This window comes from Thermobia domestica, chromosome 4, assembly GCF_964235325.1.
Source record: "Thermobia domestica chromosome 4, izTheDome1.hap1.1, whole genome shotgun sequence".
NCBI lineage: Eukaryota > Metazoa > Arthropoda > Insecta > Zygentoma > Lepismatidae > Thermobia > Thermobia domestica.
The window spans coordinates 88,237,785-88,309,873 of record NC_137457.1 but is presented as its reverse complement, the minus strand read 5'-3'; the positions used below and the strand labels follow the sequence as shown (position 1 = coordinate 88,309,873).

Here is a 72,089-nt window from a genome sequence, read left to right as displayed (position 1 = left end):
TTTGTCTTCATCATTATAACCACCAATATCTAAATATTTACATACACAATCAAATATAGGTTTGTAAGATAATATTTCCTTAGCACTAGTCATGTTCGTTTTTATTCTTAGATGTTTTAAATTTATCTATTTTTGTGTTTTCTATATAATAAATATGGAGAAAGAATTTGATTTATTACATGATAGACTTAAACTAATTCATCATGATCTTAAACTCTTAGCAGCACTACTAGAGAAGCAAATACTGTTAAAGGAAAAAGAATTATTAATAATGCAACAAAAACATCTGATTTGAGTAGTGATGATGAATATAAATATGGTAGTGATGATTATGACGATGATGAGTAAGTTTACAAAAATGATTTAATTTTAATATGTATGTATGTGACTTTGATGGGTTATTCTCATCAAAGTCGTGTTCTAATACAACGCGTAATATGTAGAAATTGGCAGGAGTGTACAATGTTAAGCGTTGTATTAGGATATATGGAACTAAAAATAGCACAAAAATGAACAGAAATAATCCGGCGAAGATAAAAAATTGAGTAGTAAGATTTTCTATATATTAAAAGATAAGTAATTATAATAGATTTACGGTAATAGAGTTAAGACGGCAATGTAAAGAAAAGGGAATCAAAAGATATTCGCGATTAAGAAAACATGAACTAATAAACCTTCTTAATCAATATCATGATGAATAAAGCAGAATACAGATTGGAGATATATTCCCATTTAAACAAGAAGTAATTGAAGTATCGAAACAAACAGGTATATCAATTAAGATAGAATTGGAAGAAACAGCATTAAACAAGCGTATACAAACCATTAAAGTTGAAAACACAGGAGGATATAAAGACCCAATAAATTTTTTAGATACAAGTGGAAGAGTTACTATTAACAAAATCAAAGAAGAATGAAAATTCAACCCTGTTAAAGTTAACCTTGTTTTCATTTGAGACTATATTAAAGATAAAGAAATACAAGAGCGCAATTTTAAAACATCAAACCAGAGAATATTAGAATCAACTGGCTTAAGTGAATATATACATCACGCAAAACAAAAACTTCGTAGAGAAATGGAAGAGTTTGAAGGTAGAGGAGCAGGATGGACATTACACCAAATTAAATACTTACAAATCAGATTATAAAAATATGTACCACTAAGAGCTTCTTCCTATATTGAACTTCCTAAACCAATTCAAGTTAAGAAAGTAGTGATTAATGTTAAAAATAAAGACAATAAATGTTTCTTGTATTCTATTGCAAGTTACTTAAAACCTGTTGAAATACATCCTGAAAGACCTTCACGATATAAACGACTTACTGGTAAATTAGAAAAGGAATATTGTAACAACATTGAATTCCCAGTACAATTAAAAGATATTCCGAAATTTGAAAGAAGAAGTAATATTTCCATCACTGTTTACAGCTATGACAGGAACTATAATGTATATCCACTTCAAATCACAAAAACAAAGCAAGAAAAACATGTTAATTTATTATATTTAAAAGATGATCAAAATAATAATCATTTTTGTTGGATAAAAAACTTATCACGATTAATAAGAAGTCAAGTGAAAAAACATATTGAGAAGTTATAATTTTGTGATAGATGTTTAACAAGACACTTTCGAAATGAGAAGCAATTACAGAACCATGCGCTATACATGAGCTATATTGTAGAGAACATGAGGCTGTTAGAATAGAACTTCCAAAACCACACGACAATCAAATAGAGTTTCAAAACTATAATCGTTCATTAAGAGTTCCATTTGTAATATTTGCCGACTTTGAATGTATCTTATGTAAGTTAAAAATAGAGCATAATTGTAGTAAAACAGTAAAATATCAAAAGCATGAACCTATGAGTTTTTGTTACTATGTCAAATATTCAAATGGGAACTATAAAGCCCCTGTTAGTTAAATAGGTCCAGATGCTGCAAAAGTATTTATTGAAATGTTGCAAAAAGAAGCAATAGATATTATAGAAATATACAACAGGGTAGTTGATATGACCCCGCTTAGTGAGGAGGAAATAGAAGCTTATAACAGTTCGGATACTTGTCACATATGTGAGAAAAACTTGAATGACTTACCACCAGCTGTTGAGAAAAAAATAAATATATTAAAGAATAAAATACAGTTCTATAAGGAAAGAGATGATATGAGTGAATAGAAAAAAGCATCGAAGCATGACTTAAAAAAGTGTTTGTTTAAGATAAATAAAAATAAAGCAAAAGTAAGAGATCATGATCATTTAACTGGAAAGTTTAGAGGTGCAGCTCACAGTTATTGCAATTTAAACTATAAAAATCCTAACTTTGTTCCTGTATTTCTTCACAACTTAACTGGTTATGATACGCATTTGTTTATTAAGGAGTTAGCTTATGATACACAGAAAATTAAACTGATTGCACACAATGAAGAAAGGTACATAACATATGAAAAATATGTAAAAGCAGGACCAGAAAAAGATGGAATAAATTTAAGATTTGTTGATTGATTTAGATTATGTCAAAGAGTTTAGCAGAGTTAACTAGTAATTTAAAACCAGAACAATTTCGAGAAACATTAAAGTTTTTCCCAATTGATAAGCTTGATCTCGTTAATACTAAAGGTGATTATCTATTTGATTATGTTGATTCATTTAAAAAATTAGAAGAATCTGTTCCATTATCTATAGACAAATTTACAAACAGATTAACAGGGGAAAAAATGAATCCTGAACGTCATAAGCTTCATGTACGAGTTTGTAAAGAATTCGATCTGAAGTTAGTGAGGGACTTAACTGAACATTATAACAAAACAGATATCCTCCAATTAACAGTTATATTTGAAAACTTTAGAGATGTGTGTTTAAAGGCATATGGATTAGATCCTGCATGGTATTATACAGCACCGGGCTTATCGTGGGATGCAATGTTAAAGATGACTAAAATTAACTTAGAAATGTTGACTGATTATGATAAAATACTAATGCTAGAAAAAGGTATACGAGAAGGAATCTCACAATGTAGTAAAAGATATGTAAAAGCTAACAACAAATATATGCAAGATTATAATAAAGATGATTGCTCAACATACCTAGCATATCTAGACGCAAACAACTTATATGGATGGGCAATGAGTCAATACATGCCCTATAAAGATTTCAAGTGGGTTAAACCTTGCATAGATATAATGAACATTCCAGATGACTCTGAAACCGGCTACATATTAGAAGTAGATTTAGAGTATCCGAAGTATTTACACAATAAACATTCTGATTTACCATTAGCTCCACAAAATATGTGCCCACCAGAATCAGACAATCAAAATTATTAACGACACTTTATAATAAGGAAGGATATGTAATTCACTATAGAAACTTAAAACTATATATGTCACTTGGAATGAGATTAAAGAAAATGCATAGAATATTAGAATTCAAACAATCAGACTGGTTAAAGAAATACATAGTTTTAAATACAAATATGAGAACGCAAGCTAAAAAAAGTTTGAAGAAGATTTTTATAACCTCATGAATAACTCAGTGTTTGGAAAGACTATAGAAAGAGGCAGCCCATACAATTAGAATGTGATCCTGAAAGAGTAGAAAAATTAATTGCAAAACCTAATTTTGATTACAGAACAATATTTACAGAGAATTTGTGTGCTATACATATGAAGAAAGAGCGATTGACATTTAATAAACCAATATATGTTGGTATGAGTGTATTAGAACTATCAAAACTGTTAATGTATGATTTTCATTATAACACGATGAAGCCGAAATATGGAAACAATATAGATTTATGTTATATGGATACCGATAGCTTTATATATGAGATTGAGACTGAAGACATTTACAAAGATATAGCAGAAATAGTTGGCCAGTTTGACACGAGTGAATACATGGAAAATAACATATATGGACTACCACTAATAAACAAAAAAGTAATAGGTAAGATGAAAGATGAGAATAAAGGTAAGATAATGACAGAGTTTATTGGATTGAGATCAAAGATGTATGCATATAGAGTAGAAAATAAAGAAGAGAAAAATCTAAAGGAGTAACTAAAGCTGTAATATCAAAAGGGTTGCAGTTTAATGATTATAAAGAAAGTTTATTTAAAAATGTAAAAACATATAAAGACATAAACCTCATTAGGAGTTATAAGCACGATGTATATAGCATAGCCGTTCATAAGCTAGCATTAGATTATTCAGATGATAAAAGATATATATTAAGAGATGGTGTAAATACATTAGCTTGGGGTCATTATGGGATAAAAGAGGAGTAGTTGTAGTTTTAGTTATAAGTTTTAGATGTATGTTAGTTATAAGTTTTTAGATGTAAGTTTTTATGATTTTAAATGTCATAAAAGTCTATTCAGTCTCACTTTGGGTTATCCCTCTGTGTTAAAGTCCAATAGTCAGTGGTGGCTTCATAATTTTTTTAACAGTTAGGGGGTGGAAGCCGGAAAGTGTCCTAGAACCTACATGTATCCCCTACTATAATCCTAACTTCAAAAATCCGAACGCGGTCCCTAGAAGCTTTTTACATTTTGTCTTAACGCTAGCGATAAACAAACAATAGCGTGTCCATCGACGTTATGTGAAGTCAGTGTTTTTACAAGAGTTCATTTATATGTAATTGTTCGTCATGTATTTTTATTTTTATTTTTTTCTTAGGCCTATAAGTTTTAAGTGTGACCTACAAGAACAGTGTTATTTAGAGTACAAGCAGGTTCTTCAGAAACATTAAATGTAAGTAGCCTTAAGTATTACGTATATTGTATTTACTATATGTACTGAATAACCACTGTATCGATAGAAGAACATACCGTACAGTATATGTAAACCTAAATGGCATTTTCTTGGTCATTTTCGTAAATCCGAACAAATTGAAAATCCGAACTACCTGTGGTCCCAATTAGTTCGAATTTTCGACTTCCCACTGTATATGTTGCAGACATGTTACAGCAAGTAAGATTACTAGCATCAGGCCAACAAATAATTTTTAAACTATATTTTCCTGTTTTTGCCAATATTTCCGAACAAATGATTTTTTCTAGTGGTTTCAAAATTTCCGGAATTTTACATAGAACAATGAAGATATCTCTATGAAATATGTTTGATTTAACATATTAACTAAAATGATTCTGTGATTAACAAAAATGATTATTCTGATAATACCCAAATTTTCCTTTTTCCCCAGCTCGGGAAAACCGTAAAAAGACTTTTTTTACCCAAAATTTTTGTTTTTCTCACAGACCTTCACAACACTAGTCTGAACACACAGTGCACCGAACACTCCTAACGATGGCGAATGTTAACACCACGACATCGGCAACTACAACTGAAATGAACACGTTACCATCGCCACTAGAGCTTAGCACAATGGCAGAGCGTTGCATTATCTGATGAATCCCTATATCATCTTCATCATGACGATGTGAGGGTGCGAATCCGTCGTGTTCCAAGGGAACAGCTCCTTGACATCTGTACTGAGCGGCGGAGACAAACTGGCTGCGGCTTAATTATTATTTGGGAAACATTCATGTGAGCATCCATGTGTCTATTGGAGCTCGAGCAAGACACCACGACGGCCGAGGCGTCGCACGCTGCTTGCAGACTACGTACATTCCTTCATGACGGCCATGTTTCTCATCGATAGTGGCATTTTTCGACAATATAATGCACCATGTCACAAGGCCAGGAGTGTGATGAACTGGTTCGAGGAACACAGGAGCGAGTTCCAAGTGATGTGCTGGCCCCCAAACTCTTCGGATCTGAACCCAATCGATCACATCTGGGATGTGAATGAACGTGAGGTGAGGGCGCATAATCCCCTCCCCGGAATTTACGGGAATTAGATGAATTGTGTGTGCATATGTGGTGCCAACTCTCTTCAGCGACCCACCGAGGAACATTGCGACCATGCCAAGACGCGTTGCTGTTGTTATTCGTGCCAAAAGGTGGACATACCTAGAATTAGGTAGGTTGTCATAATGGTCTAGGTGATATGTGCGTATATTTTAACTCTTATATTTTGTTTCGACTCGAATTTCGAGACGTCTCGACTCGAATTCGAGTCGAGTCGAGACAGAGACTGTCGAGTCGAGACACGAGTCTAGACAGCAACATATTTTCGAGTCGAGACACGAGTCGAGACAACATTTTCTCGAGTCGAGTCGAGACAGGCTTAAATCTCGACTCGACTCGACTCCTGCGCATCCCTAAAAAGGAATTGCATGTCTTGGGTTTTTTCCTTTGAGCTTAAACAAACTGATAACAAATGAATCTTATTGTTGTAATTATTTGAATAGTTAGAAAGTTAAAATAATACTGTGTAGTGCAGTGCAGTGCAATAAAATTTTCAACATTTCTTTTGATAATGTTGAGAAGAAAGTGGTAAATTTTGCGAAAGAACTGATTAACACCAATACAAAGTTAAGAGTACGTACAAACAAATTTAAAGTATTGGAAGATACTCTTCTAGTATGATTATTATAGCGAATAAGCGTTTATAAGTATTGGGGAGATGTTAGCGTTTCCTCAAAGTTTCATATTGTAAGAATGTATGAACAATTTTACTAAATAAGTGATAGTAAGATGTTCACTAAAATAAAAATAATAAAAAAATAATAATATCAATAATAAATTTCAGATCCTACAAATAATGATCACAAAAGAAACCAACGGTTCAGAAAAGTTTACCTATGTTAGTTATCAATTAGTAATACTGGTCATCATGCAAGCTGTAAATTTTGTTTTCCATCTTTAATTCCGGGATATATATATTATACTCTCAATTCATTTTGTTATTCTCTTAAACAACCATCTGGTATTCAGGAATTAATATGGTTTGGTATTTATTCACATCAGCAATAACACAACCATTTTGATCTTCAATAGTAACATCATAATCATCACACAAGAGCTTAGCCTGCTTCAACAATCACTCCGGATTCTTTTTAATTCATACACGTAGATATGACGATGATGAGCTCTACCCTTACCCATGATAGCCTTGGGAAAATGATAGATATTTCTTTCCATTGGGATGATACGTTTTTTCAAATGACAAACATAATCCTCATATTTGGCCAAGCCACTGGTTCGATTCTTACCTCTTTCATTTCGGAGGTGTAAGTTGTACACTTTAAAAGTTACACTACCTCGAAATAAAAAGTACTCATTGGAATTGAGGGTATTTTGTACTACGGGAAATAAGAGTTCCAAGTTCGATTCCGATTTGCCTTTCTATGAGACATATAGAGACTTGTTCCGCTTTTAAGTTGCTCTCAATTGTTATTTCTACAAAAGTGTTCTTATCGTTGCCTTTGAACACGTCCTCTACTACAAAATTAAATTATGCCTGATATAGGATTCAGGATTTTTTTATTTCATTTTGACTTGTACACTTAATGCTTATTTGTTTCCCTTCAGCACAGTGTACGCATAATTACAATAAGTTGTCTAAATTATTTCAATTTGGTACCATACAATGTATTTGCTGTGTCCTGACATTATTAAGTTCATAGGTTTTACCTAGCAATTTCAATGGATTGAACTTTTTTCTTTTACAAGTTTACGAATATCACAATAAATATCAGTCATATTAAATAATTTACATTCTGTTAAAATAATATCCATTCCACCTTTAAAATGTTTCTATATTTCGATTAACAAATAATGATATTTCTCGTTAGGTACACGTATCCACTATTCATGTCCGTGTATAATTCATAACCAAGTCAATAAGCTCATCAGCTTGTTTCACCAATTCCATCCGCGAGAATTGTAATATCGACATTATATTGTTGTAATGAACGATAACATTTCAACATACTTAAATTTCACTAGTTAATTTTCCCATGTAGGTTGTAGTTGAACTTTGCAGAAATATAATATTGCGCGCGTAATATTGCATTAAGTACCACTGTTGTCAATACGTTGTAAACGTTTTAGCGTTACCAATGTCTTTACCATATCTTTTCAAATTATAAAGAATTATTTTCATTTGCGATGTGCATGTATATGACAATCAAATTTTCATTACCAATTGATGCTGCTTGCATTTTGTATTGAGTTAACACTAAGTATGTAAGTCAATTTTTTTGTCTGAAGTAAGTCTGATCGTTGTGTCTATTTTTCCTACATTGAACTGTACAATGTGTTGCAAATGTTTTTCATGCCTGGTGTCGTCGTAATGTTATCCTACATGAATTTTGTGTCTTCATGTTATGACGCTCTTTAATTATTTAACTTTGTTTTCTTTGGTTTGACATGAGGTAGAAAACTCTAAAGATTCATCTTTCAGTTAAAGAAAAGAATTCACGTAGTGACGGAACACACTATTTTAATGAGTATAGTCAGAACCTACGAGATCCAATACCGATATTTGACATTCGCGTTTTTTTTTGATAACTCAAATTATTTATTAACATATCTTTTTACTCTGAATGCGATAGCTTTAGCATACACTAAGTGTTAACCCTTTCGGGATCTTATGGTACAATTTGTACCATTGGCACTTTTCATGGTACATTGCGTTATTTCTCTTCAATTTGAGCTTTTTCGTCCGTTTTTTTTTTTTTGTTTTCCAAATCCGGAGGTCTTGTAGAAGACATTACGCATGGTTTCTGACCGTCCTGCGTCCAGGCATAGGAGGTGATGACGTCATTTTTTTTCTCATTTTCTAAGAATATGTTCAATATTTTTTGGCGGGCTTATTTTTCTACGTAGAAGATTGAAATGTTGCACAAACATTCAGTCTACTGAATAGTATTTACCAGATTTTTTGTTCTGATGTCAGTGCTAAAACAGGGGGACCAGAGGGGAAAAGAGGTAAAAAAAGGGATATTTTTACCCTAAAAATCCCGTTTTTCGTCATTTTCCCGTCAAAAAATATGATAGGACCACGTGAGTCATACCGCCTGAAAGGCCGTTCCATTCTGAAGAGAACGACGGTCGAATTATTATTCTAGGGTAATTAGGGCCGTATCAGTGAATTTTTATCCAAATATACTTCTGTATAGGGTAAAAGTGGGGCATGGTAGGGAAATTTTTCTGGCGGGCATATTTTTTCACGTAGAAGATTGAAATTTTGCACAAACATTCAATCCACCGAGTAGTATTTACCAGGAGTTTTTTCCGATTTCTGCGTAAAAACAGGGGGTCCAGAGGGGCAAAAGTAGAAAATAGGGAAATTTTGCCACCAAATATCCTTTTTTCAGGAATTTCCCGCCTTAGATACATGATGGAGACATGTGAATTGTACCGCCTGAAAGACAGTTCTATTCTGAAGAGAATGATTGGCGGATTATAGTCCTAGGGTAATTAGAGATGTCTCAGGAATTTTTTCCCTGAGATCATAGTGTTTTATTGTACTTTGGGGCATTGTGGGGAATTTTGATAAAAATTTTCCCGCCCTTACTATTCAAGACAGAAACTTGAAATTTGGCACACACATTCAGTGTACTAAGTACTATTTATCAGATTTTTTAGATGGCCACGATCACACAGGGGGGTCCAGGGGGGTCAAATTCGAGAAAAAATTCCCGCTTCTGTTATATGGTATGAGCATGCAAGTGGTACCATTTGAAAGCCAATCTATTCTGAAGAGAATGAGGTATGAACCATGATCCTAGGATAAATAGTGACGATAGAGTAGCAGCTTGACTGAAAGTCTAAAAAATAGCCCAAAAAACCGGGATCCAGAAAGGGTTAATGATGATATCACATTGTCTGCATTTGTTAATATTACTATCACCAACAACATAACACGTACCTGTCTACTGTTACATCTATATTTTTTCACTTTTTATATGTATTGTAATATTATACTTATTACCAGATATAACCCTTCGTGAAATACTCGAAAAACAGTGGGAATACAATACCTCGGTGTATCTAGTGTGTATTGATATTAGAAAGGAGTACGATTCCGTTAGGAGAGAAATATTATACAATATATATATTCTTATAGGACTTGGAATACCGAGAAAGCTAAGGAGATTAATAATCATATGTTTAAGTGAATCACAATATAAAGTTCGGGTAGGAAAATTTTTGGCCACTACCTGTCTGGTTGAAAATGACCTGAAACAAGGAGATGCGTTGTCGCCCTGATTATTTAACTTTGTTCTGGGATACGCTATTAGGAAAATCAAAAATAGCAACAAGGGATTTGAGTTGAACGGTATTTTCCAGGTTATGGCATATTATGATGATGTAATAGAGGATGATAGGAGAACAATATAAAGAAATGCAGAGATCTTATTAAATGCTTGCAGGGACATGGGTTTAAAAGTAAATTGAGAGAAAACTAAATACATGGAAGTGCGTCTGGACCGTAGTACAGCAAATTATGGATGCGTTAAAATATAAAACAATACTTTTGATAAACTGGCTAATTTCAAGTATCTAAGATCAATATTAACAGATGAAAATCATGTTTACGAAGAAATTAAATGTCGACTAAAAGCAGAGAATTCGTGTTATTATTCGGTTCAAAATCTCTTGATGTCTCGAATTCAGTCGAGGAGTTTGAAGGTTAAAATATACAAAACGATAATCATGCCTGTTGTTCTGTATGACTGCGAAACATGGTCACTCGCTCTGAGAGTCACTTACTCTCTTACTTACGTAGAGTGAAAGTATTTGAGAAGAAGATCCTGAGACAAATATTCGGACCTAAGAGGAATGTCGGAATGTCGGCAATTTCATAACGAGGAACTACATAAGTGATATGGTTTAATCAACATTGTTAGGGTCATGATGTCTCGAATGTTTAGGTGGGTGGGTCATATAGCTAGAATTTAAGAATGTTTAAATGCGTTTAGAGTGTTGACTGGAAGCCCAATCGGAAAACGACCATTGGGAAGACCTAGGCGCAGATGGGGCAACAATATTAAGATGGATCATACAGAGATTAGAATACAAAGTAGAAACTGGATACAGTTGGCTAATGATAGAAGTCAATGGAGAGCTTTAATGAACGCGACATTGAACCTTCAGGCTCCATAGGCCATAGTGTTAGTTAGTTAGTTATATGTATTGTATTATAAAACATTACTCATGGATATAGTGCTGTAATATCCAAATACGGAATTCTCGGCGAATTACATCTGTATGAATAAAAATTCATGTTTCCTCACAGTATATCTTCTTAGGATCATGTATATAATTAATGTGATCCTTAAATTATTATATTCAATAAAATAACAAAATAAAAGTGAAGTTATTCTGACGTATCAATGTAAATATTCTTGTTATTAAATACACGGAATGTAATTCAATACACAAACAAGTGTGCAATGGGAAAACGTTTAATATATTATACTTATTTTCAGCACAGTTGTTTCCCGCAGACCCTGCCCTTAAAGTATAAATCCCGCGCATGTGTGTACTAGTACTAGCACAACTAAAGATTGTGATACGGAGTTAATATGTACATCAAAAGGTAGCTTTTTCAGCCGTTGCAAAGCGAAAAATAAATAAAGACTTGCATACTGTTAAACAAGAAAAAACTAATTCTTATTTCCATAATAAGAAAAGGAAAGGAGAATTGAAGCCAATCTTATCCTTATCGCAAGGCAAACACGTAGTCTAAATATATATCACCACCTGAAAAACGTTTTGATTATGAGAAGCAAGAGAAAATTATTCTTGTACATCCAAATGATCCTGACATTCCTGAAGAGGAAGCTAAAGCATATAAAGTATTACTTCCTCACAAGATATCATACTCGAGATTTCAGATACACAAATGAAATACATTTGAAGAGGAAGTAGTAGTAGATCAAAATACAATTTCTAACAACATACTAATATTCGATATGAAATGTGGTTGTATTCCTAATGAAGCAAGTGAAGTTTGCATATTACTGTTTGATTGAACAGTTACTATAAAATATAATATTTTTGAACCATTACTTTGTGAAAGTTGTGCAATTCGTAATCAGAAAGAAATTGTCCATAAATATATAAGTGTAAGTGGTGAAGAATTAAATATTGTTGTGTGGAATTTTCTAATAAGAAATCAACTAGTTAAGAAATATTAAAACAGTATCTAAAAATCTATGTGAAATATATAGACAAACATTATAACACATCTTGTAAACAAATTTTGCTATACATATCAGGAGGTTACATTAAATGATTATAATATTTTTGATTGAAGGGAAGCATATCTTGACAGGACAGAATGTGATTTAACAATCCATACTGTGAGTATCATAGTGATTTAGTAAATACATATGATATTTGCGATTTTCATTGCAGTTCTTTTTCTATATATGAACAATGTGTTTTACTTCGTTTTGCGCGATGGAAATCTCAGCGTAAACTTTTGTGTTACGGTTGTTTTGAAATAAGCCGTAATTTAGATGAACATGAATGCATTAATTTAGACTATGACATGATATGGTATAATGCATGGTGTGCTATGGTTAATGAGGAAACTTTAGATGATTTACGTGACGAATTTGCAACAGTGCATTGAGATATTCAAATTGATGGTTGGACATTTAGTATTATATAATATATTGTTAAACAAAGAAAATATTCAGTTAATTACAGAGTTCTTCTTACAAAAGGATTTACAATATAATATGAATATTTAAACAAGTAAAGTAGTAATAATGGAAAATAAGAACTCACCTGTTAATCAATTAAAAAATAATAAAAACAAAATGTATAAATTAAAAAACAACTGAAAAAGATTTTCAGCAATAAATTGGCAAACATGTAATTACACATATACTAACATAAACATTGATTGTATTAACCAATATTTCAAGAAATGATAACTTTTTAAAATCACAAATGTATTTGTACATAAAATTTATATCTTATTGAATAAAAATGTTATCACTTTACATGTTCGTTTCAAAATTTTGTAATGTATTAATGCGATTTACTTTATCGTAATTAAAATATTCTGTAGAACAACTTTTTGCATAATTATAGCGTGAAAAAATTGCATGTTTTTTCATTTTGAAAATTACACTTTTACTTACCCCCTTGCATATTTAGTTTTCATTTCTGCATTTCGTTTTTCAACTAGTTAATTTCGAAAATTACATTATCACTATGGTAAGTTATATTTTTTCATTTTGAAAAATGTATTTTTACTTTTCTTCTTACACGTTCAGTTTAACTTTCTGAATTTTGTATTTAAACATATTTTTTAAATTTGTAAATTACATTTTCTTGTTATCAAATCGTATTTTTCTTTTACGTTTTTGTATGTTGCTATTGAACTTATATATTTTAATTTTGAATATTACATTTTCATTTTGTCAAGTCGCATTTTTTGTTTACGTTTCTGCATTTTGTTTTTTAACTTGCATTTTTTAATTTTGAAAATTATATTTTCATTTTTGCAAGTTGCATTTTTTAAATTTTGAAAATTACACTTTCGCTTTCCTTCTTGCAATTTTAGTTTATGTTTCTGAATTTTGTTTTTAAACATATTTTTTAAAATTTTGTAAATAACATTTTCATTTTTTCAAGTCGCATTTTTAGTTTACGTTTCAGCATTTTGTTTTTAAACTTGAACTTTTTAATTTTAAAAATAACGTTTGAATGTATCAAGTCGCATCTTTATTTTGAAAATTAAATTTCAATGTATCAAGCGGCATTTGTAGTGTACGTTTCAGCATTTTGTTTTTAAACTTATATTTTTTAACTTTGAAAAATTACATTTTCATTTTGGCAAGTTGCGTTTCTTAATTTTAATATTTCATTTTGATTTTATCAAATCGCATTTTAGTTTACGTTTCTGCATTTTGTTTTTGAAAACATTTTTCTGCATTATTTATTACATGTATGTAAAAAAGTTTTTGCATGTTATGATGAGTGTATGTAAAGACAGTTTGTTTATTTTATATCAAAAATATTTGAGCATTTATATTGCGAGCATGTGAAAAACTTTCAGAATGTTATGATTCAAGTTTGTAAAAACACTTGTCTGCATTTTATATTGCAAACATGTGAAACTTTTTACATTCTGTAAGATAAATTTATAAAATCACACAATAATATTACAGAGTTTATAAAATTAATTATTAGATCTGGTTCTGTCTTTTTGTATTTTCCTTTTTCATTGCAAAAATATTGTGAAATTGTTGAATGTGAATAATTATTATCTCGTAAAAATTTACTCGATGAACCATCTTCAATTGTGAACCTAAAATAATTTGCTACCTATTTTTTTATTTTTTATTATGCACAGTAATACTATTACAGCAACATAGTTGTGCGTTGTTAAATAATAACTACGTAAACGTCGAAGAACAACTTTCAATGGCGAACTTGTAAATAATTCGTTTCTTGCAGAAACTTCGGTTACTTTTCTTAACAGAATACACATACAGTGTGATCCATCAAATAATTGTTCCAGAAACTCGTTCTTAATTATATGGATGGCTGGTTACAGAAACTCTTCTTATTCAACGGTACGTTTGTTACACAAACTCGGAGAAACTGTTCTGAAAATACTAAAAATTGTTTACTCTTAAATTATTCAGTTGTAACTTGCAAATTACATTTTCATTTATAATACTTGTTTTTTATCTCATCGTTTTCAATTTTTTGTTGGTTCGCTTTCATATCAAGGTCTGAGCAAATGTATTTGTCAGGCTATGAAGAGTGTTTCGAAAGTACTAAAATTGCGAACTTGTAAATAATTCAATATAAAATTTTCAGGACAGCAAAAAAAAACCATCAAACTTTTAAATAGTTAAAAGTAATAGTTAAAACTTCAAGAAAAATGAAAAAAACGCTCTTCAAATATTAATTTTTAAGCAAGCAAGTTTCCAAAAGTAAAAGATAGAATACAAAGTAAGTGCACCCTGTAAAATACCAATGATACCTTTTATTTACTAAAGTTTTTTCTTAAATATTTACTGGAATATAAAGATGTATAAACAAGCATACAAATATAATAATACATGCAAATGTCACATAACTATAAAAATATATACATTTATAGACAGAAACTGAATAACACACACACAACTATAGAAAATAATATATGCAGATAATATTATATGCATATATACAATAGAAATCACACTGCAGCGTTTCTGTCATTTTCTAATAAAATGTCCACTAATATTTCAATATAATTCGGATTTCTTAATAAGTTGTTATATTTTTCATCAAACAATTGTTCATGTCTTTTGCTATTAAAATGTGATTTCACATAATTAGCATACACCGCGTCAGACTTGTGCTTCAAGAGTTAGTTTATTTTTTAAGAGACACGTATGGACAAACTGATTAAAATAATTTAGGCTATATCCCTCACAAAGTAAAACTGTTTTCGGTTCCTACTTTAGAACACTGTCTTTGACACAAATTTCACTCACAAAGTCACTACTACCCTTATAGTCTTGCGTTTGCACAGGCAATTCCAATGGAGCCTTTTGAGGTGAAGAGATGAAACACTTGGTGATGGTGTGTCAGGTTTACAATCATCTATGTTATCGAATAATTTACAAATTTCATCCTCCCCTTTTTCATTAAATAAATCAGGATATGTTATTCTTTCGGCTTATTCTTCAGCAAGTGTCCACTTTATCGTTGGAAATTGAAACTTTTATTTTCGATGTTCCTGCTGCTGGTATCGTTGAAGGTGTTCTTGATGCAACAGGTTAAGTTGAAATTAGTATTGGGTCCTGTCTCAAATCAATAAATTCGTCCTCTATAATAACGTCTGGAGAAGCCTTGGAAAAATAACAAGATTCCTCTATAAAGAAATACGGAGATTCTCTATTGGATTTAAACTTTTCTTGGGAGATTCAACAAACTCAAACGAAGAGTCCCAGTGTACTTCGTCGCGGAGCTCTATTTATCGCTGTACTAAACTGCCAAACGACTACATGATGATACTATGCCAGTCTTCTCTTCATACTCCATATATAAAAAACTTTAGCTACGACTCCATATCACTTCAGAACAATTTTTCAAACAGTCCCCCTACATCTATTAAAATATTTTTAGATGTATCTTCCCAATTCTCTATACAACTTTTATAGGTGTAGGGGCGGAGAAAATATGTACTTAAATTTCATTTATGTTCTCATTACCATCATTTGTTCAATAAATTCTTTTGAAACAACATCATTATTGTTATTTACATTGCGCCACGAACATTTGAATCTTACAACGCCATTCCTTCAATAATGTCATTCATTTCCTGTACTAACCAATCACTTGTCATCTACATACAAAGAAATGATTTACATGGTCCATGTGCAAATAAATAATTTACATGTTTTTGAAAGAAAATCTATGTTATTCACCTAGCCATTTACATTTTATTGTTGTTGTTATTCACGTAAACACATCTACCAAAAAATCTCGTATCATCTGGGTAAAATAAAAGGGTCAACAGAGTTAATAATACCAATATTCTTTTGTATTAGCATTGAAAACCGCATCATGTTTCAACGAGATCACCAGTTCTTTTGTATTCAGTGTCGCCTCATGTTCCACCATTTGTGGCGTCAAACTTTTTTTCTATTAGCAATTAGCATAGGGGCATGATTCAACATGTTCACCTACCGCAACCTCAATCTGCTTTGCGTTTTCTGCCGACAATGTCTTATGTTCACCTACCGCGGCACCAAACATGTTTATATTTCTCTGTCGGTCTCTACTCTGTGATGTCTAACGAACAGTGAGTCGGTTTTAATTTGTTTTGTCTTCATGTTTTAACACGTACCTGTAAGGTCATTACCCGCCAACGCCGTCTTTCACTCTCGTTCAATAGTTTCAAGAAAACGCTCAAAAGTTCAGCTCATGTCTTGAGTTACCAGCGAAAGACGTACGAGAACCATGCTCTGTATAAGTACTCCGTATACGAGAGCTTTTAGCACTCACACTCAAATTTAACAACGACTATGCTATGCATACGATACGTCTTAAAAAGTACTGCATGAATAAAGTTTATTACATCCTACCTTCAATATGATCTCAGCATAGCTGTTCTACAGAGTATGTATAACATAGAATCAAAAAATATTTAATATGATCACAATCAAATTTAACAACGAGTTTTCTAGTATGATCACACAGTGTTCGAGTAATCACTAGGAGTGTTGAAAATAACTCAATAATAAGATATAATCCATCAAAATACAAGTTGCTATGGGAATGATCCAATAACATAAAATATTACGATCCAATTAAAATAATTAATATGATAAGGACATATCCGTTCTATGGAGTATGCTTTAGCATGCGATCCGACACATATCCCGAAGTTTCTTTAACCCTTTTAGGATCCTGGGATTTTGTGCTATTTTTTAGACTTTCATTCAAGCAGCTACTGCATCGTTACTATTTTTCCTAGGATCATGGCCCATTCCTCGTTCTCTTCAGAATAGAGCTGGCTTTCAAATGGTATCACTTGCATGCCAATACCATATACCAGAACCGGGAAAAAATGTCAGAGTGAAAATTTCGGAGGGAAATTTTTTTCTCCAACTTTGGCCCCCCTGGACCCTTCCTGTGTGATTGTAGCCATCTAAAAAAATCTGATAAATAGTACTTAGTATACTGAATGTGCGTGCGAAATTTCAAGTTTCTATCTTGAATAGTAAGGGCGAAAGAATTTGTACCAAAAATTCCCACAATGCCCCAAATGACCATAAAACACTATGATTACCCTAGGACTAGAATTCGCCAATCGTTCTCTTCAGAATAGAACTGTCTTTCAGGCGGTACCATTCACATGTCTCCATCATATATCTAAGGCGGGATATTCCTGAAAAAAGGGATTTTTTGGGGCAAAATTTCCGTTTTTTCAACTTTTGCCCCTCTGGACCCCCCTGTTTTTACGCAGAAATCGGAAAAAATTCTTGTAAATACTACTCGGAGGACTGAATGTTTGTGCAAAATTTCAATCTTCTACGTGAAAAAATAAGCCCGCCAGAAAAATTTCCCTACCATGACCCACTTTTACTCTATACAGAGGTATATTTGGATAAAAATTCACTGAGACGGCCCTAATTACCCTAGAATAAAAATACGACCGTCATATTCATCAGAATGGAACTGCCTTTCAGACGGTATGACTCATGTGGTCATATCATGTATGTGAGGCGTGAAAATGACGAAAAACTGGATTTTTGGGGTAAAAAATTCTTTTTTTAACACTTTGCCCCTCTGGTTCCCCCCTGTTTTAGCACTGGCATCGGAACAGAAAATCTGGTAAATACTACTGGGCGGACTGAATGTTTGTGAAAAATTTCAATCTTCTACGTGAAAAAATAGGCCCGCCAGAAAAACTTTCCCTATCATGCCTCACTTTTACTCTATACAGAAGTATATTTGGATAAAAATTCACTGAGACGGCCCTAATTACCCTAAAATAATAATTTGACCGCCGTTCTCTTCAGAATGGAACTGCCTTTTAGATGGTATGAGACACGTGGTCCTATCCTGTATGCAAGGCGGAAAAAGTACGAAAAACGGGATTTTGGGGGTAAAAAATTCCTTTTTTTTATACTTTTGACCCTCTGGTTCCCCCTGTTTTAGCACTGATATCAAAACAAAAAATCTGGTAAATATTACTCTGTTGACTGAATGTTTGTGCAAAATTTCAATCTTCTACGTAGAAAAATAGCCCGCCAAAAAATATTGAACATAGGCTTAGAAAACGAGAAAATAAATTTTTGACTTATGACGTCATCACCTCCTATGCCTGGACGCAGGACTGTCTGAAACCATACTTAATGCCTTCTACAAGGCCTCTGGACGGGTGAAAAAGCTCAAATTGAAGAGAAATAACGCAATGTACCATGAAAAACGCGTATGGTACAAATTGTACCATATGATCCCAAAGGGGTTAATGAAAACGAAAGAATAAAAAAGATACAATCCAATACACATCCCGATTTTTCTATTGAAACAAAGGCAATAAAAATCACGTGACACAGATCATTCAACCTTTTCTAGAAACTACACCATCCCTCCTAATAGTCAACCTTTTCCAGGAACATGTCTGACCACCAAACGGTCAAGGTAATAAATCTTTCCTCACCTAATGACCTGTCCGACCACACCTCTCTCCACAGACATAAAAGTGGTAGTACGAATTCAATAGAGCTCCTGCTGTGCCATTGTTGACGACTTATAGCTACTGATCTACTTCTTACTTCACGAAATACTGAATCTAGTGCACCGTATTTCTGGGATTAAGTGTACCACGCAAAATTACAATTAAGACAAGAAAAAATACTCATCCACTAAAGTAAACTTAAATAAAATGCGCTTCCTTTAGAAGTCGTACTCGTTGTTCTCTGTATTTATTCAGAGTCAGAAAGTGTTCGTTAGATTCACTGTCAAATAATAAACATTAGTCATATCAGAAAGTGTTTTTTACTTTGCTATTAACGGGAAAGCCCAGTGTCCCCTACAGGGGACAGCAGTTTAAATGTCTCCTATTTTTCACCTGAAGGAAGTATTTCGGTTATGTTTGGAGTTTTGGAAAGTATCTAGTCTGAAGATCACCTGGCACTACTATGCGATTTCAGATCCACCTAGCGGCGGAGATACCAAGTACAGAATTACTCATTGTGCGGCCTGAGTGGCTGTTTGCACACTTCACTGTATGAAAATGGCTGCCAAGAAAGGAAACAAGTAACTATGTTCTTTTAAATTCTTGATTTATTATCTTGAAACATTCATGTTCACATATAAAATGTAAGGTTTGGTCACAAATGAATAAAAGTACTTATAATTTTGCAAAAAAAAAGATTGTGTCCCCTGTAGGGGACACTGGGCAATGTACGTACATAAATATGTTTCTTTGTATAATTTCCGATTTTGAAAACATAGTTTGAATACATTATGGCGTAGATTTCTGACACTGTATACAAAATAGATTCGTGAGAGTTTGCTTATTATACACTAAGTTTGATTTACGTCCAGTTTTCCTCAAAGGCGAAAAAGGCCTCTGAGAACGGTTCTTGTCTAAAGAAAGGTTTTCAAGATGAATTTATCTAACTACTACATAACAATGATAATGATTGTTGTAAGTAAAGTAAAATATTAAACAACAATTATAAAAATTGCATTTTATTGTTGAAGTTTACATAACCAAACCAAACCTAATCAAATCTCCCTAGCCCAATCTGTATGATTACGTTTTCTGTGTGTAAGTAGGTTGTGCTTCTTGTGATTATTTACGTGAAGCTATTTTTCTTTATAGCCTCAAGCTCCATAACATTGTAGAAATTCACTGAAACTTGACTATGAACTGTGGTTGTTGCCACCCGAACAGGTTATTTGATTGCTTTTGAACCCTATCAGGGAGCTCAATATAGCAAGCTACCGTATCAAGAGATCTTGGTCTAGGTCTAAGTGTTGTTTTGGATATGGAGTCTAGATTACCGCAAGACCTTGGTCCTTACAATTTTTAATTTGATAACTTTTTCACAACATTGCCACTTATTGAAAGTTTGTCAGCGCATGACAATGAAGACACTGGTACAGTACGAGAGAACCGTATCCAGAAATAAACGTTGCAAGAGACAGAGGCACTGAAGAAGGAGAAGAGAGGTTCGTTCTCTTTCGCAGCAAAAAGTGATATGGTTTTAGTGAAATGGCATGTTAATAATATTGTCAGTGTGGTGTCTAACTGTCATAGTGTACTGCCGATTCAGAAAGTAGATAAGATTGGTGTTGTTGCCGGAAGGAGAACCAAAATCTCTATGGACAGCACATCTCTTATTCAAAAATACAATAAATATATATAGGGGGAGTCGATAGATTCGATGAAAATGTACACTCAATGCGAATTGCTCTCCAAGGAAAAAAAATAGTGGTTCCCTCTCTTTGCGTTTGGTGTTGATGCTACTCTCATAATGCATGGCTAATGCTAAAAGAATGCAGCCAAGGCTGAAAGCTCACTTATTGTCAATTTCGTAGAATGATTGGTCAAATTTACTGCGGTATTTATGGGAAACCACCTATGAAGAGTGTTACTTGTAGTGCACCATTAGATCAACGAGTTCCGAATGGTGTTCGCCTTAACTCTGAGCCTAAGGACCATGTAGAACAGAAATGCGCACAAAAGAGGCGTGGTTCGTGCCACAAACACACAAGAATCATGTGCGAGAACTGTGAGATTGGGTTACACGTTCGTTGTTGATATGACTTTCACTGCCAAAAGTAAACATTGAAGGTCCCTATTGTAATTTGCGTTCTGTAATGCTATTATTTTACCTTGCTTTTGGGCAGCGTATTGAAATGTTATAACCAGAATATCCGTTTTAATATCTTGCATTTTGTATAGTTATTCTAAATATAAGTGATATTAGTGTTCATTCATATTTCATTTACAATAAAACCTGTATCTTTTAAGTCAATAGTCATTTCAATATATGCCCATTGTATTTCTAATGCCCAGTGTCCCCTACAGGGGACACCCCTATTTCTCCGCATTGGGTACACGTATGGAATTATTTTCCTGATAATCTCGATTTAGTGTCTATAAAGGATGCAAAAAACAAGAAAATTATTCAATACCCACTTTGTAGTAAGTATGGGCTTTCCCGGGTTAAAATAAAATTACTATATACCAGTGTTAACATGAAACATCACATTTAAAGTAGTGATACATCTGTGTGTTTATCACGACGTATTTATTCTAAATACTCAGAATTGTACCCGACGTTAATAGATAAATTATTTCTAGAACATAGTTCATACTTACGGATGTTATCTGAATCAAAATATAACCTATATTAGTATTAGTGTTAACTGTATTATCCAGAAGAAGTAAACTTGATTTTTGCAATATTGTTTCACATAAAACGTGACGTTTCAGATGTGGTTCACAATTGTACAATATTTGCTTCCGGTTGACTGTATTAGTTAAAAAATTAAAATCAACCTATTTTTAAATAGCTAAAGAATTAGAAGTTTCGTGCAAAATGAAGTGATTACTGTCATTGTGTTAGTACTTTAAGAATTATGTATAAACGAAAGACTTATGTGGAAACCAGTAAATGTAACAACATACTAATTTAGCAAAGTAGGAACGTCTTTTAATGCATACCCATTTTGTGTTGTTATTTCCTAGTATCACCAAGCTAAAACTTGCACTATTTATGTATCTAAAAGTTGCTAAGGGTACATTATCTCAAAGGTGAAACTTGTGGAATGAATGTGTGTTATTTATTTTTCTCTCATTATGATTTATTTAGTTCATACGTTTAAAACAGCATATCAAATGTTTAGTAAATGTGCAAATTGCTATAATAGGGTTTCGACTACCGGATTAAAAATGGTTGTTCCTAATATCATTTTTGTAATGATTATTTAAGAACTAAATACCGTTCTGAGATAGATAACTGTGTCATACATGACACAAATAGCATCCTCCTTTCAGTTGAAATGCATAAATTAATTTACTATAGTGTCTGTTCTGTCTGATACTTGTAGAACAATTACACTCAAGAAAGTGAAATGGTTAATTGCTAAAATTAAAATTCTATTATTTTGTACATGAATCGGTAACACGACTGAACATCTGTTCCTGTATGAAATAAACAGCTAATTGCAAATGCAAATGTTTTCTAATTGGTTCATATACATATTGAAAACAATTAGTTACAAATTAAAAGTCATTTCTGAATGAACGCATAGTTAATTGAATAAATAAATATAAACATAAAGAATCCTCAAAACAATATATCATTTTCTAGCATATTTGTAGTGATACATATTCAGTTGTCTTTAAAAGTATACACCAAAAATTAACAAATTAATTAATTTCCCTTCCTACTTTTACTGAAAGATAAAGTATATTGCAAAATATTTTGGTTGCATAACATATGGAGATCTTGGTTGCCACGTTGTCTAATTGCAAACCTGAAGTTTCTCTAAGTAATTAAATTGAAAATTAACAAAAGGTAACACAAGGTAAAATTAAAATTAACAAAAGGATTCATGCATAGGTCACACATACATATATATCAGAAAACATGATACTGTGGAATACCAGTCAATGCAGCTCTGATTAATAGTTTCACGATAATTTACATTAGATATGGCACTTGAGAGATGCCCTGGGAGTTTTCTGTTATGAACATAGGCAACCTGACATGCAAACTATTTATGTATGTATTGTGCTTACTTAGAACCTGATGAATGTGTCTGCGTTTGCATTATGGAATATAACATACCACGATGCATTTCGCGATAATGTACTCAAGTAAATACTTGAATTAAATGCATCTACTGATATATAACTCTTCTAGATTATATAATTCTCTTGTGCCGTAGACGCGCAAACTATATTTAATGAGCCTAACAGCTTCGTAACTCACGAATCTCATAATTATTACTAAGTATTATTATTATTACTACGTAAGTTATAAATTTTGAAAGTTGTTAGTTAGGTTGTGAAAATAGGATTTGTTTACTGTTTGGGATGCTGAATAGATTGAAAAAAGTAGATAAATACATAAAAGAGAAAGAAAGAAACAAAGAATAGAGGGGTATACCTTACCGTTTTTGCTGTGGTACCGTAATAGGAAGACAATAGTAAATTTAATGCAATTATCCTGTTGGTAGTGTTGGAGGCTGTATTGATATTTTCCATTTATGCAATTAATAGATTGCACAAAACCAACTGTCACCATGTTCATCATTGTAGTTTTATGGCGAAAAACATGAGGACTCAAATTTATGTATTGAAACACGTACGGTTTGAATGCAACGATAACGGAAGAATATCTTTATCTGAGGAGGATCAATTGATTGAAAACGATAAATTTCTATCGGCGCTGTGGAAAACAGATTCTGAAACAATAGTGAATATGTAGCACTTCCTTAATTGATACAGTCTCACTTATTGTTATGATATGTTATCAAGATATGCTGAATCATTTCTAAAAATCGCTTTTTGCTAGCTAGTACGGTTTTCCTTCTGTAAAGATAAGAAATCATCCATTTAGTGAGAAATCATCCATACGGTGGCAAAGAGAGAGAGAGGGTTCGGCCTTACGTTACGAAGAGTGACAAGGGTTTGGACGGGTTTAGTCGTCATTACGTAATGCTTGCTTTTGGTGAAATTTTGTTATTTTCATACTTAATATGCAATCTTTTAAGGAAATAATTTATTAAGATATTTTTTTAAATAAATAAACTAACTGAATACACGTTCTTCACACGTTGAGAATGTTTTATTTTGGATACAAAGGCCACTAAAACTGTCATAAATCAACTTAAGGACATAAAAAACTATGAATTCTATGCTTATTACTAATTCGGTAATTATTTTTACATGCAGTCCTTCAGGGTAATAATGGGGGCTAAATTTGGTTTTAAACGGCATAGGAAATGTCACTGTTCAATCATAAACCCAGAAGGATACGAATTTGACACTAACATTGGTCATTTTCAATCACTTTTATATAAACCCCTTCCCCCAAATTGTGTGGCTGACTTTTTACTTAAACGGCATTGAAAGTATCACTGGTCATCTCAGAGACTTAAAAAACAAACGTTTCTACACTAATGTCGGTCATTTTCGATCATTTATGTGTATCTCCTCCTCCCGCAAATACCACCTTTAAAGTGAAATTATATAAAAAAAAACATTTCTGTGTCTAACGTCATCTGTGTTGAAAGTTTCAGATGGGTCTGTTTGTTGAACAGTTGTTACGTTACAAACATAGTCACTTTCATTTCTATCTATCTATCTATCTGTATATATATATATATATGTATATATATATATATATATATATATATATACCTTTCTTTCTTTTTTCGTTTTTCTCTTTATCATTTTTTCGGGAAAATTGAAAACTATACCTACATAAGTTGACAACACAAAACAGATGCGAAGATGCACTAGACATCAGATTAACTGGTTCCGTACCCAATACAACAAAACTCTGTTTTGTGGCTATTGCAGCATTGAATTTGCTGCAAACGCTTTTCTGGATTTAGTTGTTAGCGATCTTAACAACCGCTTGTCCTCGCGTTCTCACTCGTATTTTTATTTCTGAGAATATTAATTAAAACTATAGACTTCCATCATTATGGATGCCGCGATAGCTCAGTAGGAGAGCGTCCAAATTTCGTACATCGGGTCCTTGGTTCGATTGTAGCTCGCGCCAAGTCAACTTTGTATTGGAGAAACACCGTATGCATGGGTTCTGTTGGGGTTCTCCCGTCTCACTTCATTTTTTCCATCATTTCATTCATTTCTTCTCATCACTGCCTATTATAGCTTAACCGGCAGATTTTTGGATTAAAAAAACTTAAAGTTTTTGTTGAATCATTATCTTCTTTTCTTCTAAGGAGTTTCACATGTGAAATGGACGAAAGTCTTTTTTGTGAAGTAATATTTTTAGCTAAGGAACGACCAAGGATATGTAGAACAAAATAAAATACTAAGAACCTAATTTGTCCGATATTCATTTCGTTTATTCCTGGATTGAATATTTCTGAACAAATCAAGTTTTTTTCGTACTCTCGCAATGATTTAGGAGAAAAAGAAATTGGAAGGTGTAAACTGTAGACCGAAGTCCAAAGAAGATCCTCGAAAGCTTGTTCACAAAACGAGATGTCTCTGCTGATTCACGTGTGCAGTCACTTCAAGTCTGTGGTCAACGAGCGAGAGAACTTTGGCTCGTCGAGACTGGCGAACTTCAAATGCACGAAGCATCATGTATCCCTGAAAAAGAGATAGATTTCAGTTCTCTAGATGCTGCTTCACTTGCGTCTTCCGGCAGTATTTCCTCCTTGCCATCATCTGTGACCTAAAAGGATGGAACGATCTGTTTGGGAAAACGATAGTATCCAGTTTTTTAAGAATTGGGACTGGTTAATTAAACAACCTTATGGCGTTAAAATTCTATTATGGTTTTAGCATGTTTTAATACTTTGAGTTTTCGTTGAAAAAGCAAACAAATATATTTAGATTGCAAACATTTTATAATAAAGATTTTAATTGTAATAACAACCAAAATAAGCAAAATTGGTAAAACAAATTTCAAAAACTGTTACATAACAAAGGGTAAGAGCTTCGTTCTTGCGTTATGAAATGTGACAAGAGGGAGAGACGGGATACAATTTGGTCAAAAATAGTGTTACGTAATATGTGGACGGCCCCTAAATGTTAAAATCAATAATTTAGGCACCAGAAATCATTAATTTAGGCACTTTCGTTATGAAAGAGTTTCAACTGTTGACACCGAAATATCCATCTTTATATTCATATTCTTAACTGTAGTTGTCCAGTTTTCTATAAAATGAAATCGTAAGAAAACAAACACCGACCAAAGCTTAAAACACACTTTATTTTAATTATAATCACGGTTTCGGATATACAGAGAATATCGAAAATAAAAATATAATATTAAGTATGTTTTAATCTTTGGTCAATGTTTATTTTGTTAAAATAATCCAAAGCCACAAATAGTCTTACTAAGGAAATTGTATTTAAACCAGAAATACGGTGTGGTGCACAAAAGCGTGGCCCGGCATTCCACCAGGATATACAAAAGTACATTCAAGACTCAGACGTTTCTTTAGTGGACTGCACATACTTTTCTTACTTTATTTACTAAAGTGATTTTGCGATCTCGTAATCATGCCTTTTCTTTTACACTAGATGCTGAAAATGACCGCCTTGTGTTTCAGAGTGTTTTCCTGCGCGCACTAACATACTATTATACATTTCGCGCAATATTGTCCTTCAATACTACTAATGTTTTTGGATTATTTGCGTAAACTCTTCTTTTAAGATCACCCCACAGATGAAAGTTACAAGTGGTGTAGTTCCAGCTTCCTTTCCGACACTCCTTTGCTGGCAGACATTTCTTCTGTGACTCTTTCATGAATTCGTGATAGTGAACCGCGTGAAATGTGACAGGTTGCTTCATTGGGCATGGGAACGCTCATGGGGCGTCAAATGCGCGTAAAATTCCTTAAATATTAGCATATACACATCACTGTCAACTGTTGTTTTAAAAGCAATATGGGACTTACAATACACTTGCTGACACAGCCATCAGACTTTTATTTTCTGATCTTTCAGAGGTTTCTCATTAATCTTATGGAGATCGGTTGTTGAACAGTATATGCTGTTTTGGGTATTTACATCTCCAGTCAGCTGGAACCATGCTTCTTCACTCATAAAATAAAGCATTGGGTCCATTATTCCAATATCTACCGTTTCAAGTGACCGTGCTTTCGCTTATCTCCATTCTTCAGTTCTTGGACACATGCCACTTCGTACGGCTTCATCCGTAGATTTTTTTAAGACACTTTGACAAGACCTACAGGAAATGTTCACTTGTTGCAACAATTTCCGTGTAGACTTCTTTGGACACTGAACCAATGCTGCTTGATTACTCCAGATCGTAGCAGGTGAACGAGCAGACGGAGTTCGATTCTTCTTTTCCTTGTTTCCACATTGCACCTGTATCTTTGACGGTACAGAAACGCTAGGACATTTGCTTGCCAAAATGCTCTGTGTTTCGTGAAATGAACCTGTAGACACGTACGCCTCCACTATTGTGGTTCTTTCTTGTAAAGAATACATCTCGCTGAGATTTACTTCACACTACTACGCCCTTTAATCCTGGAAACTGACAATAAACTATACAAACGTCACAATAATAGACGATAAACAAGTTGTCGCAACAATAGATGATATTTGACAGCCTGCCTGTCTTTGGCGATGCGCCGCCCAGTAGTAGCAGATTAGAATCGTGTCTGGGTTAGATTTACTTTTCTGAATGTATATATGTTATTTTGAGAAGCTAAATTGTGTGCAGATAAAATACAGTTTTTACTGTGTATTACCGTTTTTGTCGTATGGCATGAATAATGAAATTTGAAATGTCTAATTAGATCTACTTCCAATTTAAGGATGGTTGGCGGATGAGGTGTATCATGTTTTGTGACACTGAATTGGTTGTAGAAAAGAATTGTTCCTCCATATGCTTAGACATCTTGGAACACATATGTGTTTACAGATTGAGGGATTGATGCAAGGGCAAAACAATATGTATATGGATTGTGTTATGAGGTTGTTTCACTTTCTAGCAAATACTAACATATAGCGATGACATTGGCAAACATTTTCGAACACTAAATTTTAAATTGTATACCATTTTTTGATGTTAGTATAAAGCTGGAATTTCGTATCGCACAGATCAAAGTCATGATAAAACCACATTAATTAGAAACATTTCTAAATAATCTTGTTTTATTTTAATATACACAGAGTGTTTAGTGTACATTTGGCCAAATTCAACTCACCTAAAAATTTGAAGAATCCATGGCGTCATGTCCGTAAGTGCTCGATGTGTTTCCCTTGGTTCCTAATAATAGCCCGATACCGTAATTTCCAGTATAATAGGCTTCTCTGAAGAATTCAGAAGAGAAATCTTATCCCATTTCCTTTTCACAGCTTTCCATATTCCTTCCACAGTTGTCACACGCCGTTTTCTCAAAGACCGCTTCAGCAATCCAATTCTACAATAGTCCATAGGACTTGCATCTGGAGATTTAACAGGTACCTCATATACAGGTAACTCAGGTACTTCATCACCTGTATACCACTTGCCTCCTCCATCTCCCTGTAGAATGCAAGGGACGATCATGAGATATGTGATGAGGCCTCGTCGATGTGAATGCGCACCAAATTGGCGTCATTTCCGTACATTCTTGGAATCTCGGCATGATCTGCTCCTGAAAATATAGCGAATTTATTTTATTTATTTTGCGGTTCTTCGCCACACTACGAATCTTCAATTTACCTCAGTAACAGTAGCCAATAACGACCATTAACCCTTTTGGGAAAAATTCTTTACAAACACGGAACCACCTTCTGAAGTTCTTGGCTCCTTTCTCTCGGTACATGATGGCTCTCGGTTTGCTGCAATCGGAAAGGTAAATCTATGCTTCATCGAGCGTTACGACGTACATCCACCTTTGTTTTGCACTTGCCGTTCGTACAGGTTCCGGGCGTTGCACTTTCCTTCTTTTTGTGGACATCCGTAAGAAGATGTCCGTAAGCCTTCATGACTTTTTCCAGCTTCAGTTTGTGGTGTAACGTCCGGCTCACAGTACCCAAAGACACGTCAAGACGATTAGCCATACACATTTGTGTTGGCGGATTTTCTTGCATTGCCATTTTGCGAAGTTTCCTCTGCGTGGTGGAGGTAGCCTTTGTGCATTCCCACTTTCTTGGCAACTTCGTTTGTAATCCATATGATAGAGCTTCGTTGCTCTTGTACTTTTAAGTAACATTTTTATTAAACTGAAACTGATGTTGGAGCTACTCTTGCACTGTTTTCTAATGACCGAAACACTAAAGTGGGCGTCATAAAGAGCCGCACCATAGCCTTCCCAAAACCAGGTTAGATAGGGTGGCATTTTGGTCACAGAGCGGAAACCCACACACTTGGAAAGAAATTTAACACAACACTCAAAACAATGGTCTTGTTTTGTGCGTTTTGTCGTGCGCGAGAAATCAACAGCGTTCCCAGGAAGCCAAAACACAACACTGAAAGACGCCACGAGCCAGGTCGCGTGAGTCCATTCCGACCGGGAGGCGTAAGGAACGAAATCGGCCAAACGTATCCTGAACAAACTCTGTAATATTACGATTTCTAATAGTAGTGGTTTCTGCATGTTTCTATAATTTAAGGGTTAATGTTATACTAGCACTCTACTACTTGCACTCATATGCATATTTTAAAAAAGCAGAATACACAAAATTGGAATCTGGGTAAGCTAAATCGAATTTTGAGGACAGAAATTTCTTTATGTTGGCAATAACAGCAGCAACTCTATGTTTTCTTTTGAACCGTTTTGCTTATACCGAGGAGGAAGTGGAGAATATTCACGAATATTCACGTCTCCGGGGCTGAATTACGAAGTGGGTTCATTTATTCAACCTGTGCTTTAATTCGACTTGAAAATAATGTTGAAAACGGTTATATACTTAATTAAGTAGTTACAAACTTGCTGAATTTCGGATTTGGAAAAGTTTAGAAATCTCGACATTCTCGTACATAGCTAACGTGCAGAAAGATGTGAAGTTCACATTTTAAACATTATTTTGTGGTTGTTGCTGTTGCTTGAAGCTCTCTCCAGTGACCAGATATCATCGTTAGTACTGTTCAAATAACGCCAGTATAACAACATTAATTTCCGTCGAGTTGGTCCGTTTTTTCCCTATTTGATTAACGTTCGAACACCAAACGTTTGTACTACGTTAGTGCTCATTTGTGCACAAATTTCAGCGTTTGTGATGTTGAAATAACGACGGCGTAACGAAATTAATTTTCGTCAAGTTGGTCCTGTGATTTTCACCTAATTTAGGTGGAATCAATTTTCTAATACCAAGTGTTGGTAACACTTTAGTGCTTCGTCCTGCGTCCTTTTGTCCGATAGTGCAGTTGAAGTTACACGTCTTTGAACTTGTCCCTACCTGAAATACTAACGAAAAAATTAGTATCAATCGTTACTTCATCTTAGAGAACAAACTGTAATGTTAGCGCTTCATTAACGTGCGTGTAAAAGGAGGAAACGTTCAGGGTCCGCATACACGGTGGCCCCCCACTTCCAGTGCTAACGAAACAATTAGTGTCATTCGTTAATTCATCTTTAGTTTTTCTTAGTGCACCAATCCTTAACGTTAGTGCTTCATTAGTGCAAGCTCTAGATCGAAACCATTGGTACATGCTTGCTCTCTCACTTCAAGCACTAACTTAAAAAATAGTGCCATTCGTTAGTGCGCCGTTAGTGCTTCTTCAGAATATTAAGAGTTTCATTAGTTCTTCACTATTATTGATAATACAGCTAATTATATGTTACGAAACTCCCTTAAAATGCATGAGGAATTTTTTGGTGCTTCAAATTCCCGCCAAATTCAGAAACACTTATGGTCTCTTCTAGTACAATAGTTAGTGTATCGTTAATTCTTCTTAAATGCACGAACCACTATCGTAAGTTCTTATTAGTGTAGGCTCTAGAGAAAAACAATGGTAAAGGTAAGTACCGGATGCCCTCCACTTCTAGCACCAACGAAAGAAGTAATCCCATTCGTTAGTGGATATTTAGTGCTTCTTAGTCCACCAACCTCTAACGTTAGTGATTCAGTATGCAGAATATAAAGCCAAAACAGGATAATGTGTAGTTACACTCTGGTCCAACTTCAAGCATTAGCGAGAAAGGTAGCCCCAATGGTTACTGAATATTGATGTCTCTAGAAAACTCTAATAGTTTCATTAGTGCTTCGTTATTGCTGTAGGTATGTCCAATTCTCTATCACGAAATTCCCATAAGAAACGCATCCGCAGTTTTTTATTCTCTCAAACTTGCGCCAAATTGGAAAGCACTAATAATGTATTCTAGTGTAATCATTAGTGTTTCGGGTCGCGATGGCTCAGTAGTAGAGCGTTCTCCTCTGGTGCTTGGGATCCCTGGTTCAATATCAGTTCGCGCCAAGTCAATTTTGTGGTGGACAATCACCGTGTGCGTGAATTTTCTAGGTGTTCTCTCGTTTCCTCCCACTTTCATCATTTCATTCATTTATCATCATCATCACAGTTCCTTTTAGCCTAACCAGCATAATCGTGGGACGTAATACTAAGAGATTTCACTTCATTTTTCGTTAGTGTTTCGTTAGTGCTTTTTGGAGGATCAACTCGCAGCTTTAGTGCTTCAATAGGTTGGAAAATAAAAACAAAATTGTTTTGTTTCTCAAGAAAGAACTAACAATGAAACCTAATGATATTAATAGTATTCGAAAATCCCGTACGAAATAAATGTGGAATCTTTCATTTGCTCAAAATTATTTCAAACTCAAAAGCACTAATGATCTCTTTTAATGCCATCGTTATTGCTTCGTTAGTGTATCTCAGACCACCAACTCCCAAAATTAATGCTTCAATAGGTTGGACGCTAGAAGAATGTTTAGCCTTCAAGAAAGCACTAACAACGAAGCCTATTGAAATCGACAGTGCACCATTAGTGTTTCTAGAAAACACTAATAGTTTTGTTACTGATTGACTCTTATTGTTGATATGGCCAATTACATGTTACGAACTCCCATAAGGAATACATTGAGAATTTTTCATTGTCCCAAATTTCCCTCAAATTGAAAAGCGCTAATTATCTCTTCTACTAAAACGTTAGTGCTCCGTTAGTGCTTAATGAGGCATTAACTCCCAACATTGATTCTTCAATATTTTGAATGCCAGAAGAAGAAATCATTGGTAGTTCTAACTGCATGTTAACCTCTCCAGAACGCAATAACGGCATATGTATCGATTCTGCTTCTAGAAAACACTAATAATTTCGTTAGTGCTATGTCCATGAAGTTAGCAGGCCACCTATGGCAGGCCAGAACGTCGACTCCACAGATCGTTAGTGCTTCGTTAGTGCTCTTTAGTGCCGCAAAACCAATCGTTAATGCTACAAAAATAACGTCTAAACTTTAATAGTTACTATTGGCCTGCTAACTTCATGCCAGCAGGCGAACATATCGAAATTACAGTATAAATGAAACTGTCGGTTCGAGCAGCGTTAGTGCTATAAACGTTAATATTACTGCTTATATATTAGGGTGGGTCGAAAATAACGATTTCTTTCAAATCGAATTCTAATAGTGTGGAAAAGTTGGACCATCTATCGAAACGTGTAAGTGCAATTTTTTTTTTCAAATCGCGCAATATCTTCAGTTCGCGCATCCAGGTTAAAGTTTTAACAAATTGTCAAAAGTCGTACTTTTTGGAACAACCTGTATAGAACACAGGTTGCTTCTGAGAGTTGTAATTCAGCGCAAATTCTCAAGTAGGCATGTAACAATACACAGAAGAAGAGAAAATCAACATCGGATTAAAGTATTTCAGTATTTCAATTTTGTTAAAGTATTTCAATTTAGTTCCATTCATTTACCTTCCATGGTTTTCATACTACGGGTACTGGAGTTTCCGAATCATATCTTGGTGGCCATTTTCAAACTGGTGCACAATATGAAACATATTTTGGTACAGCGTTACTTAGTTTTCTAAAACCTTTCGAACGAGGTATTACTCGACCCATGTTCCCATTTGACATTTCAAAGCTACCCCCCGTTACCCCCATTTACGGGGGGCGGAGAGGGGTACTTTTGGCAGAATTGGTTTTCCCCCTTAGCAATATATAACGTGTACTTAACAAATTTCTTCTATGTTTTATCATTTTTCAGATATTTCCGTGGATTGATTAAAATGGCCCACCCTGTATATATATTGTTATGACAAAGTTTAAATTCTTTAACCGTTATATATGTAGTCATTGTTATGAAAAAGTTTAAATTCTTTTAACAGATATACAGTCGCTCTCACAATTGAGCGTACACCTTATTTATTAACATAAAAATGCACAAATGACATCTACAGGTATTTCATCTACAAGTAGGTATTTCAAAGTTAAAATATTGCTTCCTGAACAGATTTGGAACAAATTAGAATACATTTTCCTCGTAAACATTATTTCATTAATGAGTAAAAAAATAAGAAACAAAATAGTCAGTGTTTCTGGAGTCACAAAATTGAGCGTACACGCTTGAATACGCATTTGAATATTGAGCGTACACATTTGAATATTGAACAGGAAATAAAGTTCAGTAGTTGGTAGAGCCTCCTTTGGCTTTTATTACAGCAGCTAAACTTTTAGGCATGGAGTGTACGTATTTGTGGGTCACTGAAGGAAGAATTTTGCTCCACTCTTCTTGCTGAATCCTTTTCAATTCAGTTTTATTCGTTATTTTATGTTTCTCAACTTGTTTTTCTAATTGCCACCACAAATTCTCAATTGGATTTAAATCCGGAGACTGTGGTGGAGTTTCCAACCTTTTTGGAGTGTTATATGGGCAGTATGCTTGGGATCGTTGTCATGCTAAAATAATACAACGGCCCCATACCAAGCTTATTAGCACTTTCCTTGATGTTATTCTTTAACACTGACAAATACCTGTATTTGTCCATTGTGGTATCAATAAACTCCATGTTACCGACACCAGAAGCGGACATACAGCCCCACAACATTACGGAGCCACCTCCGTGTTTGACAGTAGGTCGCAGATTTTTCTGTTGTAGGGATTTATTGGGTCGCCGCCACACATACTGTAGTCCATCTGACCCGAACACGTTAAACTTGCTTTCGTCACTGAATATCACTGAATCCCAGAATGCAGGAGGCCCTGAAATATACGTTTTAGCGAACGCCAATCTTTTACGTTTGTTGACTTCACTTATCCATGGCTTCTTTCTGGATATGCGACCATGATATCCAGCTATTCTCAATGTCCTACGTACCGTTTCACACGAAATTGCTTTTCCCGTCTCAAGTGCAATTTTTGTAGCAAGTTTTGGCACACTTTGACGTGGATTTCTTCTTATTTGCATAACTACATTTCTTTGCTCTCGCTCATTTATAATAGATTTTCTACCCCTTCCTCTTTTATTGCGCACTGTCCCTTCATATTTAAATTTGTCAACAATTTTTTGCACTGTAGAATGCGTTTTACCCACAAGCTGTCCAATTTGACGCAATGACTTACCTTGCAAAGCGAGTTTCACTATTAAGTTTCTGACTTCAATAGTTTTCTCTTTTCTACCAGTCATTTTGCTCTTGCTTTCACAAAAAACACATTGGACGTATCAAGGTAGGTATTGATGAAGCACAACGATTACTGACTAAGGCCTCTTGCAATGTTGTACCCCTTCTACAGTCTTGCAATGAAGACAAATACTAAGGTGTACACTCAATTCTGTGTTTTTATTTTTTATATCCTGTGGGACTTAGTACGCATACGTCCTTCGAAACACAGCAAATTCTTACTTACATTGGCTAAAGAAGCCTCAAACTCTTTCAACATAGACCCATGCTAATTTATCGAAACAATCTTATATTTGTAGACGTTATAGTAGTTTTAACATAATAGTTACAAGTGTACGCTCAATTGTGAGAGCGACTGTATATATAGTCATTGTTGCAATTTTTTTTATTTTTATGTTTTTTATTGAAATTTATTTATTTATTTATTCCTTTTTTTCTGTTTTTTCTCCTATTTACTGAGGCCATCAGTCAATCCCATAAGTCTTCGTGTTCACTTTTAAATTAATCACGTTCCTTCATTTTTGGTTGTTATAAGCCTTTTGTTGGGCCTTTTTTATTTTATTTTTCTCTATGCTATTCAAACCTTCTTGCCATAATTGGTAATTCATTAATTGGTAAGCCCCCTGTCCAATTCGTCAGTTTATATCTTCCTACCTTCTTTATCCAATCCTCGTTATTATCATTCTTTTCTCCATCTCCAATACATCCCAATTATTTCCGTGATTATCTCATTAACATGTTTGGAAATGGCATTGGTATCTTTCATCCTCCTAACATCATCTTCATGTTGTTTTATCCTTTCTTTCATTCTCTTTCCTGTCTCTTCTATATATGACATATCGCAGTCCTCACACCATACCCTGTAGATGACTTCTTCTTCTTGTTCGTTAATCTTTCTAGTTTCTTTTCTATTCTTCTTCTTTATGGATCTTAATAAAGTTTCTTCACTCTTTCTATAAGTTCTGACCCCTCCTTTCTTCAATAAATTCTTCAGTTTCTCCGTTTCTTCTCCCATACTTTCTATGCCATGCCATTTTCCACTCTCATCCTCTTCATTCTTCTTTCTCCCTCTCTTCCTCTTCCTGCGTTCTTCTTCCTTCTCTAACTCTTTCTTGCTGTAACGTTTCTCCCCTAACTGTCTGTAGAATTTCTGTATGCTCTCCTTCCTTCCTTCCTCTTCGTCCTCCAGCATTTCTATTCTTCTTATCATATTTGTTTTTAAATTTCTCTTTGTACTACTATCCACGACGCTCCTGTCATGCCAGTACACTCCCGCTGAGCACTCTTTCTAGTACCACCTCGTAACCAGCGTTCTCCTTGTTTTACTATGGTCATGTCTAAAAAGTTTATTCTTCATTTTCTTTTATGCCTTTTTCTTCATCTTCCACACTATCTTTGAAGTTCTCTAATTGTCTTCTAGTCCCTCTCCACAAGCCTAGACAGTCATCCACATACCTACAAAATATTATCAAGTTGTTACACCCTTCTTCTTTCACTTTTTTCTCCCATTTGTTCATAATTATTTCTGCCAGTACTGGGCTCATCCTCGAACCGAAAGAGTCGATGTTATTGGAGGCAGAAAACTTATGTTTAGTCTTGGTGTTAAGGCTATGTTCCCGAGCCTTAGTAGATAAGTCTCATAGAAGAAGAAATGGGTAATAAAAGTATAAAAGGATGCACAAAAGAGAAAGTAGTTAAGGCTTTGAAGGTAATATGGGAAAACAGTTATTGTATAATAGTTGAAAAAGTGGTAAAAATAAGAAAAGGAATCAGTATAGGTTAGAATCACTGGCTGACGAAGTGTATTAGTAGGTTACTTTCCCCCGTCTTCCACCGAGTGCCTGACTTTATCTTTGCAAGCAACTGAAAAAAGGTTCACCTGCCTTTGGATTCCCAATTGGCGCCCATAACCAGTGTTTAAGACAACGTTATCTCTTGTTGAATGGTCGATTGCTTTTGTGTATTTAGAGACAAAATGGTTGCTGTGTTCTTTGTGGCAAGAATACAACACTTATTGAGATATACGTCGAAACGAAGACCATAAATTTCAACAGTAAAAAGCTGACATCGGTTTTCATTCCTTCGTTGAAATGCATGACTCATTAAAATAATTTTTTTATGAAAATTGCTGGTTGACCTCGCCTTATCTAATTTTCTAGTTCTTTGTAATTATTAGCTCGGATGTACTGTGATGCGCCTCATGTTTTAAAACTCCGTCAAACTGTCTTCTGTTGGTAGCTATGTGCTCACGAATCCAGACATACTGGGGAACAACAAATTGAAATTTGGTGACTACAAAGTTTAGGCACAGTATGGAACTGTTTATAAATGATTATTACTTTGAAGAAATCGATATTTAATGACCACCTACCTGCATAAGTATTCTGCGAAACTTTCTATAGAAGTATTGAAAAAGAAAAAAATGATAAATTCTTTGTTCAGCCAAGGACAGAAGATTGAGCCCTCATTTATTATAGTTGTTGAAAAAGCATGAGGAATTCGGATTTTATATATTTTTTCTTTTCTTTAAAATGAGCATACCGGCGGATGGATTAAAGATATCCGTACTTAATCATAGATATACGAAGTGGGGAAATGAACTACCGCATTCAATGGATTTTGGTTTATAACCACACGAACGAGAAAAGCCGTCTTTATTATTCAGCTAGCACAGACAGCATTCTAAAGTTTTCTTTTCTTGTTCTGAATATAATTTTTCGGAGATATAATTTGGGTGTTTGATTGCAGTGGTTGCAGTATTGCTAACGAAGACTGTTTCAGCTCTTTTGCAGAATGAAATTTAAAAAAAAAAACTTTAAGTAATTTTATACATAGAAAATATAGAATTAGGTATGTGCAGAATTGATTAATTTATGAAATTGATATTTCGTTTTAAAACTGTTTTTTTATTGAAAAAGATTTGTTTCATCACGATTACATAATTTTAGTTTATAGTCCCGTTCAGCAGCGAAGATACTTTTGTAGTCCTTAGAAAAATGTTAGACATTAAATTTTTTTCAAAGCTTCTACCGGGTATCGTACCCTCAATGAATGTGATCATCGGAAAGTGAGATTGAAAATTGCTTGGTAGGAATAAAACAATGAATGACGAAGGAGCCTACGTTAACCGCTTAGGAAAAAAGAAGCTCTATTCTTCTTCTTCTTCTTCTTCTTCTTCTTCTTCTTATTATTATTATTATTATTATTATTATTATTATTATTATTATTATTATTATTATTATTATTATTATGAGTTGGAATTTTTCGTGCATCTTGAGTTTGATTTTAAACTTTTGTTTTACGATTGGATATTTTTGTGTCTTATTATTATTATTATGCAGTACAGAATTAGAATCAAAAGTTGTAGGAAAACTTTATTTGTTGAAGCGAGTTTATTGGAGTTCAGTTGTGTGAGATGTGGATTTTTAGTTTTACGTTGATTATTCCATCGCGTTGGTGTTTAAGTTTTTCTAACTAGGAATCAATTTGAGATTAGATATAAAGAAAATACTTCGTTCAGCAAAGAACATTAAATATGTCTTATTTGTTTGACTTCCATCGCCTTTTATCAACATTACGTTTTGTTTTCCTATATTTTTGTAATATGTCCACCAAATTTTAATGACAGTTCTATAAGTTTACATTTTATGATGGCCCCTATGACCAGTGGTTACCAAATTTTTACTGTCGACTCAACATAAGACTACTAGATTTTTATTATATTTTATTGATAATAGTGTAATCTTATATGGTTGTATAAAGTAATGACTTTATATGATACGTAGCATTGTTGTTACACGAATTGCTGCTTGACAGAATAATTAAGTTTTAAGGGTTTTGAATTCTAAAATTTTGTGAGAAACCAATGGCTATTTTAATGGTGGCAGTAAAAATTAAGGGTGTCTGTCTATGGACAAGTCATGAGATGAAATTCCGGAAGTTTGTAAATAATTTGCATTAAAATCTAGAATGTTATGGATTGACTTTTAGTTGTGATATTAATAATAAATGCAGTCAGCGTTCTAGATTGAAGTTCACTATTTTTATTTTTCCTTAGAAGTTTCAAGCCTCATAATGAGAGGAGTCTACGATTATATACCGGTTTATGTTATACTTGGTTGTATTCAACAATCCTTAAATGAGTTTTTAGCTAGTCTACATAACATTTCAGACAGTTTTGTATTAAATATATTCGATTCCGTTCTGTAAAGTATATTTATTTCTTCCCTGTATAGTCAAAAACTGTGGTACTCTAGGCTTTTTAAATGTCACAATATACAAGCCCAGCGCGATTTCCTCTCCTCAAATAAGGTAATTATCGAAGGGAGCCTAGAAAATCTAAAATCTTAATTATATTTCTATATGTATTTCTGAGTTACAACTATTGTCCTGAACATAAAATAACTCATTTATGTATTCCACTAATCAACTTTACTAAGTATTGATGAGTGTTATGACATTTTCTCACTTATTTCCATAGATTTTTTCGGGGACTCCCTATTTTATAGGAACCTCGTAAAGTGAGAAAAACCAACACGTCTCCCCCAACTTAACAACTATAACTGCAAAAGGTGGAATAATTCCCCAAATCATCACGGCTGTGAGTTTTTTTCTGGGGTGACTTAAATTTTAAAACAATATGATGCAGTAAACAAAGTTAGGGGAATTCTTATATTTCTTTTAATTTGTTTTACCAATTTCCAAAACATTTAAATCCATGTGTGCCGTCCGCTTTAAATTAATAACAGCCTTTAGGATTTCAAATCAAACAAAGTTGCATTACTAATTCGATAATATATGACTATATATATTAAATGTTTCATATAATCATACCGTTGGAGGGTCATATCTCAAATAGCCATGGCTTTGAAACTGATGTCTCATTCACTGGAAGTCCCTATTTTAGAAACTAAGTAAATTACTTCATCTACTCCACCCAATTTCCTTAACTGCCAATGCCACCAGCATTACGCTATTTCAGCAGTCATGAATCTTTTCGTTTTTTTCACACTAAATTATCTATGACCTATAGTTTACCAAATAAATTATTAAACTTCTTTCAACTGTACGCAATATCTACTTTCATTTAAGCTATAATAACCTCAAATTCATCCACAACATTTAATTTTACATGCGTCCAAAAGTAATAAAATGTATAAAGTATTAAGCTTCTTCAGGGGTAGCATATACGGCTTTAGCATTGTGGAGGTCCCCAATGTTACTTCATGTGTTTCACGGATATAATAAAATAGAGGTCCATGTCTCATATAGCCTAGCTGCTAAAAGTAATAAAAATAGAGCTTGTTCCTAGCTGAGTGGCTAACGTACGCGCCTTAGCTGCGGGAGGCCGCATCAATGGCCAAACAACAATATGCTCTGCCGCATATAGCTTCAGTGCTGAATGAAATCTGTGCTTTATCTTAAACTTTACACTTAATTTTACTCGATAAACGTAAAATTGAAAAGAAAATTTTCGATGAATCAGGAACAAGGAAAGATCTAAATGGGAAACAGAATTCAAATTCAACTTTATTTGATTAAAAGGCTAATATAATAAATGCTGTAGACCGGTGAATAATCGAAGACTCTTAACGGAAAATTAAAACTAGAGAACATCAATCTAGAACGCAGACGGCATTTATTATTAATATCACAACTAAAAGTCAATCCATAACATTCTAGATGTTAATGCAAATCATTTACAAACTTCCACAATTTCATCTCATGACGTCCACAGGCAGACACCCTTCATTTTTACTGCTACCATTAAAATATGACATTGGTTTCTCACAAAATTTTAGAATTCAAATCCCTTAAAACTTAATTATTCTGTCAAGCAGCAATTCGTGTAACAACAATGCTACGTATCATATAAAGTCATTACTTTATACAAACATATAAAGCTACAATATTATCAATGAAATATAATAAAAATCTAGTATCCTTATGCTGAGTCGACAATAAGAAGTTTGGTAACCACTGGTCATAGGGGAGCATCATAAAATGTAATCTTATAACTGTCGTTATAATTTTGTGCACGTAATACAAAAATAATGAGAGATAATTAATGTTCTTTGCTGAACGAAGTATTTTCTTTATATCTAATCTTAAATTGATTCCTAGTTAGAAAACCTTAAACACCAACGTGATGGAATAATCAACGTAAAACTAAAAATCCACATCTCACACAACTAAACCCGAATAAAATCGCTTCAACAAATAAAGTTTTCCTACAACCTTTGATTCTAATTCTGTACTGCATAATAATAATAATAATAGGACACAAAAATATCCAATCGTAAAACAAAAGATTAAAATCAAACTAAAATGCACCAAAAATCCAACTCAATAATAATAATAATAATAATAATAATAATAATAATAATAGAGATTCTTTCTTCCTAAGCGGTTAACGAACGTGCCTTTTTCATTCCTACCAAGCAATATCCAATCTCATTTCAGATGTTCACATTCATCGAGGGTACGATTCCCGGTAGAGGTTTAAAAAAAACTTCAAAGTCTAACAGTTTTCTATGGACTACAAAAAATAGCTTCACTGCTGAACGGGACTATAAACTAAAATTAAGTCATCGTGATGAAAACAATTTTTTCAATAAAGAAAACAAAGTTTGAAAACGAAATATCAATTTCATAAATTAATCAATCTCTGCAAATATCTAATTGTATATTTCCTGTGTATAAAATTACTTAAAGTTTTCTTACCTTAATTTTGCAAAAGAACTAAAACAGTCTTCGTTGGCAACACTGCTACCACTGCAATCAAACACCCAAATTCTATCTCCAAAAAATTATATTCAGAACAAGAAAAAGAAAACTTTTGGATACTGTCTGTGCTAGCTGAATAATAAAGACGGCTTTTCTCGTTCATGTGGTTATAAACCGCAATCCATTCGATGTGATAGTTTATTTTCCTCACATCTCAAATCTATTTTCACTTACTCATACCATTCATCCTTCCGCCGCTCTGCTGATATTAAAGTAAATAAAACAGATAAAATCCGATTTCCTCTTGCTTTTTCATCAACTATAATAAATTAGGGATCAGTCTTCTGTACATGGGTGTGAAAAACAATTTATCATTTTTTTTCAATACTTCTACAGAAAGTTTCGCAGAACACTTATGGAGATAGGTGGTCATTAAATATCAATTTCTTCAAAGTAATCATTTATAGACAGTTCCATATTGTGCCTAAACTTTGTAGTCACCAAATTTTATTTTGTAGTTCCCCAGTATGTCTGGATTCGTGAGCACATTGCTACCAACAGAAAACAGTTTGACGGGGTTTTCATAGCATATGGCGCGTCACAAGACGTCCGAGCTAATAACTACAAAGAACTAGAAAATTCGTTAAGGCGAGGTCAACCTGCAATTTTCATAAAAATGTAATTTTAATGAAATATACGTTTGAACGAAGAAACGAAAACCGTTGTCAGCTTTATACTGTAAAAAATTATGGTCTTCATTTCGACGTATATCTCAATAAGTGTTGTATTCTTGCCACAAAGAACACAGCAACTATTTTTGTCTCTAAATATACAAAAAGCAATAAACCATTTAACAAGGGATAATGTCTGAAACACTGTATATGGGCGCTAATTGGGAATCCAAAGGCAGGTGAACCTTTTTTCAGTTGTTTGCAAAGACAAAGGCAGGCACTCGGCGGGAGGCCGGGGAAAGTACCTACAAACGCACTTCGTCAGCCACGAGAAAAGAAAGGCGCCAGGAAATAACCTGCCGGTACACAAAAAAGTGGTCGAAGTAAGAGAAAAGAATCATTCATCCATTCGCGATAACGATAAGAGAAGTGTGTTCACTCAGTGGTAAAGGAAGAGAGGGAAACAATATAGGTAGTCAATCATACAGGAAAAAGGTGGGAATTTACCTGTGCATACAAGAAACTATGAGCATTAATAGGCAAAAGGGAAGAAAAATGAAAACTTCCGTTCACACACAATTAAAGAAAGTGATTGACAGATAAGAATCTCCCCTGGTTCAAGTAGTGAGAGGTGTGGCTACACAGTACTTGGCTTGCCAATCAGATCGCAAAGAAAATTCTGTAGCAGAGGAGAGAGCTAAACGGCAGATAGATGTATCTTTGATTTTCTAGCGGACACAGTTAGGATATAGCTAAGCTAAGAGGCGGATGTCGGTATTTGTTGCTTCAAAGCTGGAAGAAAAACGAAGTTCGCTTCGCAACCAAAAATTAATAAATAAAAATAAATATTCATTCCTTTCCTTTCCCGTTCCTCATATCTTATTTCTATTTTGTTCTGTTCTGTTCTGTTAATACTTTTTAGAAAAAAGCTTTATAAGTTACCGTAGCTCATCTTAAGACTGTACGTAGTAAAACGAACCAGAAACAATCCATTAAAAATCATACTTTTTAAATATTTTCGGAACATTTTATTACAAGGATTTCTTAATAAGCTCACACAAAATGTTCTAGTAGTTACAAGAGAAATAATTTTAAAATTACAAGTCAAATAAAAATTTTCGAATAATTTATTGTGGGGGAAATAACTTTAATTAAAACAAATTAAAAGAATAACATCATTTTGATGGATCGAATTAAATATTTCAGTAAAATCATAATTAAATTAAGGGGTTAAACTTGTGGGAGCTAAGGATCGCGTTTCAAGGGTTATAGTTGAGTACTAATAATCTGAAACATATTTTTAGTTTTAATTTGATTATCATTTTTAAAATTTCGATTAAAGAACCGTGTAGGATCATGCTTCAAGAGAAAAAGAGATCATTCCACTTTCCAAGACCCTCTCATGCCCTTCGATTGCCCAGGTAATAAATCTTACTCGCTGAAGCCCCTACCCAGGGCCGGCGCGGCCCCACAAACAAGGATGTCGTTAAGTAACAGATGAAATATAACCCCCTGCTGTTCTATTGTCTACATCAAAGGGCTCCCATACTACTGTGTAGATGCTACAAGTAAAAAACGTTTAAGGAGCCTACTTCACGCTGCCTCCACTTCAAGCACTAACGAAAAATTAGTGCCGTCACTAGTGGATCGTTATTGTTTCTTAGTAAATTGCTTCTTAGTAACGCCTTTAGTGCTTGAGTAGTAAATTCTCTAGAGCCAAAACAATGACAGGGGATAATTACACTATGAACCCCACTTTAAGCACTAACGATAAAATTAGTGCATCGTTGGTGCTTCTATAAACGCTACTAAGTTCCTTAGTGCTTCGTTATTATTGTAGATACAGCCAATTATATGTCACGGAACTCCCAAAAGAGAAGAATGTTAGTTTTTCTATTGGTCAAATTCTCTCCAAGTTCAAAGGAATTAATGACCTCTTCTAGTCCAATCGTTAGTGGTTGCTAACTCCGAACATTAGAGCTTCTCATCGTGAATGTTTTGGTAGGGAATAGCTAGTGTGTAGTTGGCATCCCCTAAGTTTTATTTTATAGCGTCCATACTACAGAAGCAATAATGTTGGGAGTTCTGCAATAAGTCCTACTAATGAAGTAGGAACCCTTACAATAGTAACCTTTAGTGCTTTTAAATTTGGCCTTAATTTTACAAAATGAAAAATGCTACTTCTCTAAAGTTAGTGCTGTAGGGATCTCAAATGCTACTAAATCATTTTACATATTTAGTGCACATTAGTGCACTAAACACTAAACTTATTACCAATGCCAAGTTCACGAACGTAAAAATTTAAACACCACTATCGGAAAAATACGAGTAGAGGCACGACCAAGCACTAACGTAGCACAAACGCATGGCATTATAAAATTAAATTCTACCTGAATTAAGAAAAAAAGGAGGGCCAACTTGGCGAAAAATAATTTCGTTACACCGGCGTTAACAATACCAGCGGTCAAATTTGAACACTGGCCAGCACTAATGTAGCACAAACGGTTAGCATTACAAAGTCAATTCTTTCTCAATTAGGGAAAAGGGGGGCCAACTTGATGTCAAGTTGACCCCGAAATTAAATTGTTCATAACTTTCTTATTTTGACAGCACATACGTTGAAATTTGGGTACTGACCAGCACTAACGTAGCGCAAACGAATAGCATTATTTTTCCCCTTCTGTAGCTGGTGGGGCCACCAACAATATACTAATCACATAACAGCTATATTTTTTTAAAAACCATTATTTGTTTGCTAACTTCGCTACAGCAGACCAAGGACAATACCTAATTCGCTAATAACGATTTTATTTACAGTCGTCGTTAGTGCTTGTTATTGTAGCATATTGCATCGTTACTGCTCCATAGATAACGGTTACGGATACGACGTTACTACTTTCATTAGGTACCGCATATACTATCATTAGTGCTCACACACATATAAAGCCTATATTTTTGAAAACCCATTATTCGCCTTCTAACTTCCTGCCAATAGACCTGGGACGACACCAACTTCAGACCACAATTTCAACTTCACATATCGTTAGTTGCGCAAATTTAATCGTTAGTGCTCCACAGAGAACACCTATATCGCTTAACAAATTCATTATTGGCTTACTAACTTCATTATTGGCCTGCCCTTTGTCATGAAGGTAGTAGGCTAGTAATGAAGTTTTTTTTAAAAAATAAAATGTAGGTGTATTCTGTGTAGCACTAACGTTGAAGTTCGGGGAACTAACGATCACTAATGAACCACAAACCATGAGTGAAATTGAATAGTGTCTGAAGTAGGTGTCGTGCCAGGTCTGTTGGGAGGAAGTTGGAAGGCCAATAAAGTTTTTTTTTAAATAAAATAGCCATTATATGTCAGTACTAATGATGGTGTATACGGCATATCAAAGCAGTAACATCCTGGCCGTAGTCGTTATCTGCGGAACAGAAACGATGCAATATTCTGTACTAACGAAGCAGTAACGACGGCTGTAAATGAAATTGCTAAAGACAGGTTTCGTTAGTGGTCTGTTCTTACGAACTTAGCAGACAAACAATGGTTTCTAAAAATGTAGCTGATATATGTCAAGAACTAACGATAAGATATACAGCATTAACGAGTACTAACGAAGCACTAATGATAGATAAAATAATATTATGGTCTGCTGTAGGTTTCGTGCGTGGCGTGTTGGCATGAAATTAGAAGGGTAAAATGGATTTTTTTTAAAATGTAGCAGTTATCTGTGGAGAATTAACGATTAGATATACCGCAATAACGAGCACTAATGACGGGTGTAATAAAAAATGTTTTCTGCTGTAGATTTCCCCTGGTCTGCTGGCATTAAGTTAGCTGGCGAATAATGCCTTCTTAAAATGTGCCGTTATCTGTGGAGCAGCAGAACATGGGGCACTAACGAGTACCAACGACGCACTAATGACGGGTGAAATCGAAATTGTGTTCTGTCGTACATTTCGTCCGTTGTTAGTTGGCATAATGCTGTAGATTTTTTTTACTTTTTTAAACTATTATGTAGCCATTATTAAAAAATGTAGCCATTATCTATGGAGCACTTACGATATAATACTTGGCAATAACGAGTACTAACGAAACACTAATGACTGGTGTCATCTGTCGCAGATTTCGTCCCTGGCCTGCTGGCACGATGTTAGCAGGCCAACAAGGCTTTATTGAAAATATGTAGCCGTTGTCTGTAGAGCACTAGCTATGCAATATCCTTCAGTAACGAGCATTAACGAAGCACTGGAGTATGTTTTGTCTCTGGTCTACTGGCACGAGTTAGAAGGAAAATAATTGTTTCTTCAAAATTGTAGGCGATATTTATGGAGCACTAACCATGGGTAAACTCGAGATTGTTGTCCGCTGTAAGTTCTGTGAGGCGTGTCGACTAGCTGGAGAAAATGGATTAATATATATATATATATATATATATATATATATATATATATATCCGTTATCTTTAGAGCACTAACGATGAGATATACATCACTAATGTGCACTAACGAAGTACTAAGGGTATGAGAGGTTGAAATCGTGGTCTGCCATAAGTGGCTTGTCAGCTTCATGAAACGGACCACTCTTGTTACCCAAAAAACGTTATATATAGAAGCACTAATTTTAATTTATAGCACTAAACAGCACTAATTCTGCTCGAATCTGCAATTTTGTTTATGGGTTGATTTTGATATGTTGGCCTGTTTGCATGAAATTAAATGAAATTAAGACTGACGGCTAAAAATTGAGATGTTGTTTTGGTAGCACTAACGATCAGGTTTGCGGCACTAACGAGCACTAACGAACCACTAACAATGTGCTAAATCGAAATTGTGTCCTGCCAAGTTTATTAGCATGAAGTTAGAACGCCAATACTGACGGTTAAAAACTAGAAAGTTATTTTTGTAGCACTAACTATGGAATTTGCGGCATTAAGGAGCACTGAAGAAGTACAACAATGTATGAAATCGAAATTGTGGCCTGCCAAGTTCATTAGTATGAAGTTAGCAGGCCAGTAGTGACTATTTAAAATTGAAACGTTATTTTTGTAGCATTAACGATGGTGTTTGCTGCACAAACGAGCACTAACGAAGCACTAAGAATTTCTGAAATTGAACTTATTACTAGCCATAGTTGGGCTGCCAAGTTCATTGCCATGAAGTTAGCAGACCAATAGTAACTATTAAAATTCAGACATTATTTTCGTAGCACTAACGATGGGGTTAGCGGGACTAACAAGCACTAACGAAGTAGTAACGATGAGTGAAATCGAAGTTCTGGCCTGCCATAGGTGGCCCGCCAAGTTCATTGCCATGACGTTAGCAGGCCGATAGTGGCTGTTAAAAATTGAGACTTTATATTGTAGCACTAACGATGGAATTTGCGGAACTAACGAAGTACTAACGATGTGTGAAGTCGAAGTTCTAGCCTGCCATAGGTGGCCTGCCATGTTCATTGGCATGAAGTTAGGAGACCAATAGTGACAGTTAAAAATTGAGACTTATTTTTGTAGCACTAACGATAGGGTTTGTGACACAAACGAGCACTAACGAAACACTAACGATGTGTGAAGTCGAAATTCTGGCCTGCAATAGGTGGCCTGCCAAGTTCATTGCTATGATGGTAGCAGGACGATAGTGGCTGTTAAAATTGTGACGGTATTTTTGTAGCACTAACAATAGGGTTTGCTGTACTAACGAGCACTAACGAAGTAGTAACGATGTGTTAAACCGAAGTTCTGGCCTGCCATAGGTGGCCCGCCAAGTTCATTGCCATGACGTTAGCAGGCCGATAGTGGCTGTTAAAAATTCAGACTTTATTTTGTAGCACTAACGATGGAATTTGCGGAACTAACGAAGTACTAACGATGTGTGATGTCGAAGTTCTAGCCTGCCATGTTCATTGGCATGAAGTTAGCAGACCAATAGTGACAGTTAAAAATTGAGACTTATTTTTGTAGCACTAACGATAGGGTTTGTGACACAAACGAGCACTAACGAAACCCTAACGATGTGTGAAGTCAAAATTCTGGCTTGCAATAGGTGGCCTGCCAGGTTATTGCCATGATGGTAGCAGGACGATAGTGGCTGTTAAAATTGCGACGGTATTTTTGTAGCACTAACAATAGGGTTTGCTGTACTAACGAGCACTCACGAAGTACTAAGGATGTGTAAAGTCGAAGTTCTAGCCTGCCATGGGTGTCCTGCTAAGTTCATTGGCACGAAGTTAGCAGGTCATTAGTTACTATTAAAACTGAGACGTTATTTTTGTAGCACTAACGATAGGGTTTGTGGCATTAACGAGCACTAACGAAGTACTAACGATGTGTGAAGTCGAAATTCTGGCCTGTCATACGTGGCCCGCTAAGTTCATGCTAGCTTCATAAAACGGACATTTTGTTATCCTAAAAACTGTATACATAGTAGCACTAACGTTAATGTTTATAGCACTAATGAGCACTAACGCTGCTCTAACCGGCAATTTCACTTATTGTGTGATTTTGATATATTGACCTGCTGGCATAAAGTTAGCAGGCCAATAGTAACTATTAAAATTCAGACGTTGTTTATGTAGCACTAACGATGGGGTTTGCCGCACTAACGAGCACTAACGAAGCAGTAACATTGTGTAAAATCCCAGTTGTTGTCTGGCATGTGTGGCCTACCTAGTTCATTGGCATGAAGTTAGCAGGCCAATAGTGATAAGTGAAAATTGAGGCGTTATAATGTAGCACTAACGATGGGGTTTGGTTCATCAACGAGCACTAACGAAGCACTAAGGATCTGTGAAGTTGAAATCTGGCCTGCCATAGCCGGCCTGCTAAGTTCATGCTAGCTTCATAAAACTGACTCATTTTGTTGCCCTAAAACTGTATATATAGAAGCACTAACATTAACGTTTATAGCACTAACGATCACTAACGTTACTCTAAGCGGTAGTTTCACTTATGGTGTGATTTTGATATGTTGGCGTGCTGGCATGATGTTACCAGGCCAATAATAACTGTTAAAATTGAGACATTATTTTTGTAGCACTAACGATAGGGATGCGGCACTAGGGAGCACTAACAAAGCACTAACGATGTGTGAAGTCGAATTTCTGGTCTGCCATTGGTGGCCTGCTAACTTCATGGACATTGCTTCACTAGTATTGTAGATAGGCAAATTATATTACGTAACTTCGATAACAAATTTATCGGGAATTTTTCAGTGGATCAAGTTCCCATCAAATTTCAAAGTAGTAATGAACCTTTTTAGTGCAATCGTTAGTGTTTCCTAGTGTACCAACTCCATAAGATTAGTGCTTCTTGTCATGAATACTTTTGTCGGGAAGGGCTGGCGTGTAGTTAGCTTCCCCTAAGCTTCATCTTTTAGCGTCCATGAAATTCGAGCACTGCAATAAGACCCACTAATGTAATCGTTACCATTACACTATATATGTTTATTAGTGCTTTTTAGTTTGGCGGGAATTTTACAAAATTAAAAATGCTACTTGTTTAAATTTAGTCCCGCACGCATCTGAATAATACAAAATTACTTCACATGTTAGCGCTTAGTTCTTGCAAATTAGTACACGAAGCACTAACTTTAGTGATATGAAAGCTCTCGTGGACTAAATTGAAATTTATTGTTTGTTCCATAATTGTCCTACAAAGGTGGGATAAACGTAAAAGTTAATGCATCGTTATTACTTGCCGAAGCAACAAGCATTAACGTTAGTGCTATCATAATTTAGGAGTTATTAGTTAATAACTCACTCTGGGATAATTTAGTTTTATCGAATTGTACAGTAATTGTCACACAAAAGTGTAATAAACGTCAAGGATTAATGTACCGTTAGCGTTCAGAATCACACTAAACATTAACATTACTAATATCCTAGTTGAGGAGTTATTAGTGAACAACTAGGGCGTGGATAACTTTAAATCTTTCAATTTGTATACAGTTTTACATTAGATGTCAAACACAAATGAGACAAAAGCAACGGTTAATGCTCCATAAACTAAGAAATAGCATTAGTGCTATCATCATTTAGGTGTTATTAATGAATAACTTACGCGAGGCAAAATTTAAATTTATCGAGTTTTACAATAATTGTCAATCAAAAGGTAGGTGAAAGCTAATGCTAATAGCTAAAGATTAGATCTGTGTTAATGTTCCAAAACACAGTAAGGACTGGCGATAGTGACATCATAGTTATTTATTAATAGTTATTTATTAATAGCCGAGTAATTTATTAATATCTCCTTAACTGTGGTGGCACTGACTTTGATGATTATTGTTTTACGGAGCACCAACATTGCACTAACCTTTGGCGGTTATCCCACCTTTGTGAGACTATTATTGTAAAATTAGATAAATTTAATTTCATTCCTGTCAGAATTGTTGACGAAATTACTAACGAGAGTATTTAGTGTTTCATAGAGCTCTACAATGTAGTAAGAGCTTGTATTTGTCCCAGATTTGTGGGGCAATTAGTGTAAGCTTTTGTAAGTAAAAGATCTAATGTGAATCTAGATTATTGTAAAATGAATGGCCCTAATTGAGTTACTCATTAACAACTCCTAAAATTTGATAGTACTAATGTTAATACCTAGGATTTTCTTTGGACTGTTAAGGATGCATTAACCATTAAAGTTTGTCCTACCACTGTAAATCAATTAGAGTAAAACTTTATAATTTTAAATTCAGTCCCGTCGGAGTTATTCATTAATAACACCTAAACTACGATAGGACTAGTATTTGTACTTTGCCTTTTAAGTAAAACTAATGGTGCACTAAAATTTGGAGTTTCACGTACCTTTAGGGTGGAATTAGTGTAAACTTCAGTAAGTTTAAATCCTGTATCGTCCATGTGATTCAATAATAAATCCTAAATTATGATAATAGTAACGCTAGTGCCTACTGTTTAATGGAGGTCCAACAGTACGCTGACCGCTGGTATTTATCTTATTTCTGTCTGAAAATTAGTGTAAAATTCAACAAAAATTGAAAGAGGGAAATTTAAATCTGAAGTTTGCCCCGCACCAGTTAGTATTAAGTAACTCTCAAACTATGATACCACAGACTTTAGAGTTTAAATAACACTAACGTTAGAACTTTCTGGAGTACTAACGATGCACAAACCTTCAACGTTTATTCTGCCTTTGTGATATGTATATTGTAAAACCGATAAATTTAAATTTAGTCCTGAGTGAGTTAATCACTTATAACTCCTAAACTCCTAACCATAGAGCTTAGTGTTTCACAGAGGTCTAACAATGTACTAACAGCCCCAATTTGTGGCACAATTACGGTAAAATTGTGTAGAAGTTGAATATTGTGAACTTGTCCCTCCCAAGTTGTTCATTAATAAATTCTAACATATTATGACACTAATGGGCACTAACGAAGAACTAAACTTATAAAATGTTTTAGTAATATTTGAGAACCGTGCTGGGTTAACTTTACAGATGTAGCATAAATATCAATATAAATATTAATTCAAATATAAATAAAATTAAAACATGTAATCATATTTCCACTGAAACAAACCCACGCCTCATGCCTTCGCCACCTAACTAAATATTATTAATTTCGAAAGTCTAGACACTCAACAAAAATTAGGCTACAAAACATTTTGAGAAGAAAAATAATAAAAACGAAATCCTACCTCTTCTTCTAGAAGTTGAGAGAATCGCCGTGTTTTCACCTAAAGACATCTTCGTTTGCCACGTGAAAACAATCAAACGAAAAAAGGCCACTTCCCGCTTACGTATATTGTAGACCGATGTACAGCCTACTACATTGCAGGCGGTAGCGGGTGAAACTCTGATCTCAACCTTTATATCTCGCATAGAAAAATGTCCAGCATGCTCGACAAAAGGAGCGACTAGGCTAGTAGTAATCTATCTTCGGAAAATTAAGTTTTTTATAGAAGGTTAAAATGAATAATATCCGATCTTGTCTCATTTTAATCGTATCTTTTATAAATGATTAATACAGTCGTAATTGTTATTACATTGAATCCTTCTCTGATTTTTTTATTTTAATTTTTATACATTTTCGTGATTTGGACTTTGTTGACTCTTCGTTCTATATTATGAGGTAAGGCTAACAAAGACATCAAATAAATCAAGTATGTAATATTCGTTTTCTTAAACTGTGATGAAACATTTAATGTGGCCGTGTTTTCTATGTATCGCAAGTGATATTCTTGTTTTATTGCATTTCCTCTTTCTAACTTCTAACCGAGTATTAGAGACGGAAGTTAAAAACAATGAAAGTACTTCCATGTTGTTTACAGGCATGAAGAAAACGGCATCTGTTGTCTTTTATTTCGTTTCTAACAGAATTTATAAGTATGAACTTAGAATTATAAAATTATGTAAAATCGAAATTGTTCTTGTAGCGGCGGCTAATAGAACCAAAATCCTATATTTAGGTACGCATTACTCTGATATCTGAGCAAAATTTCGGTTTACTTACTAATGTCACTGATTTTATCATTCAAGTGCTATGTGATGAGAAAATGTAAGAAAAACGCAACGTATATGTAAAAGCTACGAATCTAATCTGAACTGCCGAAGTACTGATTCTCACCCGCGCTCAAACTAAAACATACGCTTCTCCGCTATTCAAGGTACCTACCGTTATGCTCAGGCAGAAATTTCTGAGTCCGAGTAATGTAATGAAGCTATTCAAAAATTAGGAAAATCATTTTCCTGATTTTTCAATACTATGTTTATAAAATTATATATAATTCAAAAAAAATTGCTTGGTATGCCTATTGACTAAACACTTCTATTTATTTAACTTCATCTCAGACTCCTCACTTAATTTTATTTAAAAGTCCAAAATGTACAAAAACTAAAGAAATTATTCAAATTCATCATGGAAAATTAGGCTTTTCGCTAAAATGCTTAACCCCTAAAATGAAATAGGTGAAAATTCACCCAGATTAAAGTTGTTTCTTATTCTGCAGACTGGCAACACTGCGTTAAACTTTGTTCTCTATGCTATGTTTCTTATTTGGTATTAGTTTTATGATCATGGTGCAATACTGTTAATACAGCTTTCTGTTTACGTTATGTAGATAATGGTTAAATGTATTTTTATCCATGTTTCCTTTCACGTGCCTTTTTCCTGTTAGATATTCGTGGATAACATTGGGATGTTATTTGCAAAATATGCACCTCTTAATCAAAAGTTGTAAGCTTCCTAACAAGCTTCAAAGTGAATATTAAATAAACTTCACTGGTGATAAGCAATAGCATTTTTCTACATTTTTTATTCAACTTTCATACAGCTCTAAAATTTAATATTTCAGACTCCTAAGTATTATACAACAATCTTTTAGATTTCAGGATTTAATTTTTCAACCTTTATTAAGTATCAATCAAGTGAAAATATATGCCTTATAACTTCATAAAATCTCAAGCAAATACTTCAAAATATACATTAATAATGTAACATTTATGAGTCATGGATGAAATTTCACCCATGTTTCCTTTGGCGCATATAAAACTGATGTTTTCTTTTAAAGATTAAAAAAGTGTTTATTACTAAAATGAGATAGAAAACCACAATCATATGAAATTTTAACTTTCCATGTGCAACTTTTCTGCTTCATTTTCTAAGTTTAATATTTTGTAAACTTGCATAGAATTAACTTAAACTTTCGGGAATTCACGAATGTTAATAAAACATAAGAAACTCATGTACCGATATATTTATATATGTTTTTTTGTACTCCTTTTGACCTACTTTTCTGACTACGTCTTTTACAAATACACTTCCCGGCTAACCTCGGTTTAATAGGTGGTACTTCATGCTCACCCAAAGACGGCGCTTTCTCTCTCATTTCCTAGTTTTTTTTTCGATACTTTCACTCTGAAACATTTCCGTTGTTTGTAGGTCACAAGCCCAGTAGACGCTTTTTACCTCTACTCTCTTAATGCATATTTCACATTATATAGAAAACACATTTTTCATCACACAACACATCAAATAATCAATTTTATATGTGTAGCGGTACTGGGCTAGCTTCATGGAATGCTATGTTAACCATGATTTTGCGACAAGACTATTTCAAATAACACAAAAAAATCATACAAAATCACCTCCCATCTAGGCGGCAAAGAATCGTGGAAACTTGTGTAAAACGGTGGGAGAGGTCAACAAAAGCGATATTGTTGCCTCCGCCATTTGATAGATGTGAGAGTACGCCTTAATACTCACACACCTCTATAAATTGTGAGAACACTGAAGTTGTTCTCTATTTCAAATTATGAGCGATAGTGGTTACACATTTTTGTCACACTCGTTTTTTCTTCTCTTGTTACTTGGTTGCGAATCCGGTCAAAACCGCTGAAGGACATAAACCGCGCATGCAAATATAGCGTGAACCAAAACAGCGCAAGGACAAAAACCGCGCATGCAAATACCGCGTGGACAAAAACTGCGCATGGACAAAAACCGCCCATGCAAATACCGCGTGAACAAAAACCGCCCATGCAAATACCGCGTGAACAAAAACCGCCCATGCAAATACCGCGTGGACAAAAACCGTAAATGGAAAAAACCGCGCAAGGACAGAAACTTGGCATGCAAATACCGCGTGGACAAAAGTCGCGCATGGACAAAAATCGCGCAAGGGCAAAAACCGCGCAAGAACGAAGACTGCGCATAGACCAAAACCGCGCATGCAAATACCGCGTGAGCGAAAACAGACAACAGCCATGGATAAAAACCATAGATCAACATTTTTCACTAACCTCGCTCGCACTCGAGCTCACTTCTTTCAAATGGGCTCGCGCTCACTCAGGCTTGCAATCCTGTACCTTAATTTGGCTCGCGCTTCCGACCATTTCCCTCACTTGTTCTCCCGCTCGCAGACACTTGAGCTCACGCTCATCTCTCTCGACTGGGCTCGTACTCACTTGAGCTTGCATTCACACAATCGGGTCAAAATAAAAATTAGGTTGAGAAACACTGCCACAATCTTTACAATTTTTATAGACATCTTTCGCAAGAGGAGTCAGGCACAATTATAGCAGAAAAAGAAAGAATTGTTATGTTATTTCTTTAAAGAAAGAAGCAAATTTATTATATTGTATTTATCCAATATATTAAAGTATATACTTAAAAATACATCAACATATTAAATTAAAAAATAACAATATACAAAATATGAATGGAATAATGTAAAAGAATGAGGAAAAGGAAACGACTACAGAAATCAACAAGTCAAATTTCATATTTGTAAGTGCTGTTAATTCTCCAAAGGAAATCGGACTTTCTAGCTTCCCTTTATTAATAGAGTTTAACGTACCCGGCATTCAGAGATGACAGGACTTCGGACTTCCAGGAGTCATGTCCATATTTAGGTGTTGGGCAGATTAATTCAGTGCACTTATTTCTATATTGCGAAAATTTCTGAATTTCTTGTATAAAGAATAAAAAAAAGAATAAAAAAAAGCTTGTGTATGAGCTTGTTTCTTGTACTTTATCTACTTATTTATTTTCTTACCGCAACCTATAAGATTTATAATTCTTAATTTTAGTTAACAATAGTTTTTTTTAAATACTTTTGTATTATTTTAACCACTGTAAATTAACATTTTATATACTTTAAAATTACTTTCCTCTTTGATTCGGAGTGGGAGTTTATTATAGATCATCGGAGCTCTGTAATATGTTTGATATTGAGCTATAGATTTACTCGTTTCTTTAATTTCTAAATTTTTGTTTGTCATATTTCGGGGTATGTACAAGCTTCATTCCGTCCCATTTGTTTCTATTTTTTAAACATATGTTAATACGTTCTGCGAATACAATTTTGAAAGTGGTAGCACTCAAAAATTGGTAATATAATCTATCTAGTCTAGGGTTGAAAGATTTTGTAAACGAAAAACTGGGACACCAACCTTAGGCTATACAGGGTGTTTCACGAAATCCGTAACATGGCCTTAACTCAGGTCCTAGTGAATAGAAATTTTTGAAAAATAATCAAACTGCATATGCTGAATTCGTATCGTGATTTTTCCGACATCAGGGGAGTCACAGGAATTCCCATATGGGCGACAAGTTCAAACATTTAAATGTAAACAGGGTTTTATTTTGCCCCTATTGAAATAATCACTAAATTTTGAACAACTTTCAGAGGAAACACTTTGTCATATCTCTTTGCGTTTGAGAGCTACACGAGCTCATTAATATTTCAATGCGAGGATAGTAAATAATTGTTTGAAACTAAAGCGAAGTAAGAAAGTGAACATGAGCAAACAAATGGTGCAATTTTCGAAAACAGTTGTTTATCGTGAACACCTCTATTGGGGGCGGCAAACTTCAAAATGTCAGATAAAAGCAGGAGGTCGATTTTGCTTGCGTTTAACAAGCACTAAATATTGGACACTTTCATAGGAATAATTCATGATATTTGGATATTACAGAAATCATGAATTTTTGGGGGAAAATATGAATAATGAGGGGAAAACGGTATTTGCATAAGTTAAGACGACATAAAATGATATTTCGTTGCAAAGTTGTGCAGAATGTTTATGTATCGAACTCGAATTATTTGTTCCTGCCTTAAATAAAGATGCAAAATAAAATTTCCGTAGGTATAAATTATTAGAAAGGCTTATTGTTTCCCTTCTGCTGTCCTTTTATTTGGAGTCTCATAGTTAGTTACTTAGAAATTATGTAGGTGCGTCAGCAAAATGTAAAAATATGTACAGTAGACGGAAAATATTTAACAGACTTCAAAATATGTAAAAATATGTAAGGTGATTTTGATTTATGTGGCTCCTCACATCGCAATTTTCCAGGATTTCTGATTTTTAGCAACGTACATACAAAGAAAAAATTGTAAGAGCATAACAATCCGTGGCTTAGTTATAAGCTATCCTTAATACTCGTGAAACTGTTTTACTTCAAACAGAAATTCGGTCCTCATCCAGAGTACGTTTGTTTTTACTTTGCACGCTTCCCACCTAAAGGATGCATGTGTCTGCAATGCCTTGTAACCACACCAGGGGTGAGTTGAGAGTTACAATTCATTAGGAAACAGCAATACGCCACTTCTCTCACAAATCATGGTAACACATTTCTCCGCTTGTGGCAACTAAGCATTCAAAATACACATGACCGGATTAACCCATCTGGAGGCCCGGGACTAGAAAAAATATGTGACTCCTGCTGAGGTCGCCTAATACATACACTTCTGTGAAAGTATAGTAGGAAAGTTAAGAAAATATGTTTCATATTCGTGGTCATATAAATCTTCTGATGATTGTATATTGTATAATTCTTGATCTGATGATGATTGTATCTTGGTCAGAGTAGAGGCCCCGTACAGCTAGAGGATCTGGGCTACAGCCCCTCTAAGACACCCATTAATACTACCCTGCAAATACGCACCAAATAGCAATGACTTAATTTGAAGGGCTGGTTGATAACTAACGTCACCTACACGACAAAAGCAATAAGACGTCTATTGGATTGAAACGTTCACGTGAATGTTAGCAGGAAATACTTTATAAGCCAATCAAGTGCATTGGCGGGAAGTCTGTCAAACGTACTCTAAACTCCTTCTGCTATTGTCCTACCTTTCAGCACCTGTGGGAATGTGAATTTTATGGGAATGAAATTTGAGAACGAATTATGAGTAATTTGTATTTACTTGTTATACAGAAGATTTAAGAATGATTAATGATTTTGAGCAAACAATTCAAACTATGGTATCTTGGTACTAGGATGAATATATTATAATTATATACTGTACCGTATTACAATAAGAAACTGAGCTACTCCGAACTATTTATTAGAGTGAAATAAGAGGAAAAAATAAAATTTTACGAATGTGTTAATTGCAAATTGAGAAGTTGATTAACGACTTAATGGTTCAGGTTCCATTTGAACAAAGATGGAGTATACTCTAAGTCATAAAGGGCATCAGTTAGATATACTTCAAGGTTAAACGTATCGAAAAGAAAGACCTTCGGGCACAAAACTCTGTGGAAGTGCTTTCAGTACGATACAATTCAGTGCAGAGGATGACTCCATGTGCAAAATGATACCCCAAAGGTGAAGGGAGTGCAGAGCCATGCACCTGATAAGGCATAGACTGAAGCTAGAAAATGAGTTTATGCAATCAAGGAAAGGTCGAGGAAACAACAGAGCCTACAATTGCTGTTATAGCTCCAGCAGTAGAAACAGTGTTCTCTGCCACAACAGGAATAATGCCACGTGTAAGCCAATTATGTAGAACATTACGCAGGGTTCTTCCGTTTCCTCTTACTTTTTACATTCCATTTCATCCATTTCTCACCATCACCGTCTCCTTTAGCTGGCATAACTGTTAGGAACAGAATTAAACTACCCGTTTAATCTTCCAACATTTTGGTGACCTCGAGACGTTATAGAAACTTGCAAGAAAGTACAAATTATTGTCTCAGTAATTTTGTGTGAATACAAAGAAAGAAAATATGGAATCCTTGGTACAAAAACGAAAAGTAGTACGGGCATCTTTCACCCGTGCACACAATGCTTTGTTAGAAGTGCTCAAAGAAGAAACTGTTTCAAAAAAATCTGTAAGGACAAAGTTCACTACGTTAGAAAGATTATCCGGTGAATTAGAAGAGTTAACCGGGAAAGTGACTTAGTTGATTTTGCAAGATTCTACGAAAACAGAGGAGGATTTTGAACAGGAATTCGGTAAGGCAGAAGAGTATAGAGAAAAGATGGACGCTGCTCGTATCGAGGTTGAAATGTTTTTTAGTGCTCGTGCAGTGTCAAACAAAGGGAGTGAAGTGTCAGTGGTGTCTTCGCCTACTTCAAGGAGGAAGTTGAAGCTGCCAAAAATTGAACGAATAAAATACGGAGGTGAAGTTAAAAACTGGCTGAGTTTCTGGAGCCAGTTTAAAAGAATTCATGAGGATAGAGAGATGGAAGAAGAAGACAAGTTTCAGTACTTCATCCAAGCCACGGTGGAAGAATCCAGAGCTCGTGAAATAGTGGATAGTTTCCCGCCTACAGCAGAGAATTATTCTAAGGTCATGGATGTTTGAAAAATAGGTTTGGTAGGGAAGAGTTATTAATATAATTTTATGTGAGGGAACTGCTTGGATTAGTTATTAAAAACGCTACAAGTACACAGTGCAAGGTTGATACGTCACAGTTGTATGACAAACTTGAATCGTACTTGAGAGCACTAGAATCCATAGGAATGACTACTGATAAGTATGCTGCGATGTTATTTCCATTGGTTGAATCGCGCATACCAGAGGGCATTTTAAGAGTGTGGTTGAGAAATGCTAGTGTCACAATAAGTAGCGAGGATGGGCAAGAAAGAACATATGGTGACAGGTTAAACCAGTTGTTGGCGTTCTTGAGAGCGGAAGTTGAAGGTGAGGAAAGAATTTCAGTTGCTAAAACGGGATTCAAGTTAATGGAAGCTTCCAGTAAGAGGGAGAAAAAGAAGAGAGAAGAGGAGCACGTTATGACCGCGAGTGAATTGCTTGTGGGTGAAAGAAATAAAAATTCTGTTAGTTGTATTTTTTGTGATAAGCATCACGAAAGTAAGGAATGTTTTCATGCTTCAAAGCTTTCTTTGAACAAGAAGCAAGAACTCGTAAAAAAGAAAAAAGCGTGTTTTGTTTGCTTAAAAGTTGGGCATTTTTCAAAGGCGTGCAAAGCAAAAGTGCAGTGCGTGATTTGTAAACAAAAACATTGGGTGATTATGTGCGCGGAGTTACCGTCCGAACGTAAGGATACTAGCGAATCGGGAAAGGAGGAAGAGAAACCTAAAGCTACCCTGTCTAATCAGTGTTGCACACAAGAGGTTGTGTTACAAACTTTACCTGTAGTGTTGGAAGCTAACGGTAAAAGGCACATTGTAAGGGCGCTCATTGATTCAGGTTCTCAGCGGTCCTACATTTTGTCTAGTACTGCTAAAGAGATGTGTTACACACCAGTGAAAACTGAACAAGTAATACATGCGTTATTCGGAGGTGGTTCTTCGAAGAAAACAGAACATAAATGTTACAATATAATGTTGAAAAGTAAGGTAGGTAATGGTGCATTGGATCAAACTGTTATTTGTAATCCCATACCAGAACTAATACCAGGTCCTTGGCTTGAAGGCGAATAATATAATTGTCTCAGATATTGGTGTCGGTTCTCCAAAAATCGAAATATTGTTAGGTGCTGATGTTATGGGTAAACTTTATACTGGAACTTTGCATCACTTAGATTGTGATCTAACTGCTATTCAAACTGTGCTAGGTTGGGTAGTAATCGGAAAATTGGTCGGGCATATGAGTGAAAATGTTCATTCTATGGTGACTCTTACTCTTTTGAATCAAAATACACGTTAGCAGATTTGTGGAATTTAGAAGCCATAGGAATTTCTGACCCCTGTGAAACCTTGCGAAAAAGTGAAATAGACGCAGCGGTTTTAGATCATTTTGAGAAAACTGTAACTGTTAACGAAGACGGAAGATATGAGACTTGTTTACCTTGGCTAGATGGCAACAGTGATATTCCCGATAACCGAGATCTATCGGAGCAGCGACTAAGAAAAGCAACTGAGATATTAATAGCGGATGGAAAGTTTGATGAGTATAGCGCTATTTTTGAACACTGGAAAAATGAGGGAATTATAGAAGAAGTTCCAGAAGAAGAGTTAAGTAATCGAGGGCATTATTTACCTCATCCGGGAGTCTTTAAAGCAAATTCCACGACAAATGTTAGGCCTGTGTTTGACGCTTCGTGTAAAGAAAAGGGATCTCGTCCCTTAAATGATTGTCTAGCAAAGGGACCTAACATGTTGGAACTTATTCCTGCCATTCTCATGAATTTCAGAAAGAAAGGAATAGGTGTTGTTTCGGACATAAGAAGAGCTTTTTTACAAATCTCTATTAATCCAGCAGATCGCGATTACTTACGTCTTTTGTGGTGGCAAGATTATAATGAACAGGTGATTAAAGTGTTTCGACACCGCAGACTGGTTTTTGGAGTTAACTGTAGTCTCTTTCTTTTGCATGCTGTAATAGACCACCACTTAAAACAATATCCTTATAGTAGTGTAACTGAAAAGCTTAAAACTTCCATGTATGTTGATAATTGTGTAACATCCGTTGATTCTGAAAATGAATTGAAAGAGTTTATTGAACAAGCAACGAACATTATGGCTGAAGGAAAATTTGAGTTAAGAGGGTGGGAGCATACTACGTTGTGCAAGAAAGAACAGAAATGTGTACCAATATCTGTTCTAGGTTTATTGTGCGACAAGCAAGATGATGTTTTATTTTGTGATCTAAAATTAAGTGAGAAACCTCCTGAAAAAGTAACGAGAAGAGTTGTTTTGTCCTTTGCGGAACGAGTGTTTGATCCCAGTGGTTTCAGTTGTCCTGTTACTCTTTTTCCAAAACTCTGGTTACAAGAAACGTGGAAAGAAAAGTTGAGTTGGGATACTAAATTACCAGAAGAAACAAGCAAACAGTTTCTTAAATGGTTAGAAGAACTTACTTTGTTAAGGACTGTGAAAATACCCAGGTGTGTTTCGTTTGTAGACATAGAATCTTCTAGTTTACACATATTCTGTGATTCATCTAAAATGTCCTATGCTGCAGTAGTGTTTTTGAGAACTGAGGTTAATGACACTGTTTCAGTACAATTATTGCAAGCTAAATCGAGAATCGCGCCACTGAAGGGTATCACTATACCTACATTAGAATTACTGGCATGTTTCATAGGAGCTCGTTTAGCGAATTTTGTGAAAACAGCTATGGGTTTTAAAAAAATCAAAGAATATTTTTGGACGGATTCATTTACAGTTTTGTGTTGGATACAGAGTGAAGGACCATGAGCAACATTTGTTAATAATAGAGTGAAGGAAATACGCAATTTAACAAATGTAGATGATTGGCGTCATATATCAGGGCAGCATAACCCGGCTGACCTGCCTTCACGAGGATGTTCAGTTAGTAAATTATTAGAATCGCAATGGTGGGATGGTCCCCAGTGGCTCAAGCAAGAAGAAACAGACTGGCCTCGATCTACTGTCATGACAAATAAAGAAGAAGTAAGTGCTGAAAGAAAAAAGGGATTGGTGATGAGCATGTACGTTGAGACTAAAGTAGATCCGTGGTACTGTACATATTTTTCGAAGTATTCAGAGATAGTAAGAATGGTTGCATGGATTATTCGATTTTGTCACAATGCAAAGAAATCAAACGAACGAGTTTGCGGAGAGCTGACAGCTATTGAGCTTAATTCAGCAGAACGTATTTTAATCAGGAACGTACAAAACGAAAGTTTTTCAACTGACAGGAAGTCCGAATTAAAGTCTCTTGATATTTTCCAGGATAAGGAAGGTATTTACCGAGTAAAGACGAAGCTAATAGAACGTCATGATGAAGAAGATTTTAAGTTCCCCATGATTCTACCTAGTAAACATAAATTGGTGGAATTGCTGATTTTTGAACAACATGTCAGTGTGAATGATGCTGGTGTAAGTGTAGTATTGACTTCTCTCAGAGAAAGATTTTGGGTTCTCAAAGGTAGAAGAACGGTGAAAAGGATTTTTGCTCAGTGTGTTAGATGTAAACGACATGAAACAAAAGGGATTCAGTGCATGCCCGCTCCTCTACCTGAAGACCGAATACGAGATGCTTCTCCATTTGAAGTGACCGGTGTTGATATAAGTGGCCCTCTTATTTTGAAAGATGGTACAAAGACTTGGATTATCCTATTTACGTGTGCTGTGATAAGAGCTCTCTACCTTGAACTCACTACATCTTTGTCTACTAAGAATTTCCTGCTTGAATTTAGAAGGTTCATTGCTCGGAGAGGACGTCCGAAAATTGTGTTTAGTGACAATGGAACAAATTTCGTAGGCGCAAGCAATTTGCTCAATGAAGTGGATTGGAATGAAATACAAAGAGAAGCCTCAGTAAGAAGAATCGAATGGAAATTCAATCCGCCTACAGCGGCACGGTGAGGTGGTTTCTGGGAGAGACTTATACAGATTGTCAAAAGGCTTCTAAGGAGAGTATTGGGACGTGCATCTCTACAGTATGAGGAGTTACTGACTATTGTATGTGATTGTGAGGCTACAGTAAATTCAAGACCTCTGACTTATGTTTCTGATGATCCACGTGATCCCATTCCTATTACACCTGCAATGCTCTTGCAAGATATTTCTAATGTAGATGTACCAGATTTAGATAATTTGGATCGTTTCTTTTTTGACAAGAAATTTCGACATCAACAGAATTTGAGAGATACTTTAAGGAAACGCTTCCGGAATGAATATTTAAGCCAATTAATACAACGGCCTGGGAAGGCAGATACCTATCAAAACATCAAGAAAGGTGAGGTAGTTCTGTTGGAGCTAGACGATAAGAAGAGAGTGGCTTGACCCTTGGCTAGAGTCATTGATGTGTATCCTGGTAGAGACGGACTGTACAGAGTTGTTCGTTTGAAAACTTCATCAAGTCAGATGATTCGACCTATTCAACGTGTGTTTCCTTTGGAAGTAACTAGCGGTGAGAAATTGCCTGCAGAGAAAATTGAAAGGAATGCAAGTGTACCTAAAAGTTGAAAAGACTGTAACCACAAGGAGTGGTAGGCAAGTGAAATTCCCTAAGAAATTTTTAGATTGAGACTGTACCTTATATAATATATTTTTTTGTTTGATTAATGTATTAATCAAAGGTGGGAGTATGTTAAGTTTGTAGCAAGAGGTAAGAAACTGTTGTAGCAAGAGGTTAAAAACTAGTCTGTGTAGTAGTCTGTGGTTTTACTAGAGAATAAAGGAGGCAAAATGTAACAGGTTCTTTGAGGAAGATTAAACGGGTAGTTTAATTCTGTTCCTAACAATAACCGTGTGATGTAAAACGTGATGATTCCATTCTAAATTTTAAACAATACACTAAAACTGCCAGTTTCAGGCATGGCCCAAATATCCCAATAAACATTGATTCCAAAATTATCTTTATACACATTAATTTTAATGGTCACTTACTTTTTGAAGAAATTGTGTAACACTTTGTTCATATTTGGTGAAAAACAAAACATTTATGTAATTTTGGAAAGTACCCCATATTCTGAATCTGCAAGCTTTCACATTTGATAGCTTAATATTTTATATTATTTATTCAATAGTTACCGATTAAGTAGAAACAAATTTTTATTGTGTTATGTCAATTAAATCCTTAACAATAAAACTAAATAAAAACTGACAACCAAAGGTTTTCCCCTTCTTGTACTTGAGTTGAAGGAGTGAAAATCCTACAAAACGTTGATTCGGTTAGTATTAGATTATGAGAGGTTTCATTAGACTAACTGAAGTTTACGTAGCAAAAAATACGCATAACTATATAATCTACACACTTTCTAAGGCTTGAACCAAAGTTTAGGGAGTGGGAAAATTATTATTTTTCCTTCTTGTAATTAATCACAGAACTGCCATACACATAACAAAATCGCGTGTGTTATCCACAAAAACAAACTTCCTGCACTACAGCACATATATTTGACTATCAGCTTAATATTCCTTTCAGCAGCAAGGCCGCATGAGACGTACACCTACAGCTTAAAGTGGAATCCGAACCTCATGCGCTCCCGCCGGGAATTGAACCCGCGTCTCCCACACCAAAGGCACTATAGCACAAAGATGGCAATGTTGAGGCAGATGATAGATATTCAACTGATTGATGTCATTATTTCTGGTTTCCTGCCCGGGGTCCATTCTCTCCTCATACAGGTCTCTGGTGTTCAACAGCAACATATTCTCTGAGCTGCCACCGGTAATCGAGCCCGGAAACATATGCATCAGAAGCGTGCTTGCTAACCACATACCCATGAGAAATATAATTAATTAAGGAGTGAAATATTGAATGAGCTTCACTTCTTCTAGTGGAAGAAATCGCACTTCAATCGGTAACTGAGCCGCGGTGGCTCAGTAGTACAGTTGATCTTTATTGCATGAGTCCCTGCCTTGATTCCAGCTTCCGTCAAGTAGCTTTGTGGGAAACAAGCACCGTGTTCTTGAAGTTTTTTCGGGTTCTCTCGTTTCCTTTTCTACCTTTATTCCGCATTTTTCACTTTCATCTTCACAGTTTCCCTTATAGAAATCACATTTTAACTAAATACCAGAACTTCAACCATAAGCACGTTCTCCACGGATACTGCGTGCAAGCTAGATGTCCTTAGGGTTCATTGTCACCCTCTTTGGTGAATAGTACAAAGGTTGGTGTCGTTGAAAATCCCTACACTGTAAGCTTCACTTGCCTTCTGTAAAACCATAACAGCTGAGTTTTAGAAGCAAAGACGTGTCTTGAAATATTGTGCAATTTCACGAACGAGTCGTTGGAAGGGCAGCTATAGAATAACCAATTCAGTGCTCTACTGGTAACGAGGAATTTGTCGCAGAACCATAGTACATCTTCTGTTTCGATGGGGCTTTTAAACGACTTCGGTAGTTGGAGCACTCTTTCTTGAAGCTTTAATGAGAAGATGCTTTCTAGGAGATTTGCCTCCAGTACATTTCCTATCTGTCTACTTTTTTCGTGCCATTCTGACTCTCGCGACTTCTTTTTAAAAAATGTAATTTCTGGCTTAATGTCCTACACTAATGGACGGAGACTTAGAGAGAGGATGATGATAGTAATGAACGGAATGAATGTAGAGAGTGAGAGCCGCGCACACCGTATTTGTCCACCATAAAATTCAGTCGGCGTGAGCTCGGAGAATAACGTAAAACGTTAAACTAACATGTGAAGCCAAAGTACAACCATATTAATTTATGACAATCATATCAATAGTACATCAATTAAGAGATTGCTCCTTACGCAGAAGTTGTGTATTTCAGTCGCACAAATAGAATCAATTTAATGGAAAATCATATTCAAAAATTGAAAAAGGCATTATTGAAGCAATATGTATAGCTGTAGCTTATGTTTCTATTCCCTGTTGTCTCGCTTATCATAAATAGCATAGTCATAGGATATAAAGCGAAAACATGTTATATCGTTTTACGTATTTTCACCAAGAATCGAAACAAAGTATCATGCACGAAAACAAGAACATTTATTTTCTTTGTGTTTACATACAAAGCAGGACCTTTCTTTCTACTTGAAACCAAAAGTATCCAACCTCACTCGAGTAGGAAGTGTAAGACGTACACGAGCTCATGAGGTAAAATATGGGATCATAATGGCTCTCTCTCCATTTACAACAGAAAAACAATTTCCGCATATGTCTATTATTCACTAATTTTCGAAAGTTTTCAATTGGAATGTTTCTCTGCGACGTTTTCTATAAATTTCTATAGTAAACTCATCGTATCATGCCCTAGGGTTAATGAAGACACTAACGATTATAATGAATTATGAAAGTGAAGAAACAGAAGATCAACGCTTTAAAGGTTTTCATCACGAAACCCACTTGGCTGGTGCTGGATGAGAAGCAGATACCCCACGAATTTGAGATGATTGTTTTACAACTTCGCCATTTCGAAACAGGTATCTATAGAAGTATCGAAGCAAATATTACTCTGTGTCAGATGTTGACAACCGTATACTACATCTTCAACATTCAGGAAATAAATTTTAATTAATATCTTGAAATTCCAGAGGAAATCTATGAAAGATAAAAAATGGAGCTAGTAATATTGAGATATTTGCATATGATTGTTACTAGAAGAAACCTCTGTGTCTTAATTCTTCTTACCACTATGATCGAATGCTAGACAAGCTAATGAAACAAAACTTGACATTAGGGTCGAATCTACGAAATATTGCGCCCGGGGCAAAGAAGTTCTTTTGGCTCCCCCTTGCTCCCAAGTCTACATACTTTATGTTAGGAATTGTTAAACTATTTGTCATCTTTCAGTCTTTTATGACTTTTGCTGAAATTTGTGTACACATACGATCTTGAAACCAATTACGTAGCGTATCTAAAGTTACAAAGTGTGAAGTATTAAAAGTCATTTTAAAGTCTAATCGAAACACAAACCGATACATTATGCAATGTTTACGTTTTATTTATAATAAACATATATGATATTTTAAAGCTTAAATTCTGAAACCGGATCTTTTGTTGAACGTCATTTATATCGAAAATAAAATACTTTGTTAAATTGAATACATAATTCTCAAGATTTTCCTCGTAAGACATACATAGTTGTGGAAGATGCAACTTTGTTGTAAACATGCATTGGGACCTATTGTAAAATGTTCTTCAAATTTTAACGCAAAGTAATATTAGCGTTGTAATAGACAAAAACAAATATATAACAATTCAAACAAGCTATAAAGGTAACCAAGAATGTTCTGTCGCTTTTTGTGGAGGTCTGTGTTCCATTGGCTCTCACACCGTGACTTGAATGCAAATGGAGAAAAGGCGAAGGTCAGTTGTTGCTGTCAGTGTATCCAACATACTACCTGGTTGTGGCAGTTCAGTTACACCATGAACTTCTGTAAGGACAGAGTGAACATGGGACCTCAAAAGAGGGTCATAACGGCGTGTATATTGCACCAGTTCAAACTGGTGTAGAAAGCCGCTGCAGCGAGGCGGAAGATACGCCAGGGCTTTGGTGTAGGTGTCGTAACTACGCGGACAGTGTAGCGGTGGTTTAATAAGTTTGAGGATGGTGATGAAACACTGAAGAAGCACCACGTGCCAGAAAAACAACACATGTACAAAATGAAGATTTTCAGGCAGTAATTGAGGCAAACAGTGGATAGAGGTGTGATTAACTCGGACTACAATTCAGAGTAAGTGGAGAAACCATTCGGCAGCACCTCCATCAACTTGGGAACCACTACAAGTTAGGTCGATGGGTCCCACTTGATTTGACTCCGTGACAGAAGGCAAAGCGAGGAGACACTTATGATTCTTTGCTGTCTCGTCTGCGGAAAAAGCCGTTTATGGATAGTGTTTTGGCATGTGATGAGACGTTGGTCCTGTACGAAACGCCACGGCGCCGTCAACATTGGTTAACATCCCATGAACCCTTCCCAAAACACCAGAAACCAGCATTGCACCAGAAGTTCCTCTTGTGTGTTTGGTGGATTGCTCGCAGCATCGTGCATCGATTACCGCCACCAGCTGGTGAGAGCATAAAAACAACTGTGTACTGTCAGCAGTTGAGCCGTGTACAAGAAAAACCTAAAACTCTGGAGCCACTTCTGAATCGCAAACGGGTCCTCCTGTTGCAGGACAACGCTAAGCCCCACGTGGCTAGGATGAACCGGGAAACCATTCTAAGCATTAGTTGGGGAACTGTATCAACCATACTCCCCGGACATTACACCTTCCGACTATCACCTGTACTATTCCTTGAACAATCACCTTAGAGAACTGCAGTTCAAATCCCTAGTAGAGGTGCAAAATGCACTTGATTCTTTCTTCGCTTTAAGGCTTACCAAGTTCAATCGTGATGAAATCAATGGCTTCCAGAACGTTGGAAGACGGTCGTTGATGCTGATGGGTACTATTTTTGATCATCCAGGTACGTCTTAGGTGACATATCGATGTTCAAATGCGCTTTGTGAAAAAGCGACAGAAATTCCTTGGTTACCTTGATATTTAGAAACAATTTTTGTTTCATAAATACGGCCCCTTAACTTGATAACTTGTAGCTTCCTCTTCTGTTGGCCAAGGAAATTCTTCATTGACTTGCTTTATGTTTCCTCTTCTGTGTGTATATATTGGCATTAGAGTTGTATGGTTGGCTGCACTTTAAGTGCAGCTCTTCCACATGTATGTAAATGATTATGTATATTGACATTTCTCATTTGATATTGGCATTTCCCATATGCATATTGGCTTTTCTCATGTGTATATTGGCTTTTTGCGTGTCTATATTCGGGCATGTGTATATTGATTACACTACAAGTGGCCCTTCCGCCTGTGTATAAATACTTCTTCTAGTAATATAGTTAAGTTTGAGGTGGATAATTACACACGTTTCATATCCATTTATATGTAACAATAAATATAGAGAACAAGTAATTTTATTTATAGTATCCATTAATAACGGTATTCTATATAACAAAAATAGTTTTTTTGGCTTTATTTTATACAAAGTTCTCAATATTTTTTGAATAAGATGTTGATTGAGCAAACTTGTTCTCTATAACTAATATTGCCAAATATGAGAGCCTTTCCTGGGCCATGGATGAACGTTACTATGTTTTAATGAGTTTTAATTTGCTGAAACTTCTTTCACATGTTACCACACTGCATGGAAGGATAAGAAAAAATCTAAGAGCCACTGAGACGTTTGGACAGACACATTGAAAGCCTTTTTCGGTAATCATATCGATCTTTGATTTCATTAAGCTTTTGGCAACTGATTTGACTTCCGAATTAGAGGAAGTGGTTATAGAGTATGTTCCTTGGGGTGGATTTCTTGAGGTCCGGCAAGAATACAACAACCGGGTCATTAAGACTCTCAATTTCTTCACAATTCTACAGCATTCAAATTGTCTTGGTATTTCAAAGCGAGATCCGCGCACGAGTTTCTCAGCTCTTCCGAAGACATTTCACATAATGAGCTTGCTCTGAGGAAGCTGAAGTCCTTGTTTACTTCTTTGAGCCTGTTCATTCTACTAGACAGTTCTTCCCGTAACAGGTCAAACCTTCTGAAGAAACATCGTCTAAGGCGATTCTCTTTAGTAAAAAGTCTTGTTTCATTCTCTCCTGACATTCTCTTCTTCTTCAAGATACACTTTTCTCTGAACTGACCTTTCACATCTATCAAATTAACAGTAACCTTCGTTTCCGGCATCCATCTATCAAATCTGCATTTATAAAAAATTTTACACACAGATATACATTTTTCTAACGATTCTCGTTTTCTTCCGAGGCTGAGAAAGACGGCTGTTCTCTTTGTGCCGAAAGCTTTTACTTTCTGAGGAAAAAAAGCAACAGGTAACATACTACAGTTTAATCTGTAGGAGTCATCATTTAATTTCTTACTTTTAAATCACATATATATGAAAAATATTGCTATTTCTAGATCAATTGTATCACTCATGAATGGATTTTCCAAACAAGAATATTCATAATGTTTTTTAACATCCTTTACTTTTGTTTTTTGTTCAGATTGAGAAAATCTGAAGTTCGCGTGGGTAAATGAATAGCCAAACTTGAAAGGCCAGGTAGGTCAAGTAAAATGAAGTGATATATTTCTTGAGCCCCAGCCATCTAGGGCCTCCCTCAGGAGACACGGGGTCCAATTGGGAACAATTTTGCTTAGTCCTAGGTTCTGCAACATTTCTCCCTCAACAGTCCCATCTCCAACCGCAAAAGCATACCAGTCAACAATAACGAATATAAATAACCTTTCCAGCAGGAGAAATGTTTGAGAAAATTGATTCATCTTTAGTAGTACAGTCACTATGTTTATATACGATCATATTTAACCTGATATTTTATGAGCATTTCAACTTATTGTACTACTATTTACAGCAATCACCCAAAAATCAATTTTTATATTTCAGCTATATGGTTTATACCTTGGCTAGTAAAACTTAGTTCATTTTAAAAAAAATATACATTTAGTGGTAAGATCACTGACCTATACAAGGGTTCAGTCCACTGTGTTTACTCTTGATGAAAAGGAAACTTATAAAGACGGCATACGTTGATATGAAGGATATGAAGGATGTTGGTATGAAGGACGGAATCCAATTTCAATTAATTAGAGGGTGTCATTATGCGGGTAGAAGAAAAACATGTCCATAATACAAGAAACAAACAAAATTTTTCCAAAGCAGAACACAGAACCGCATTGTATGAAAAAGGATGTAAATACGCGGGTATCATGCTATACAATAAACTTACCAAAGGTATAAGGACTCAAGAATCTGTTGCTAAATTTAAAATAGAACTACAGAAATATTTATTACAACACTGCTTCTACTCGATAGACGAATACATGAATTGCAAAGAGAAAAACACTTCATTATCTACAGTAACCAGTGTCGTTGCTTGTTTTTAGCATTTGACATATTTTCTAGGATTTCTACATACACTGGAAGTAATAATTACTCTTACTTTATTTCTAATAATATCATGCAAAATGTAATGTATAATAAGATGTAAGAGTTGATTTGAGTTTAACGTCCCTTTCAGCAGCGAGGCTATATGAGAAGATTTAAGGCTTAATTATTAACCTAGTATGTGTAGCTTTTATTATTATTGTTCTTTTTTACTTTTGTGTTTATATATAAGTATACCCACTTCATATGGATTGCAATACAGTGCTAAATGTATTAAAAAGTACGAAATAAATATAATACAATACAATACAATACAATACAATATAAGCCTATTTGTTTTTTTAAGTAGAAGTCGCGAGAGGTTAAATTTTAATTTATATTCACGTACAGTTTTAATACTAAATTTTATTGCGTCAATAATCCTTATTAGCTTAGGAAACCATTAAGACCGCATCTGCAAAATTTGCTTCCTGAAACAAAAAAGTAAAAGAAAAAAGGAAAAAGGAAAAAACAGAAATTTTCTCTACTTGTGGCGTGAGTACTTCTGTTGAGAGTCTTAAGAATTACTCTCGCTTCAGCTCACTTTGTGCTGAAATTTGAGGTTTACATTCTAATGACCTTTCTTTTAATTTGTGTGTGTAAGTCTCTGTGTGTGTGTGTGTGAGTAGGCCTGTTCGTTCAAACTGATACATTTGTCTGTGACTATTGTCCGCATAGAAAAATAAGCATCAATCTTTTTTTTCCGGAGGTATATGAAAGCCGTGGTCTATGAAACACGTACACTGTCTGAGAAAGGGCTAATTGCCAGAAATGTTACTGCTATTCATAGGACCTAAGATCTACCATATATATTAACACGTGTGCGAAACTCACTGCGTAGCCCTTGCTTTGCTTTACACACTTTGAAGGACGGCGTTCTAGGTACCTTCTCAAGAAGTGGGTATAAAGCTATTTCCTGTATATGTAATAATGTCCTCATTTCATCGCTGTGTTTATTTATTGCTTAAATGTTATACATACAAGTACGGTTGACACAACG

At 35.0% G+C, this 72,089-nt stretch overlaps 3 protein-coding genes and 1 pseudogene across 3 annotated transcripts; 3 read left to right on the top strand and 1 right to left on the bottom strand.

Annotated features, from left to right (window-relative positions):
- The first annotated feature begins 59,259 nt into the window (after window positions 1-59,259).
- On the top strand, window positions 59,260-60,183 carry LOC145682809 (uncharacterized). The gene has a single exon (XM_081754179.1). The coding sequence runs from the start codon at window positions 59,260-59,262 to the stop codon at window positions 60,181-60,183; it is 924 nt and encodes a 307-aa protein (XP_081610305.1).
- Window positions 60,184-61,143: 960 nt separating this feature from the next.
- Window positions 61,144-61,902, top strand: LOC145682808 (uncharacterized). The gene has a single exon (XM_081754178.1). It carries the CDS (start codon window positions 61,144-61,146, stop codon window positions 61,900-61,902), a length of 759 nt encoding a protein of 252 aa, XP_081610304.1.
- A 321-nt stretch (window positions 61,903-62,223) lies between these two features.
- On the top strand, window positions 62,224-63,036 carry LOC145682807 (uncharacterized). Its single transcript, XM_081754177.1, has one exon. The coding sequence runs from the start codon at window positions 62,224-62,226 to the stop codon at window positions 63,034-63,036; it is 813 nt and encodes a 270-aa protein (XP_081610303.1).
- Window positions 63,037-65,199: 2,163 nt separating this feature from the next.
- On the bottom strand, window positions 65,200-65,615 carry LOC145682806 (histone H3, embryonic-like; annotated as a pseudogene).
- Between the last annotated feature and the right edge of the window lie 6,474 nt (window positions 65,616-72,089).

Coding starts and splice junctions, on each gene's coding strand:
- LOC145682808 (XM_081754178.1), top strand. CDS start 61,144: ATGTATGTTGATAATTGTGTAACATCCGTTGATTCTGAAAATGAATTG.
- LOC145682809 (XM_081754179.1), top strand. CDS start 59,260: ATGACTACTGATAAGTATGCTGCGATGTTATTTCCATTGGTTGAATCG.
- LOC145682807 (XM_081754177.1), top strand. CDS start 62,224: ATGGTTGCATGGATTATTCGATTTTGTCACAATGCAAAGAAATCAAAC.